Genomic DNA, 60,948 nt, shown 5'->3' on the forward strand with positions numbered 1-60,948 from the left:
GATTGGTATTATTGACTATCGTGTGATTTAAATGATAGTTTGAGTGATTTTTAATATTCAAATATCAAAACTAAGAATTAATTGCTTTAACGTGATGACTAAAAATCAATATACATGGTTTCATTAAAATGTCTTCATCAAAACGTTATTCTGTATCTGATAATGAAATGTGATTTGTATTAAAATTATCATTGGTTGATTTCAAATAATTCTCGTCTCTTTTCCTTCGGCGTTTGTTCCTATATTAACCGTCATTGGTTCATTCCTGACCTACACTCGGAGTCTAAAAACTGAGAGCCCAATCGCCTGTTAACACTTGCCCGTTATCCTAACATTTCAAGGGAGAGAAGTCGTACACATATAATTCAAGGTAAAATTATTATTACGAAGCCATATCTCTTACCTCTATATCGAAGAAATAATACTTTTAAAAACGGAATTGGAATGTAACATGTTTTCATCACATCATATAGAGTTTTTTTTATTATTTTATTTTACACAGACTTATGCAGTTAAAAGACCCAGAAACATCTTTAAAACGATATACATACAGTGTGTATATCTACATACATATTATGTGGCAGTGACCATGTATTTATTAAAGAAGCCAATTGCTTTCTCTTTAATTTTATGTCTTGTTAAAGAGGTAGATTATTTTGAACAATCTACATGTTTTGTGAAGAAGTTTTTCGATTATTTCACCGAAAGGGTTTTTCGTGTGATATTGTTATTTCCATTTTTTGTGAGACAGGCATAGTACTAGAAGATTATCATAGATGTTAACACTAGTGCTGTATGAAAGTCTTGTGAATTGTCCCATACACAGACTCAAAAAGGGTATATTAAATATATCATTGTGTTTGTCGTGTCGTTACAAAGATCCTTTTATAGTTTTCTTGACTTTTGCCCTTTGATTTACTAGCTGATGGCGCTCGTCTTGCTTATTAATATGCATGGAATCTAATAAAGATTTACCTATGTAAACCCCCCAAAAAGGCTAGCTAAACCCAAGAAATGATATCGTATTTGCTTTTTAATGCCACTTTGAAAAATCTTTTTTTAAATCGACTGTAAATGTAAATGTAAATCTGTATTATATTGTTGTTTATATTTCGCCTTGTTTAATTGATTTTGAGCTTGAAATACGGCTTCGTTGATATGTCGGTATTCTTTGTAGCTAGAAAAGTGCTGGAAAGTTGATTACCTTTATACAGGAGCAACGTAAGCTGATATTTATATTATTACGAATATCCAGCAGAATTAAACAAATATGTCCTATATGCAAACGATGAGATCTTCTCCACAGACGAATTCAACATACATTTTGCATGGAATGTTCTGAGCTGTCAATTCAGTCGTGGTCACCCTTAAAATAACATACATAATGAGGCCCATTATGTATTTATTCTTTTTAATGTTCCAAATTAACACCTATGGTTCCTTCATTCACTGACGAGTCTGAAAATTAAGACAGTTATATATGATATACATGTAGTTGTTTTATTAGGCTTTAATCGTTCTCCAAAGTAATCAGCATTCTTAATTGTTTTCCCAATAATTTGGTTCATTTTCAGAAGTGTTCAAAATACAGGTAATTGAATCGCTACTTTTAATTTGAATTAAGATAGAAGCAGATAAAATAAATATAAAAAAAATAAATGACCACCTTCAGAATACAGCTCATTCGTCATTATTCGAGTCGGCAATGATGCTGAGGGTCAAAAGGATAAAACAAGTCGGAAGAGATGCCAGGGAAATGAAACTGGACGTCGGGAAACTTTAAAAATGTAGAATAAATGGTGCGTAGTACATTGCAGGTAAGTCTAGTTTAACGCAATCTAATTAAAATACAGATGATCATTTCCATTAGGTTGCATGGTCATCTAACGACGGTGCATATTTCACTTTCAGGTCGAATTATCAATTTTTCATTATCATCGATCTCACACACGTAACACCATGAATCTGAAGCTAACCATTTCAGAACAGCATGTTTATAGGTATATGATTCGTTAGACGAAATGACTCGAAACAGCTTGGCAGATTATGAAAGCTATGCACTCTAGTCATGCTATTTCACATATACAAAATTCACTTCCAAGATTTTGTAAGTAAAACGTAGTAATTTGATTGGTTAGTCCTTAAAGGTCATCGTGACGTGACCCCTTATGCGATGCCGTTAGATGTTCTTGAAACGTAGTGAAAATGACCATCTAGATTTTAATTAGATTTAGTTTAACATCAAATGGTATATAATAATAATAATGAACACGTAATTGAAACAAAGTTATTTTATTTTTCTTGATATACGGTGACATACATAAAGCTATGCTCTTAGTATACAGAGATGATATCTAGATACCAATAAATTAATAAAAGGTTTATAAATGTTCCTATTCCATAACATTCATATTATCGTTAAGAGATGAATTCTACAGTCGAATGAAAAACAAATGAAAATGTTTTGTTAATGTTCTATGAATATAGATAAACAAAATAGAGTCAATTTATAATGGTTCTGTGTCTTAGTAATGTTTCCGTGTTGCTGATGCAAGATCGATGCTGCATTGGTAGCAAGTCCTTCCACCCCCTAATATAATGCAGTGGAACCTTCCATGTAAATGGATGGATCAGTCCAATATATCTACAGGGGTAGTAGACATCACACCACCTATAAAAGGCAACATTCTTTATCATAATTTTTTAAAAGATAAAAATATCCTGAATAATGTTATCTAAATTTCAGGAAAAATTATATTTAAAATCTAGACGAAAAAAAAGTCATATCGTATAGCAACACGATGGATTTGTTTTACACATATGGAAACACATAAGGCAAACGAGTATATCATAATACATAAGTTGTTATGGAAACACTTTTAAATAGCCTCAACATCACAACACTGTGTACAAAGTCACTATCGGGTACACAGGCGAGTACCTCCACGTGTACGGCGTTACGGTTTAACACAGACATAGCTGTATCTACAAGTACACTTTAAGTCTCTCTTCACGAAAGCTCAGGACGATCGGTGGGTATTCTTACCAATCATGATTTTTAGTAATTCTGCTATATTTCCGGCGTAGCTCCCCACATCTACCGCCACAAAGAGCACAGCTACCATCTATTACCACTCTTTTCCACCAGAAGGTATCAACTCTTATTGAAATGTTCTTATTACCTATACACTACACAGTTAAATATGTGGTAAACTTAGCATTTTCGTCAGCATTGGTTCATTCATATTTAAAACATACTTTCTAACACACAAAAGGGAGTTAACTCAGCGAATACAAAGACTGTGTTCATAGTAGATTTTTTTTCTGGTGCGGAGACGTGCTTCAAACCTATTAATGTAGCAACTGCACATACTTAACGACCCTGTTGTAAATGAATTACACATTGATGAATACAGGTTTCCATACGTTACAAAGATATCCACTTTTAACAACCGACAAAAGTAAACTGTAGTTCCCGAAGAGGGGAACATACGTTGAGAACATACTGGCATGAAATCACACCAACAACAGACACGATGAATCTGTTATTGAGCTGAATTGCTGTTACCATAAGCATACATGTTACATATATATATATGTATGATCAACATATAATTGACATGGAAATAAAATATTACTTTTCCTCTATGTATGAGAGGAGAACTCCAAATCTTCTATTCATCCTGCAATATACAGTACAGTTCATGTAGATTGACAATATTCCGCTGTTAACCGTGATTGAAGTACTCCGTATGAAGCTCCACTACAGCACGGGGAAAACTGCAAATCAACGTGAACAAAACTGTATACAGGTTGCTGTATAGAGGGACATCTGCTGTTATATAGAGGGCTTTAGTTGACGATCTGCAAACCATCATATTTACAACCCGCTAGCGTTCTCAAAGGTCGTCCAGGCAACTCTATCACATCATAACAAAACATGTGGTCTACGTCATAACACATATGTGGTCTACGTCATAACACATATAATTGCCTTTAGAAAATGTGTGGCAGTAATCAAACGGTTTGACATATTGCACCAGGTAGGGGAAATACCCTATGACTAGTTGGTTAAATATAATACACAAAACAATGGTCGACAAGAAAAGGTATAACTGGCCTTGCGATCACTTCGGTTAAGTTGTAATCAGCTAAGGCCAGTGTTCTGGCTTAGGGAACGCGAGCTTGGCGGGGCACTGTCAAACGATCACACACATGAACAATGATTGATCAAAAACTTGCTGTAAGATGAATATAATACATTTAGGCAGTACAAAAAATTACCGTAGAAACACAAGAGATAGATAATATATTTGTATAAATCACTTTCTCGAAAGGTGGGTGACAAAAAAAATGGTCACGATGTGATCCTCATACAAAATTAGAAATAAGATTTTCACCTTAAAAAATAAATTTTGAGAAAGGCAAATGCGTTGGCTTTACTAAACAGACAAAACATATACAAACATTGTCCATTTTATGGACATGTATGAGCATTTTACATTGAAATATCCAGCTTGTACGTATGATTGTATTAATAGGTAAGAATATATTTAATATGCAGCACACATGTAGCTGATCTCGTTCATTCTACATTGTGCTGACTTTTACTCGCGTACGAGTTACCTCCCTTGGGATTCATTTCACCTCTCTAAGATCAAAAGGTTATTCCTAATTACTTACAGAGTAAATAGTCTTCCTGCACATATTCATTCAATTACCTATAAATACATGAAAACCACTCTGTAATTTTAACTAATTAATTAAGTTCACAATCATCATCAGCTGTAATAATTTGGACAACCCATTTTTAATATCACTCCTATGAAAAATTCTTTAAAATTTTCAAATAAAATTGATTTTTATTTGTATATAAAAAGAAATTCCAACGACAACAGTATTTTTCTCCCTTCCCCAATCGTGAGTGACATGCTTCTCCACTGTTTAGAAAATGGAATGTACCGACTTGCAACACAAATCCCCTGTCATTCCTCACTTGTCTGCTATAGTTAAATTCTAGTGCTGAAAGAAATTTTGGCCCATACATAGTATATATATGATACGTTTTGATGGTCTTCTCTAGATATGCATGCTGCCAAAAGGATGAAATAGTATTGACAGTTTATGAACAACATATGGATCTTGTCATAAAGCTTTTATAGACTTCTAACAAATACTGGAATAAGAATATATATTTATCCTCAATAGTTCCCCTTGAAAATACGCATATTTGAATTCACAAAGCAAGAAAACGACTTGAAAGGGAAGATGTCAGTTTTTGCCGCATTACACTGGCCGGGCTTACTCAACTATCAAGCAGCTTGGTCCATAACGTAGTTAATAGAGTTCTTTTCCTCATCAGCACTTTCACCCCAGAAAATATACCTATCTCTAACAGCCTTATTAATTGATTAAAGTCCGTTCCTCTATTCAGCTGGCGTTGATTCTTCTGTTTTCTCCTCGCTCTTTTCCTCCGTCTTTTCCTCTGTTTTTGTTTCCTCTTCAGGCTTCTCCTCGGGTTTCTCCTCTTCCTTTTCAACATCCTCAATTTTTTCTGGTTTCTCTTCCTCCTTTTCTTCACTTTCCTTTTTCAAATCATCTTCTTCTGGCTTTTCCTCCTTAACATCGCCATTTTCCTTTGGTTTTTCCTCTCCCTCCTTTTCCTCGGTCTTCTCGCCACCTTCCTCTTTAGTCTCCTCGGCTGCTTCCTCTCCCCCAGCGTTTGGTCCCCTGTACTTTTTGGCCTTCTTGACGAGACCATTCTCTATAAGACTGTATGCCATATCAATGACAATTTCCTTCGGTTCCTTGGGTGTAATAGCCAATACTTCCTTCATCTGAAAATATAGGTAAATATGTCTTACATCGTAATTTTAGATGAATTGTGTTGCTTACGTTCGATAATTATTTGCCGATGTGCACTATATGTGGGCATATGTACTACAACATGATATCCGATAAAATGGTATGATGGTACAAAAGCTATAAATAGCATATATAAATGTTAAGTATCACATTTTTGCTATATGCTATATCCCAAAAAGTGTTACAGTGCACACCACACGAATGCATAAAATGGTATGGTATGAAAGTATATTTGATTAATACAATAAAATGACAAAGTTCGGAAAATGATCGTGCACAAAACTGAAAATGTTTGACCAAATGCATAAGAGTAACATTATGTTATTTTTTTTGTCTAAAATATATACGATAAAAGATGAATCTCAAACTTGTGATGATGGTAATACAGTTTTAGATTATCAATCTGTCATAAATACTCTTTTTAAACTGAAAGTGTGTATTACTTAATATGCGTACCCTAGTATTGTCGAACTTGTATACTTTATTAAGTTGTGGAAGCAGCGTCTTAAGGTTCTTGTTGAAACAGCTATTCATCCACAGAATGGCGTTTGGACACCCTGTTGTCGGGACGTTATACCCTGGCAAAGAAAACAATGATGATTAGCATAACATCACAAGGCCTGAATTGCTAAATACAGCAAAAAGTTATCTAAACCAGCCTTTTTGATTTTTGACAAGGCAAATGAAAGCATATTTGTAATTAATCATATTTTAATTTTAATACATTGTATATATATTTTCAAATGCATTTTCCTGTTGGTTTATATATGACGCCAAACAACTCGCTTTCGCTATTGTAATGATTATTTATAACGCTCAATATAACCAACAAATAAAAAATTGATTCAGCCATTATCATAAGAAGAAAATAATCAAATGTTTTACCTTGTGACTTGAACTCCTTAGATAAAATCTGACCGATTTCCTTCATCCAGATATTTGCGTTCGTGACGAGGTGGCGCTTCCCTGCATTAAACATGTTCACATCAATTACAGTATTACTTTTAAGGGCACCAATTAACTAGAAATCAAATACGTCATATATCTTGCCGGTTCTATCGCATTCTATAATGGTTGATATGATTTTCAATAAGACAAAATAGAAATTAAGTACTTCATCAGAATTCACACAAAACATATTTTAATTTTAATTAAATAATTGGTGTAGAATGTGAAGGATGATGAATATAAAACTGCAGCGTACACCTGTATCGTCCTTCTAGGAATTGTCAGTGATGCTGGAGCCCAAATTATGGATATACCACTGAATATGTCAGGACAATTAGATAAACATTGCATGGAATGGAAATAAAATCTTAAAAGTTATGTACAACATAATCCTACTGATCACTTACCGGCGGCTTCCCCCAGAGTCATGGCCTTGATGTGAGCATTTGCTACGTCCCTGACGTCCACGATGTTGAAGTTCAGTTTGGGAACCAGATGCATTTCACGCTCCAATAGTCTCTTAACCACCTGAAGATAAGAAATTCAAATGTGCATAAAAATTAAAAGGCTGTTCGTGACATCTGTATAACTGTTTTATATCTGTATGACATCTGTATAGCATCTTACACATGTATTGTATTACAACAGTATTACATACGTATTGTATTACATATGTATTGTATTACATATGTATTGTATTTTAACTATTACATCTGTATTGTATTACAACTGTATTACATATGTATCGTATTATAACTATTACATATGTGTTGCATTACAATTGTATTGCAACTGTATTGTATCATAATAACATCTGTGTTATATTACAACTTATTGTATTACATGTGTTGCATAACATCTGTATTGTATTACATCTGAATTACATTGAACTATTTGTTTCAAGCGGAACGGTTTGGTCTGAAATAAGCGTCTAGCCAAACAAGCTTGAAATACCGACAATCAAAATCGATGAAACAAGGCCAAATATCTGCAAAATTCTTATTTACATGTAGACAATTGACAAAGTAGAAGAAGAACAGGACCAGGTATTCAAGAATGCATCGGCGACACCCGCAACGCAAATCAAGGTCAAATCCAGGATATGTTATGTCCTCTTAAAGTAACAGGGTGCTGACAACATAAACATTATGAGGACGAATGTCAATATTGTCCATCAAAACGCTTTAACAGCAGCAACCCGACAAAGAAAATCCAGTTATGATGCCAAAAGAGAATTTTACTTGAGTGTGTCAAGATCGTATAAGATTTTGCATGCAAACGCATAGAAATTACTTCTTGTCAATGACGTTCAGCGCTAATTTCTTATTTCAATTCCAATTTGCAAAGAGTGAACTATGAGAAGTGTGAATAACAATCTCGTGAAAGATCTTTTTATGCATATATTGTTTCTGATTAGGAGGAGGCGTGTCAAAAAAGAAATATGGCTTGTGTTTAAAATAATCAGTGTTATTGTTCACTTTACGGTACAAGATAATACAGCTCGAACCCAATACTCATAAAAGGTATGACAACACTTTAACGACGACTGTAATGTGATTTGTCCCAATGAGAGATCTCTAAATTAGATCGCTCTTAGAAATATTGGCACATCTAAGAATTATTGCATAGCTCTACGCCAACACAATCGACCTATCTTCTTTTGTGACTTGCTACAATTTCGTACATTCTTTCATACATGTTAAATAGTTCTGATATGGCTTAGACAAACAGTTTAATATTCAAGCATATAGTATGCTTTGCCTTTTACTTTAAACTACAGATTCATATATTAACCTTTCTTTTACATGTTATGCTTGCTTAGAATTAAGACTATGTCAACATGTGTTGGGTTTTCTTAGAATTAAGATATATTAACGAAGGGAATAATTGTGTCAAGGTCACCTAAACATATCAGTGAGCTATTTATAGTAACATTTAATGCTACTATGCAGAAATACAAAATAAGCATAGGACTATATAATTGAATTAACAAGAAATGTATGTAAGTTAAAGTCATATCATAATGTGATTTTTTTAAATGAAGTTAACTAGTTTTTGTGTTAGGTAAATCAAACAAAACAGATGATATAGATGATTACACCTTTAGCTATAGACGATATAAGTCACTTTTTATCAGAATTTACCTTAAATAATACAGTTCAACGATACTAACGTTTGCTAATAATGAATTCAAATCCCATTAAGTAATCATGAAACATTTTCATTGGTATTTTCATTTGATAACACGATAATAAGAGGTTGATATCTTTGACCTGCTTATGAACTGAGGAAGATAGACCTGGATACATTTTGATTTAGTGTAATATACATGTACATTTTGTATATTACGTCATAATTACATGTTTACATCATAATTACATGTTTACATCATAAGTACATGTTTACATCATAATTACATGTTTACATCATAATTACATGTTTCCTTTGTTAGGGTTTTACGAGTTTATCAGATTACTACTGTAATTATATCATTATAACATTAACTAAATATACACATTCGCGACAAATTACCTACAATTCACTGATATAATAAGTTTACTTATTTGGAAATGAATTTAAAATAAAAAGTGCATGTCATTCATAATTCAATGAAATATTTCAAAAGAATGATGAACTTATTTATTCAATTATGTTAATGTACAGTATATCATCAAAACTACATAATTGTCTAAGGATGCTTGCAAATACAGTTCAAAGTTATATATAATTCAAGACCAAGATGTAAATTAATTTGTAACAAAAACATTTCAACCATTGTTTAATTTCTAGTACAGGCAAAAGGCTGTCTTCGACGTATTTTGTTTCGAGTGCAGTTAATTCAATCGCTTTTCTAGCAAATGTATTGATGCTTTCAATTAAAAGCACACCAATGACCCTTTAGCAAGTCTATGTATGGAACTATGCTGGTATGATGGTGTCAGGGTCTCGTGCGTCTGTGCCTGTATGAGAAATCACCTGCTGGGAGAAAATAATGTGCAGCGTGCACACGGAGCTGCACACACACATACAGCTGCATTATTGTTGCATGGAGCCGGCCGCAGGAACAGCATCAACAACCAAACACCCGCCAGACTGGCTCCTCCGACCGGCTCAGGCAAGATTGTTATCAATGAAATACGTCGTGGGTTTTCGATACTTGAATTACATGCTGTTAGATTTTCCAATACGAAATAAATGCTTTTATATCAATCAATAATTAATTAATTGATTGATTAACTAATCTTTTCTTCAGTGGGTGAGGTACGGATCAGAGTGTATCTGAGTTGCGTCTTTGATTCATTCTTTTATGTGCTACATTTCTTCATTTGTTGTGTAATTTCAAATTGTTAAGTGCATGGCAAGTCATTTGTGTAAAGATGATTGGAAGCAAACACTAGATCTTCGTCCGCTGATGCATGTTTTGCAGTAAAATAATTGCGTTGTGTTATCTTTGTTGGTATACCTTTAACTCGTCTTTGTTAAGCAACTATTTTGCAGTAAAACAGTTGTCTGTGTTAATTTGATTGTGATATTTCAATAAGCTTGTGTCCTTAGGCATCACGCTGAAGGAGTTCTGGATTGACAGTATGTTTACCATCTATTGCTAATCGGCTGAACTGGTTTGTAGTCAAACCCATGACTTTGTTCAATCGCCTGTCTGAAATGACAGTGTCTTTATCATCTATTGCTAATCAGCTGAAGTGGTTTGTAGTATAAAACCCATGACTTTGTTCAATCGCCTGTCTGAAATGACAGTGTCTTTATCATCTATTGCTAATCAGCTGAAGTGGTTTGCAGTTAAGCTATTCCATTTGTATACTTCTCCATGTTGTTTTTCTCTCATTCATTTGTCGACCAGTTTGTTTTATTTCATTTGTCGTCGCTGTCATGTTTGTTATTCTTTCTTCGTTACTTTTTAACGTGAAAATGTTGAGCAAGTCTATTTACCTCATAATAACTTTCATTGAAAAATGAATATCCTCAACGAAGAGGAAACCGCTCCAAGGGCCTCATGCAAATCTATACTTTTGTTCGTATCGGTAACGCGTTTAAACACTTTTGAGTTAGAATAGGGTTTCGATTTAGCTAACCAGACCGATCACTATTGTCTGAAGGATAAATTTTGTTATATTTTACATTATCGATCATCGAATATCAGTACTCACCTCTAGGCTATTGCTCTGCGATCCGTTGATGACGGGGCCCATGACGTAAGATGGGTTTACTACCGCGAGCTCAATCTTATCCTCATCTACGGAAAACAATCAGTGAATTAAATACTTGTCATTGGCATCTTTACAAAATAAAATCTAAATTGATGTATATGTATGTGTACAAACTGATATATTTCTTTATCCAGAAACATTTCATTATGTTAACGCTACTTGTTTCAGGAGTCAGGACAAGAGAAGACCGATATTTGTTTTATCTACTTTTAAGTTCGTATTCTTTTATTAGGGTTAAGCGTTGTGCTGTTTAAAATATGGTTAATAGTAACGATGTCAAAATTAATTTGTACGATCCAAACAAACATCACAAACAAATATTAAGTCTAACTGAATTCCGTGAAAACATTACCTTAAATTTTACTAGGTAGCACAAACATCCTCTCTCAAACTTACGCACACATCCTCCCTCACACAAACACACACACATTCTTTCTCACACACACGCCGCGCGCGCACACACACACATACATCCTCCCTCACACTAACACACACATACACCGTCTCTCACACAAACGCACACACACAATATAAAAAAACATATTCTTGTTTTCCGTGTATTTCAAAGATGTTTTAATAGGAAAATGAATTCAGCTTAGAAAACTAACCCAAAGTTCATAAGGAAATAATTGAAAGTATATATTAACCTGGTAGCTCCTTCACGTAATCCCAGGCAGCTTTTTCTGCTAATGTCTTGCTTTTTCCGTAAGCGTCAAGCTTTTCTGGGTCGGTCCAGTCATCTTCATTGAAAGTCTTTGACAGATCGACACCTGCACCCCCTGTTTTAATAAAAATAATTGTCGAATCTATCGAAAAGATTTTACAAATATAGACCGATTGGGTGGATATAAAAAGGTATAAATTTAAATAATGGCATGATATCAATTATGAGTAAAGAAAGTATCGATGTTGACGTATTCTGTAGTAATATGATTTTGAAAATAACCCCCATTATTATCAAGTGAACATTTTCATTGACCAGACCATGGTGTCTCCTCCTTTGACACCATAAAAAAAAAGAATTAATTTTTACTTTACATTGATGTCAATTGAAATAAGATACCATTTCTGAAACAATCATTGAACATTTTCCTCATAAGACGGACAATATGAAGGTGGTTGCACTATCTCCGTGGAAGCAATGTAGTGTTCATAGGGCGGAAGTGCATTCAGTTTCAGCCCATCACAAAAGAGTACTTACAGCCAACGGCGACGCAGGAACTGGTCATAACGACACGCTTCACTGATTTGGCAGTGACGCATGCCTTAAGGACAGCTTGGGTGCCCTCCACGGCTGGGGTAACCACCTCGCTCTCGTCCTTAGGGGCTGTTGACGGGAAGGGGCTTGCTACGTGAATCACGTACGTCACATCCTTCATCGCCCTGGAAAGTGAGATAAACTTCATTATCTCAATCTAAACTACATCTTACTGATTGTACAACGATGTTATTGTTAACAACAAGATACGATAAACAAGAACGATAACTTAACAAAATATTCATTACCTCCTATATATTGTTTAATGGCTGCATCATTTCCCATGTATACCATATTCTTAAAGGAACATGTTTTCGAACTATTTTTTAAATTTTCCAACGAAATTGCAATTTATGAACGTGACAACACTGCATTTTACTTGTTATTAGATGTCATTTATTTACTTGTATTACATCAAATGTAGCATATTTGTAAAAGTCAGCATTATTATAACTTGTAAGCAAATGTCAATGCAAAAAGCGTATGCGTAAAACGGTTTTTCCGTTCGTGGTTATCCGACTTAACCTTCGTAGTCCATTTTATTGTACAATTGGTATTATCTGATTGGCTGTCTGTAGAGGCTAAGCTTTCATCCATCACTGTCATAGGCGCATAATCAAATCAATTTCTTTTTATGATATTAGTGGCCGATCGAAGTTGATTTTGATGGATATAAGCGGCAGACAAATGCTCGGATTACCTCGGCTTACATGTATCAGTTACCGTAAATCCAAGTCACGTGGTATCTACAGAAGGATAAACACTTGATGGAAACTTGATTTATGAGACACTAATAACAAAAACAACGTTGGCTCCTATTTATGTATGATTCATAATTCATTGATTGACCATTGTCAGTTACTGCACGATTCCAACGTATCGCAGGCATACTACTCCAAGAATAAAATACCGGCTGATGTTTGTGTTTTGATTTCTACATGAGTAGTTTACGCTTTTAGAAGCTGGTATCACACATGTCTCTGTTGCCGTAGTTTCGGTAGCCACCAGCTGCTACAAGGAGACCTCGCCCAAAATCATATTGATTGTTTAAGGATCAATAAAGTCAACAAACAAACTAGATCAAAGATCAATATATAAAGAAAGTAAACTAGAAGAAGGCACAGTAGTAGTTTTTACTCATTTTTTCTCTCTTCTCGCATAGGCCATTTTAGGTTCTTCAAGAGAACATTGGTCAGGGGAGCGTTATAATGTTTATATAGACGGATTGCTTACTGAAAGGACATGAATATTTTCCCCCATGAAGAAATGCCTTGCAACAACACCATGACTTGATACCAAAAGACAACTGGAGAAAAGGTGGCTCAATTGAAAACAAAAGTCGGATACATGAATATGGTGAATACTTTTTGTGCCCACTGTAACATTTAATATGCATATCGGATAATCAATCGAAAACAGACAATATCCCTTTTGCATGATGCAAGGCAATTATCTGTATATAGTCAAACCTGTCATATGTGACCTTCCAAGGGATGCAATAAGAATGTCAGAGGTGACAGGTGGTCTTTTAATCCAGGCTCGGAAAACTAGCTCAGTACATAACATTGGGATTGAAAAAATGGTGTCACATAGGAGAAAGGGTCACTTATGTCGTGTGGTTACTTAGTTTGACTGAAATAATATCAATTGAAATATATCTTTCCTCAGTTATTTGCAGCGATAGAATCACGAAAATTAAAATCTCAAAACGTAACGACTTCCTGAAAAAAGATATCTGGATCAAGAACACAAGAACACGAAATAGGACGTTGAACCCTACCGTTAGTAACACGATCTCAGATTGGAATATTGAAAACTTTGTCATGCGTGAAAAATATTTATAATATCTATCCATGCATTGTAAATAGTGACAGAAACTTGGCAACAAAATAGGAACTATCTGTATGACTCCGACAGAGAGCGATTGTTCACAGGTCGTGTGACTGCCCAGTCAAGTAGATACTTATTGTAGCCCAGTAACAATGGTTGTTCTGACTCGCTAATGAGGTAAGCTGATGTGTCTGCGGTTGGCGTTGAGTGGGTCTACTACAAACACACTACACAACTAAACATTCCCATCCTGTGCTCCACTTTACTACAAGTTACATAATCATTCCCTTAGTTAAAGTGTTCCCATGTAAAAGTCTCACTTATTTAAAGAGAGAGAGAGAGAGGGAGAAATAAAACGTCTAGTTTTATTTCAATGTTGGGTGCTACGCTGGGAAATAATATAATCCCTTGTGAGGGGGTAACCCATAAAAACCTGCAACCGAGTGACCTCTTGGTAATTTCTTTATCTTGGGTATATTTTCCCTTAGCCATTTTCCTTGTATCACGACTAACACGGAAGACTAGTTCTCCTACAGATAGTGGCGGGGTTTGTTTTGCATTAAAAACCCGGTTTAGCATATGACCTGTTCCGTCAATAGAGCATATTTAAATGAAGGATAATTTTGATGTCCGAAATATTTTTTCTTCTCTGTAAGCAATATTGTATCAGGGTTGTTTTTTTTTACTGGTAAGTCTGCGATGTCAGTGTAATGATACGTTGTCAGTAGAATGTGACCGTGTGGGGCTTCCTGCTGGGTGACTTCGGCAGTATGCTTCAGTGAGATATCACTATAATGTTTGAGACAAACACAAACATAAACACATACATATGTGCACCACACGTATGCATCTCGCAAACAGGAAGGCCGTTCTTTAATGACCATAAATGTTGATAGGACGTTAAACAATGGACACCAAGCAATCATATATCAGAGGAAGTAGACAATTTTACATCATTTGCAATTCTTTGTCCATAAATATGAAATATTGTAATGCAATATTCAGTGAAACTGTTAAACAAAATCCAATAACCTTGATTATGCAACCGAATTCGAAAGCTCTCAGTTTCTGTTATAGGAATGGATTTAACTTGCCTCTCCTAGAATTTTATACTAGCTTGTCGAGAGTTTCAATGACCACTGTCCATCTTTCTTACCGCAGTTGGGGACGCCAGGTGATGTAGTTACGTCACTCAGGAGCTTGATTATTCAATTTACGTTGATGAATATCTTATCTACAATTTTGGTGCCGTGCCCAGGATAAATAAGCTGTGACGTATATCTACATGTGTAATGGTAGGATGAATCAACTTACGGTTCCCATGAGTCTGGCTTGTTGAGGTCAGCCTCGACCAGCTCAAGCTTGTGCTCAGCCTCCGGACACAGTTCATTAAGCTTCTTGACCTTCTCCTCGTCGCCCAGGCTGCGAATCGTCCCTCTGACTCGGTAGCCCTCTTCCTGGAGCTGCCGCACGATGTGAGAGGCAATGTAGCCCGATGCCCCAGTCACCAACACAACTGCAATTACAGAGAAAAATATGTTACCATAATCATGAAATAAATTAAATTCATATACTTAAATTTCTAATATGCATTTTGATGTCCTAGTGTTCCTGGCACCACGGATTGTTTGACAATCAATCTAAATTATCATAACAAGATCACCCAAGATATATCAGATTTTACAGACCATGTACTGTATTATGAATGATAAAAACTGCATGTACCAAAACCGCCATTAAAGAAATATGGTAATATGCTGTACCTATGAATGTAGATTACGGTAATATATAAGTTTGTTTTACTTTTCATCTTAAATCAATGGCATGAGAATAATATCGTTTACTTTTTGTTTCTGCTTTTGAAAAACAATTGTGACGCAATGACACTTTTCATTAAGGCAAACACCAGAAAACCTTCACGAACGCAGAAATTTTCCTGGATATATACGATATTTAGCAGAAAATCACACTAATTCAACATTGTCATACTATCTTTCTAATTTCAGACAGCCAGCTTGTAATTAGTATATTCTATAATTATATTTTGGGATGAAATCCAAAGCGTTTAAGAGATTCAGATTGATTATTTTCACATAATTCTTAAGGGTATAAATATGAGTCAGTTACAAGTTTCTTTTTATTGCTTCAATTAAATTTGGCAGTTACAGATGTTCATCAAGACAAATCATGCAATACTGGCGTATAGACACTTCTCGCTGCAGTTTTCCAATTATTTAAGTATGTTTCATAAAAACTCACTAAAGTGAAATACATTTATACACGTTCAATTTTACAAGGCCCGAACGGAGCTGAATCAATAAGCTTCCTTAATCATAAAAACGAATGAAATATTCCGTCTGTCGTTGTATATGTTATAACAGTATCCTCTCATTTAAACGCTGTTGAGTTTTGCTGTTCGTTCAGAGCAACAAAGTGCTTCATAACTGCAGTATAATCTGGGACTTCTCACTCAACATCTGTCTAGTTCCTGAATGAGTCCGCGCGGAGAAGTAGATCCCACAGTGTAAACATTTCACTTTCAATAATGTACAGTATCAAGGCCAATGTTACCATTTTTTTAATGATGAGGAAGGAATTGGTTGGCATGGTTTCAAACAAATGCTTTGAATGTATATGCATCTTGCTTGGAAATGTAAATATATTTAACCGTTGACCTCTAAGTACTCTCCCAATGAACGAGAACAATTTAAATCAACGACCAGTGCTCATTTTGGTACGAATACAAAACGCGACTTCCAGTTTTACTAATAGCGAAATAATATTTGAGAAATACAGCTTTTAGAATTAACAATTATTTTTTGTAAACCAACTAGTATTCGCTAGGAATCAATAGCGAATTAAAGTATTTCCCAGTCGTTTTCTTTTATACAGTTCGTTTTTGCTTAAGGAAAACTAGCTAACAGCATTGTATAAAGTAAAAAGTACTGTAACGAAAAATTAGAATTATTTACAAATCTATATGGCGTAAATTAAGGTATGTAGGGAAGTAGCTTCATGCATAAATGTTAATGCATATTAACAAATTGTATTGCGGTTACAGTTTGAAAACAATATAATTATCAACATACATTACACATTATGCCTTTGAGGTGACAGAATTCTCTTTTGGGGTTTAAATTGAGTGGTATATCACAATTATTTACTCGATACCACACAGAAATGAGCATATTTATTAACAATGGCGTGCTAAAAAGCATCCAACTGTGGAATGGACAGTCATCCAGACGCCAAACCTTGCTTTCTAGTGGAGCTGAGAAATGTCAAAACAATTGTGTGACGGTAAGGTATATTCTCTTGTGTTCCAATACTCTGCCCAACACAAATCACCTAAGGGAGAATTCATCGATTCTTATATTGAAAATTTTAGATTTCCTGACCAGATAATCGGTAATATTGGAATTTTATATATTTCGCCATAAACATATATAAATATATCACAGGAACCCCGCCGCAGTCGGCGGCAAGGTTTGCATGAAACAACATCCCGACAGAGATTGGCGTCTGCAGGGCCTCTCGCGAGAGGTGAATTCTCCCTTTCAACTTTTCAATGAATCGATAGCGAAGTGATTGGAAACCCAGACCATTAGAATCAGCTGTCTGTTTTATTCATGTGAAGAGAAATGCTAAGAATTGATATCGGACAATGTATTCGATATGGTTTTTAATCCATTATTGTTGTTTAAGAATCAGAAAGTAATATTAAGATGAGAGTATAACCCACCAAAAACAGTAGAAATTGTAATTCCAAAATCACCATCTTTCATCCATTTGCAATAAAAGTGAATGCTATCTACATCATCTTGTCTCTGCATCAAAATGGTTACCAGTTTACTTGATCTATTTACATGTCAAATCAATGACTAAACGTATATGTATGACCGTACCTGTATGTATGACCGTACCTGTATGTATGACCGTACCTGTATGTATGACCGTACCTGTATGTATGACCGTACCTGTATGTATGACCGTACCTGTATGTATGACCGTACCTGTATGTATGACCGTACCTGTATGTATGACCGTACCTGTATGTATGACGGTTCCTGTATGTATGAATGTACCTGTATGTATGACCATACCTGTATGTATGACCGTACCTGTATGTATGAATGTACCTGTATGTATGACCATACCTGTATGTATGACCGTACCTGTATGTATGACAATACCTGTATGTATATGACGGTTCCTGTATGTATGACCATACCTGTTTGTATGACCATACCTGTATGTATGACCTTACCTGTATGTATGACCGTACCTGTATGTATGACCATACCTGTATGTATGACCGTACCTGTATGTATGACCGTACCTGTATGTATGACCGTACCTGTATGTATGACCATACATGTATGTATATAACGGTTCCTGTATGTATTACTACTTGGATGTATCAGTTTGTATTTTATCTACTGCTACATACCATTGTCCACTCTATGTATTTTCCTGTATATTATGCATAAGCAAAAAGGTATTATTGACCATTTCTGAATTAACATATTAAATATATAAAAATAACATTTAATAAGTGTTATATTGCAAAAAGCGATTGGAAACGAATCTTAGCTCAGAAATAAATTGATGTTGGTCTTATTAAAATGAATTGAAATTACGGTTTTATTTGATATCTCTCTGTATTTCATTGAATATTAGCAGCATCTTATATTGATCGCAACGAGAGTCAGTCTTTCTGATCGAGGTCACCTACCACGCCTATTGAAGAGTCTTCATTGGTTGCACATAAGATAATGCTGATACGTATACGGGTGGGCCGATATAGAATTTATAGCTTTTCCGGCGTCAGTTGTAAACAAGTCTTATTGTTTTACGTCCTGTTCCTTGTAAACACCTTTGTCTATTGTTCTCGTACGGGATCAACATTCCGTTGGATGTTTACCAAGATATTTTCCTAAGAAAAACGATATCAATGACTTCTTTGTTTTTGATGCTGACAATCTGGTCTGATATCAATAGAAGATGGCGTTAAAATACTTTGGCTGTTCGAGATTCAGGGGCCTTAGCAACAGACTCACGAAAATATGTCAGATATTTCCATCCGCTATTCATACACTTACACACATGTACTGACTTACGTTTTACCTGTACTTAAACACCTGTACTCAATCTCTCCTACCTACTTCAGCTTGACTGACAGTTCGGTGCAGAAACCCGGATGTTAATTACGAGATACTACAGTCCTTATGTTATGGCCCGTCATTAATACGTTTTTTTAAACATTACAACAGTGTCTATATTAAAAACACGTTTTCTGTCATATATAAACAACACGTAAACAAAACAGAAACAAGGACATATGCGCGTCATGAAGGATAAGAAAGTTTCATCGGCAGGTCAAGGTGTTTGCCATGTCTGAGTGTCTTATATAAGATATTCTGAAAACCATTCAGGCTTGAAATAGACAGATTGCTAGCGTTTCCCTGATCGAATATTCAAATGTAATAGTCCGTATTGACAAATCCAAGGAGTAATAATAAATGTACCATTGCGATAGAGTTAACCAAATAAATGAAAGGTATTGATTTATACGGTTGATCGGTCCGGTCATCTAATTGAAAGCAAACTAGGATTCTTGTTTGTAGGGATCTTGATACGATCCATCAAATTCACTGACATTCCAGACATTTGCAGTGTGACCTTGTCATACTAAAGGTCATAAATCAAAGGTGCAAATATGTACCTGTGAGATTGATATCCAGGTGTGCAGTTTCTCACCTGTCCGACATATTTACATGTGTACATCGTTGCGTGAAATGTGTATCATATATACAATCTAACTACAAAACTGGGTCAAATGATGATGTTACAATTCCACCCGAGGATATCCTTCGACCACCTGTTACTTATATTAAATAGGACATCACAGCAAAATGGCACATTCCGATAACGTTCCAAACATTTTCTACACATGTCGATTTCGAACATCATACATCTAATATCCATACAGTAGTAAGAGACAGTTTTGTATGTAAACAGGATATGACAGTTCATGGGTACAGTATATCAAAGATAAAAACTACAGAATTTTTATCCAATGTCGATATTATTTTTTTTTAAGTTTCATATAAATAGGAAATCAGTAATATTTTACAAGCACATAAATCACTATTCTGGTGCAACGGACCAGAAGTAACTTAATAGTTTAATATCTATCATGGCTGACCATTGGTTTTGCTTTTGACATTTAATTTGTTGAGCTGCCTGTTGATTTCTGCAAAACATGCATAGAATTAAAGTTTCAGGAGAACACGGAAAATGTGGATCGGACATAAAATAGCCATGTCGTTATGCTAGCAAGTGTCTATAGCAGGTAGTGCGAGCGTTTGTTTGATCAGATTTGACTTTATAAAAGCATAAACATCTATTCTCTTTTGACCTTGAAATGCACTATATTAGCTGCCGCATGGAATCTAGTAAGATGAAAACATAATCGTTGCATAAAGAAACAGCCTATCGTTATATATTTGAGTTTACATTGATGTTGACTTACTTATTTTCTTTCGCACATATACACAATCGATATAAAGTGCACCTTGTCTATATAATAATGATCTATGACAGTATCATTAGAGTAGAACTTCGGAAAATGACAATAAAATCCTCATTTCCATCTTCTTTTTAACAACAAGCTGTTACAGGATGGAATATTTCTTCTATCATCTTAATTTTGAGAGACTACCTAGCGGTAGAAATGGGGTCATTATATGCCGGGAAGGAAGTTCAAGATGGACATGTAATCAGTTAGGACACATGTTGAACCCTGTGTTATATTAACGGTGTTCAACCCGGGTGATATGAACTAGTTGTGAAGGAAAGATATGTTCTTCCAAATATAGACAACGATGCTTAGTAAGCATGCGCAGGCCAGGGACGTGCGATAAGAACGACACAACACGTGCTCATTGGACTTTTGCGTGTCGCAGTGACATTGCATGGAGCTACGGGAAGAACAGGAAATCGATTTTGGTGAGAAGGCTCTAGTGGGCTTCAGAAACTGAACAGCTCATCGGCAACCGTCTACATGTGGTAACGAACAGTGTGCGCTGGGTCCAAAGTCGACATTCTGTCACAGCCAGAATTTACATAGCCATTGATAGGTTGAATATAAATTGTAGAACTAGTTGCAGTCTCTCGGGTTACTATTGATGTTCCTTAAGAATTTAGACGCAATTATTGTTAAACTGTTCTAGACAAAATGAGTTTTGTTGAAAACGCTTTTATTTTTCTTCTAATAGCACAAAATTAACTATTGCAGATTTAATTTTTAGTTTTATCTTCGGGAAACGATCATCAGACAAGGAGAATGGTTGAATGGCAATCGAGTAAGATACAAGCTTAGTATTTTACTTAATTGTGTCCTCACTTTGTTTCTTGCAGACATTCACACTACAATATTTCTTTACCAATTCATCGTGGCAAAACAAACTAAGTTGTGCCCCTAGTGTTTTGGTAACAAACCTTTATTCAAACTGTTCTTTTCTTATATGCTAACCGTTTACAGTACCTCGTTCATATGTGTCCAAGCGTGCGAACACGTGTCCGCGGAGACTTAAAAAATATATATATAATGCGCGGATCAGCCGACTGATTTTAAAGGATGTTTCCGTTTTTTGGCGGATTATCTCGAGCATGTACACAAAAACAATGCTACGAGACAACGTGTCGCACGTGTGAACTTCACACATTACTGAAGGATGCACGTGAAATATGATGTTGCATGCATCATCGCAAAGAATGCAAACACGCGTGTCTGCTCGTGCACCTGCTCGTGCATACATGAAACATGTTATGCACGTTCAACACGTTGAACAAGTGAGGACCGGTAATTACTGAAAAATCACCCCGGGAAAGCAGACTGGCAGATTACGTCAATAGCTTTGAATTATAAATGAAGTGAATGCATCAAAATATTCCTTTTGCTTTTACCCTTTTCACCCTTTTCCCTATTATCAGGATGAGAGCAATTGTTGGTAGCTACATTTTACATATTATGAAGCTTATCTATAAGCGAAATTAACTGACAAAATGACTCATTCATAGAGAAACTATATTTTTATTTGGAATGGAGGCTGCATCGACTTTAATACGATGCAGTATTAGCTATGCTGAGGAAGAGCAAATCTCATCATGGACGTGGAATTAGATATAGGTTGTTTTGGAATTCCCTACGTGGCTTCCAGTCTATTCTAGACTCCTGTCCCTACAGAATGTCGGTTACGGAAAACCCATCAAATTCCTCAAATCTCACGAGAGTTGTCTGAATCCAAATGTCAATCAGTCAGTCAGGAGACCATAATTTTCGTACGAAAATAAAACGATTTTACGAAAATGTGGCTACTTTTATGAGAGTAGCACTATACTCGCATATATTGAAGTTGAAGTAAATATTTGCCTTCACATGAATAATTTATCTCCAACACAATTCTAAAATGCATGTTATTTAAATAGTTTCGTTATTTTGAAAGACAAAAATTACAAAAACAGTTACCTTCCATGCTATTTTCAGTTAAGGTTCAAACGTAACACTTCAAAACAGTTAACTGAAGGTCATTTTTTGTTTGTTGTTGATATTTTCATTAATGACAGTTAGCAGATGATAACAGTATACATAATTAACCGTATTTCTGGCATTTAACTTGGAACGAATGTTGACATTCATTGAACCTAAAAGCTTGTGTATCACAGCTATTGAAGAACAGTATTTGTGGAATTTGATAAATGTAGGAAATGTGCGTGATGCTGATCTTTAAAGTATCCCTTTTCATATAGCTCGACATTAGCCGGATACTAACAAGTGTAATTTGGAAGATGAACAAAAATTATTTGATTATACCGGATAAAGGTCACCATATTGTGTCCCTTCAGCTGAGCAGATTATGACATGACCTTTGAACTGAGTGATGTTAACCTTTGACCTACGTGTTGAATTACGCAAGCGCCGACGGAAATGGAACACGAATTTGATGGATGGCACATCACACTGTAATCCGAGGAAGCTTACTGATCTACATGTATATTGCGTATCAACATATCCTGCGAGTTTTCTCCTCTCTGACACACTCTCTCTCTCTCTCCAATCAGTAAGATGAGCATACACATAGCAAATTGTAGAAGATAGGACGTGGAAGGAATCGGGTAAGAAAATAAAATAACAAATGGAAGAAAGCAAAAAGGATGTATAGAAATAAAAGTATATAATGAAACATGTTTACAGTAGAAGAATTTTGGCATATCAGCTGCCCTTTAATTAGAGGACACAAAAATATCCCGCATGCCACATTAGTCGCCTCAAATGGTAGCATATTTCCCCTGGATCTACAAGATATGCAAATGACTTATATTCATTGTCTTCTTTCGGATGAAAATTGATTGAGCTATAGAACAAATAGTCATTTAGATCTAAGGGCCGAGATAAGGGATACAGCTATCCGACTCTATCTATACCATTACCCTCCCTCATACAAATCAATAAATTGTTGACGTTTCATTACCATACGAAGCTTCCGAACTTTGGGAGTCAAAACATTCACATTTATAACGATTGAGCCTTTACAATATTTTCTGCAAATAACTCCGATTCTTGGCTACCATCCATCATTTAACTTACTCGTGGTTTGTCTAGATTTGTTCAAACGAGGCGAGTATCAATGTGAAGGTGTAATATCAGTTATCAGATCGAGTCCGGTCGCTTGTGTGTCTGTCTGGGAAATGTCATAAAATCATATGAATGACAATTTTGATTGGCTGCCAAATAAAAACAGTCTGGCAGACGTGATTTAAAAAAAAATGGCCAAAATGTGTGATCATCCGAAAGCATTTTCCACAGACTTGTATCAGACGTCTCTCAAATGTTGCAGACGAAATGAATCATTCGTTTGTATTGTAGCTTTATTCCTAATAATACGGTCCATCTTAAAGGCCAACAGGGGCCTGTTTTGCATAAAACAATTATCCCTCCACAGCCTCTTTCGCCTGGTACATTGTAGATGACCACGGGGAATACAATAAGAATACAGTTTCTGACCACAAGATGGCGCCACACAAATAATGTATTAATAATTTATGGTATTACAATTATACATCTTTTTATCAAGTCTCCGTTTTGAAATGTACAGCTATTTTTGGTATTTACTCATACAGGACAAAGGGAAGCCAATTTCCATCATCCAATAGCATTCTGATCTTAAATATGACTATCGATATTGCCTGCTCTTTATTACGTCACTTCCGCTGCAATCATTACACTGCTAATGCTAATATATCCTCATTCTGATAAAATCACTGATTCATTTCTATTGCAGACAAAACAATAAATTACTTAAGTCTGCGCAGCTATCGAACGATTTGTAGTCGATTCTGTATGCAAATTATTGCCAGTATACTAACCAATAACCTTTTCTTTTCTTTATATGAACACTATAACATATTTAAGGTTAAGAAAAAGTGTATGAACGCTAAAAACATGTTTAGATACCTTCTAATGCTTATGTCTACGAGATAAGTTATTTTACAATTTTTCTGTCCCTTTTTTTATAAGTGCTATGTTAATTGCATACGACATTTTTTGACCTATCGGTGTTACTTGTATATGCGTCGTTGTTATGATAGCTAATAAAGAATAGACCGGTTAAAGTGGGGCAATAAGTCCCTAGTGTAGCTTAGATCCCTTCAGAGTCACGTTTCTCCCCTTTGTTGTCTCAGAAACAAAGCATATATTCAATTCAATTTAAAGGGTCTAAAAAACTAATATTTCCGCATATCATTAAATGCATGATCTTCAATAACTACGATTGTATATATAATACGCAATATGAAAATTATCAACAGAATCTAAAAAAAAATATGTTAAGCAATATTGAATGAAACCGATTTAGATATAACGCAGGTTAATACTACAGAATCTGATTCACACCTTGCTGTGAACAACAAACCCGCAATGAACGGATTGTAAGCATCTACACTCGAGCTGTGTGACGCAACGTAAAAAAGGAAAACTGATTATCAACTCGATCTACCTATACTAACGAACCAAACTACACGTTAGCAGACAAATCGATTGTCGTATATATGAGTCTGTTGGAATGACAACGCACATAGGGTGACTCTCTACTTCCTCAGTATTGTGCGCATGCGTTGATTACCACTGATCGGCAGTTTCCGGAAAATGTCACGAACATTGTCGAAAGGAAGACTTAAGCATTGTCGAGTGCATGGACGTTAGCTAGGTAATCAATATAATGAAGAAAGCTTACGTTGGTCGTATGAGTTGTGGAGAATGTCGATCTACTCCGAGGACAATAAAAGTCTGAAGACAATTTGTACTCTAGCTAAAAGGCAATGTATGGCAAGTAATGAAACAGTCAAACATAAAAGATAAAGTACATGTAATACATATGCAAAGTGTGGGTCCTGTATCCGAGACCCGTCATAAACCTCTTGCTGTTACCAGAGTTCACCAGCGCGACCACCGACCACTTACGTTCATTGCAATACATTTATTCTATGAATATTGGATATTCTATGGTAAAACAATGCAGAATGAATAAATCTACAGTTACATAATGTGTGTGGAGTTTTCTCGTTATCGGATATGTGGAAAATGGAAACAAATTATGCCCAATGTGGGAATTGCATGTCGCGGTTAAACGACACTTCTAAATAACGCGGTAATCGATCTCACGAGACCAAGACCAGAAAGCTTAGTTACGAGACCGAGGCACGGTAGTTTAGCTACGAGACAAGACCTTCGATATCTAGCTACGATACCGAGGCACGGTAGCTTAGCTACGAGATCAGACCTTCGATATCTAGCTTCGAGACCAAGGCACGGTAGTTTAGCTACGAAATCAGACCTTTGATATCTAGCTACGAGACCAAGGCACGGTAGTTTAGCTACGAGATCAGACCTTCGATATCTAGCTACGAGACCGAGGCACGGTAGCTTAGCTACGAGACCAGACCTTCGATATCTAGCTTCGAGACCAAGGCACGGTAGTTTAGCTACGAAATCAAACCTTGGACATCTAGCGACGAGACCGAGGCATGGTAGTTTAGCGTCGAGACCAGACCATGGACATCTACCTACGAGACCGAGGCACGGTAGTTTAGCTACGAGACCAAAGCAGTTACGCAACCGAGAGCCAGACGTCTACCTACGAAGCTGAGACCCAACAATTATTTGAGTTTTTGAGGCTTTGATTCGAACGATGAACCTGCAGACTAATGCACATACATTATTGATACTGGGGCGTATAAGTACAACACTAAAACAAGGACCTGAATGTTTCATACTGAATATAGTGTCATGTAGTCGGACAACTACAAAGGTCATTTTTATTTAGTTTTGAGACAACATTTCGTTTCCATTGGGGCATACATTCCTCCCAACAACAAGGGTCAACAGGGTACGCCAACAAGGGTAACTTCGAGACGGAGGAGGGGGCACAAACAGACGGAATCAAGTAAGGGCAGTTGTATAGGGATACGCCAGCAACAAGGGCTATTTTGAGGCGGAAGAGGGGGCACAAAAAGCCAGATCAAATGTAGTCGGGCTTGTAGTGGAAATATAAAAATAGATATCAAGGTAACAGGGAAAATGCACAAGTAAAACAATTCCGATTTGGGCGAAAGAAAGTTTGTTATCTCTGAATGTCCCCATATTAAAATAAAAAAGCAATCAATCTGCGGCCTCAGTGTTAGTTCTCTCGTCACCCATCCCCGCGGGGTTTTGTGGCTAAAAAACGGGTTTTAAAATTCCGAGAACCGGTCCCAGACGAATATTCATTAGAAAACAGTCCAAATGCTGACTTCTTATGCTTATGTTGGGTGATGAGACAGCTTTTGCTTACATACATGTATCTTTAATGAGATGTTGTAGTGGGACGGTGATTAAGTGTTTCTGAACTATCAGAACCTGTCTATTGCAAGACAATTAGGAGCCTCGCGGAGACAGGCTGACTAAATCAGAAACCTAATCAAATGTGAATATAGACGAGGCAACAGATTCATTAAAAACGAATGCATGCGTGTAAACCTTCCCAGCCGAAGGATCTTAAAACCCTCTCACTCGAATGAGGTCAATTTCGAAATAATTTAAGGTGTTTTAGCTTCCTATTCCCTCATCCAAGATATATTGCATTTCTAAAATAAGACATCTTTTATAAAAATAACACAAAACTACTGTAGAAATATGCCTATGCTTCTAAACAACATCACTACTTCAACCATAAATATAAACATGTGTGTGATTGTCCTTCATTAACGGGTGCAAAAATGTTTGTTAGCATAGCCGATATACAAACGCATTGGCGACACAGAGTCGCCTGCGTAGTGATTTCTGCCTGGATTAAACTAGTTCGATCGATTTATCTTCCCCTTAAGATTTGTGAACTAAACCTTCCTTCGGTATCGGTAATGTTTCTAAGTCATTAACAACGATAAATTTCACTCGTTTCATTAGTTTTAAGGTCTATGGTTACCGACGGTTACATTGTATATGGCATGGAACATCGATCGATACCACTGGGCCGCTAAAATAGACTTGTCTGAATAAGTAATGCCTTATATAAAAAAAAGTACTCCCATTATTATAATGAATCTCGCATTATTTACTAGAGACTGCGTCAACATAAATTCAACTTTTATTTAATCAAAGACTACACTTGATCTCGTAACGGCTTCGAAGTTAAGGCTTCACAGAACTTGAAAGTGATGTTAATTAACTTAAAAGTTTTACGTAATTATTTTTTCTTGGAAATCAAAGAATTTATATTTATCTATAGTTCTCGAAAGTAAATGATGGATTTTCTCAATTATGACATTTTCGATTATGTTAACATATCGACACAAAAACCTCATTTTTAATTTTGTTTCCTTCACTCGGCATTTTCAACTGTCGACTGATCAAAACTTTTATGAAACATCAGTCCATATATTCCGCTTCCGCTCTGTTAAATTCCTGATTGATATCTGAACATTGCATTATGGGTAATGAATTAAGCCGGATGTTCGGTACTAATTCCGTCTCTTTTGAATCGCGATGGATGTTAACGTTGACCATTTCCGAGATGTCTGCTTATTGATTTTTCCTATCGATTTTTGTCGTGAAATGATTGCTGTCTGGTAAAGCTAACTGGAGCGGAGTGAACTGGCGGTAAATGTTTTTTGTCGGGTACAGCGTATTGGAGCGGCGGAATGATATATATATGAGGCTCGCGGCAGACCTCGCTCCAGTAATATGTCCACGGTTTTGATAAAATCGCCTGGCCTTATTGACGTAAGAGATGTACGGCACATTTGCTCACTGAACGCACGTTATCTAAAACAGTATAAACACTATATGTCCTTTACATATTGGTGATGTCGTTTGCACGCGAACCCACTTCGATATAATCGGGGGGAAGCGAATGTTTGAACATCTGCTTAGCGCTGTCGGTATTTGCATAAGCGTCTAGGAAATCGTGAATATTGTACTCAGATAGAGTAATTCAAATCCCGGAAGGGAACCATAATGTCCTACCTGTGTGTTTTGCGTGTCCATTCTATATGAGCAACAAATGAAGATGTAGGTCGTTATTACCACGACAATTACAGTTTGTAACGCGATCACCTTGATGACTCCATAGTCGTTTACTGGACGCCCGACTCGCCGTTCCAAAATTACAAAGGAATCAGTCGCTCAGTGTCTTGGACCAGTTCCTCTACTGGTACTAAACATTTCATAGGCCTGAAATATGTTTTAAGTACACCTAGTATAATAAAGCCATGTATTGTGTCGGTATATGTTAACTGAACCTGTGTATTCCGAATCCTCGTATATTTTGATTCGTGTCCATTTTGTCTTATGGAGTTCAAAGAATACTGTACGTCCGTAAATTAAGCAAGGGATATTCAGATCACTGAAAGTTGCATACAGCCATTTTTGTGGAAAACCCACACGGTTGAGATATTCGGAAAAGCATATCACCACATTGGTAAATTACTGCAACAAGGCGATGACTGAGATAAGAATGCGTGGGTTCCATTCTATATAACGCAAGGCTAGTGAAAGAGTGGAGGAAAAACGTGCTAAAATCTATACACAAAAAAATGGGATATCCTTATTTCTAAGATAAGCTGAACTTCTGACTCTATGAAATACAAATATTTTCAAATACTTGAAAGTTGAAGATAAAATAAAAACAACATTCGTAAGCCACAAGTTGACATATAACATGGTCTAGCCATGTTTACGGAGTTTTATCTTATTAGATCCAGAAATACTTAAAATCAACATTGCCAGACATGGAGTTTCCATATCTCACAGAGGCAGTGGGTGCATTGTATTTACACGAATGTCTACATCTTTCGTCCCTACCATCACCGAAAACTCAAATTTTCCAAGAGCACCCCGTACACCCCCCTCCATCCCCCCCCCCCCCCCCCCCCCCCCTCTCACCATATTCCAAATATCAGATCATTGCTACCATAATCGTTAATGATACCGCAAACGCCCTCCTTGTGCTCCAATACCGCCATAAACCTAAAAACCCGCCTACTGTTTCAAAAGCGTCTTCACTAACCAAAATAGTCACCGGATAACCATCCGGAAAGTGTAATGTCGGAGTAACAAAATCCGGACATCCATTCAATGAGGGTACGTGGTATGTGTCTTGTTTGTCAAGAAATGAATTCAAAGACACTTGTGAAATATATTCCATGATTTGAATAATTTAGTCACTCCTTTTTATTCATTTTTTTTTTCATTCATTTATTTATTTATTTGTATAAAATAAGCGTCAAAAAAATTAACAGAATTATATTGATGCATTGTATTATATCAATTTAACATAAACAAGTGATGGGTGATATCATTTCGATATTGGAATAATATGACAATAGAAAAATGTGGTTCTGAGAAATTCGCTTTGCTTTTCAAATAAGAAAGGTCTGAACAATGAGGAAACCTTTATGTAAAAATAGTCAAACCCCAGTAAGATAGCATGTGACCTGACGTTACCATGCGGAAACGTAAGCGTCTATAATCATTGAAATTGATAATAGATAGGATATATATGCTGATTCAGACATAAATGAAAACGTTGATTATGTGTCATAGGCAATAACATACTATTATATAATTTTACTTTTCAGTGACATTTTTGGCATAACATCGTGACCTGATTAACCACACGTGCGTCGTCAACCTTCAGATGTGTAGGTCAATTTCTAATAATACCGGATATGTACTTTATATATATAAAAGAATAGGATAATTGTCAATACTACATTTAAACCCCTTCCACTCCCTACCTCCCGTTCGCCCCATATCACAATAAGATAAAACTATGATAGGCAGGCCTAAAATTACCAATGTCCCAATTATACCACATAATACATAACCAGGAATTCATGGTTGAGGGAGCAGAACCCATCAATGAATAAAAGCCACACATGCCTCTGTGTATTTTACAGCATTCTTTTGTATTTATATAGTGAAAGGTGACCGCATCCGGTTGATAGTACGACAAATATGTCTGGAATGCAATTGTCACGTGACTGCATTCACAACAGCACGTGACGAAGTCTGTTCACAATACATCTATTCTTTAAGAGTCCAACATCTAGTCTACCAAATGCCCGATAATATGGAGAGGTACAGTGGGAAAATCTATTTCAAGCGAAATAGTTATTTAAGAAAATTGTCAACAGTTATATATACTGCAGACTGGCTTGTCAAAAGTCAACCCGACCAAATAATTGTTTAATAGAAGCATTTGCAAAATCTCCATAAAACGAAGTGCGATAAAGAACTACCATCAGTATTCTGATACGTACAACCGAAATTTGGAATGGCTTGGTCGATGACCAAGATCATACAGATTACGTTTCACATTTATCTGTTAGTAAGATAAAACACACACTCTATCTAAACCACACAGGCAAGAACCCGGTGACCTATGCTTAGTTACAAGTGTACACTAATGTCAAATTGACCTACCCCTAAAAACCACAAACCACATATTTCCTCTGCACGTGCATATTAGCGCCACGTGAGTCTGATCCCGATTGAGTGTTCTCTAGAGATTGAGGGAAGGTCTGGTACATACGTAACATTTGCGCGTGAAATATGGTGTAACCGGTTGAAGCACAGGGACTTGGCAAAAAAATTCCCAACCCACTGTCCATATATATGTATTGTTGGTAGGAATTCGTGTTAAGTCCCTGTATTCTTGTTCTCAAAAATCGCACCTTATGATATCTGGTCACTTTACCATCATATCTTGTGGTGACCCTTACTGACCCCAAAGTGCTAGCGGACTGTTTAACCAAAATAGCTAACCATCTGCACAATAGAAGCGGTGTTGACATTGGTCGCGAAGGGCTTCATAATGGCTAATAATGAACGAGCTTTAGAAGCACAGCAATTGGTTCTGAAGTACATAGTTATTTCTACTAATGAAGTGCTCTTTCCATCGAGTGTGATGTATATGAGGGATGTTTCCCCCACTTTTTCTTTAGGTTAAGTGGTCACCAAACCACTAAAAGGAAACAGGAAGTCTTTTGTCAAATAACTTCACTTCCGTCCAAGAAGGGTGACGTATTGACAATATAACACCGTTGCATACCTATAACTCTGTATCTCCCAACAATGATAAGCGGAAAATCATTCAAAATTATATCCAAGCCCATAACAATAAATAATCATGAAATTAAAAAAGTTGTTAATCAGAGGCATATTTGATTTAAGAAATCATATTTTATATGAAATTCGATATACATATTTATATACTTAAGCATTTGCAATCTGGATCCTCGTTAAAATAAGATCGTATAAAGATAGTAAAATGTTTCGGTACAATAAAGTCAAGGTTGCCTATCGAACTCTCGAGTGTATGTAAATGTCACCTCTATTTTCTTCGAGCATACATTTTCTATTGTTCTATAACCCCTTTGTTAAACCCAGACCTAAACTCGATAAAACAAAAATTGGCAACAAAGGTACAATTAGACTCCATCCCGCATTTTTTCCCAACATTTTGTCAGGACAATACGGGAATTTTTATTGGAATATTGTATCCAGACATTCCAGCAGTCTCCTTCGGTTCTAACTTAGGACGAGCCGTCTGTCTGGTAAAGCTCCTCGGCCCGTTGGCCTGACGATCAGGTCACAGAATGTCTCTATGTCATCGATTATTTACTACCTAGTGCGAGAGCAGCCTGATCCCAGGATGACCTTATGCAGTTTATCGATTAGTTTTGTCTGGTTCTCCGCGCTATCCTGTAAGTCGTTTTATTCCACAGACGGGTCTAATGACGTTAGACTTCTAACTGCGACGCTGTGAAATCTGTATACAGTATATGTGGTTTTATGTCCTTATCTCCGCATGATAAATACGTTTTACTGCCTCTGTTCCATTAAGATAAACAAAATACAGTCTTTCATGATGATTCGAAATAAACATGTTGATATGCTGGAGACAAAATGAAATTCGAAACCTACTAAAATACACATCTTTCAATAGAGAAACAATTAACATTTACTTTTTTCATGAACGCGCTCTTTATTGTCAATATTTTATTTCAGTTAGATTAAAAAAATAATTCACTTTTTACGAAAATAATACCGAATAACGAAAATAACACTAGCTTCGCGATGAATGGCAAAGCTGGCCTCAAATTTGATGCGGTGACGTCATTCATACCGGAAATAGTAGAAAATATTCTTGCTGTTTCATCATCCGACGTCGATCGATAGTTTCGTATATTTTTTTTCAAAATGCGCAGCAAACCAGAGCAAACGTGCGGCTGTAGCAGGCGAGCGGTTGCTAGTCTCTTGCTAGCGCGGCCCAGGTAAGATCGATACGGTGACAATTTTTATCATCATTCCTGTTTCGGAGTTCGATGAGTCATTGGAAGATTCCCACACATTTTTTTTAACACACTAGCGTGTGAGTAATATAATGGATTCTCTAAAGCATTGGTATTGTCGTGCTGTAATCCAGGGCTTCCAGGTGTGGTGTTACAACATGTATAAAAGCGTATCCACTTTAGAGACTCGATACTATGGTAATGAACTGACTTATCGCAAGGGATTTCATTTAATTTGGTCATTTTCCCAATTCTGTTTGCATACAATACCTATACAATTAAATACTTTGATACAAAAAATTACTAATAACATTTAATATTATTTTGTGTAATAAAAAAAATTCAATACTGTAATATGTTTGTGTAATAAAAAAAAATCTTATCAATTTTGTTTGATTTAGTCGGCAATAAACAAACGTGCATAGAAAAGGATATATGTATTTTGGAGAATGTCCCGTATATTAAATTAACGTAATAGCGTGAATATCAACAAGGTCATATCGTTGTTTACCTGTTGTTCTGAGAGGGAAAAATATAAAAAGACAAAACCTCGACCTTCCCAACATTATGGGTTGGTCACCACATACATAAAACATTACTGGTCAGTTCCGGTCATCCGTTCCCCGTCTGCTATGCCCATTGTTATCAACCTTTATGTCCTCGTTGGCCTAACCTGGCCGTAGGCTACCAATATCCAGCACAATGGAGTACTGACCACTCGTGTGAAATTAATAGGTATTATCATTAAGACATAACAGATATGTGTTCTTTAGACAGGTTTGTAGACAGCGATGACAACTGGACATCGAGGGCGATATCCGACCACGTGGGCGCAGCTGAAAAAGACGGAAGCGCGCTACTTGCAAACAATATTCATGATAGAACTAATGGTAACACACAGTCAGTTGCAAGGACGTTCAGTGTATCTCAGAATCATCTTTGACACAACAGACCCACATAAAAAGCTCGTGACGTGCAGAGTTTTAAATACAAATAAAATTCTTTGTGGGTTGAAGAGAAATTAGATAATGGGTGTCCAGATCAAATCAGAATATTCTTGACCGACTGCGTACACTTCACACCAGATTTTCATTAAGAGTGCATGTTGTACACAGTTTGTAAGGTTTTTGACATTTTAAACAAATCTGACAATTGTACATGGCATTGGCCATCTGATAAATATTGACAAATGCCGAGCTCGACCATATGTCACAATTATGAGATAGAGTAAGCGATTGTAAGGCAAGTCAAATCTGACAAACGGCACATACATGTGTTAAGCTAATTCTAATGTCCGAAGGCCGATTGGTCGTACTGACGGGAGCTTCGATAGTATCTAACACCAGTCGCCCATCAAACATGTCAAGTGCGTGCCAAAATGACCAATACGCGTGTAGACACTCCACGTGAGTTCTTCTACATGATTAAACGAGCAAATGAGTGACTATCTATTATCTTCATCAACAGAGGGAGTTGGTAAATAAACGAACACAACCCTTATTTTGTATCATTCTGCGCATGCGTAAGATTTTGGAGATTCTGCTTAAAACAATAAGAATGTTTAGGAAATAGAAACCATCAAAATTGATTTTAAGCTTGAAGATATACTGAGTATCTAAATCATGTTATGATGTCTGTTAGAAACTTTTTGGAGACATTTTAATGTAATAGAAACAAATATAAACGAAATCGTGGTAAATGTACGTAATCTTTAAATGAAACAAATGTATATTTATTTTCTATTGTAGTGAAATTGAATTTAAGTGCTTTAGAGGTATTTTTATTCCATCTCAATGTTCTATACATGTTTCAAGACATAGGTAATCTGAATTGTATAAAGATGTCTCTGAAGGATTGAGGATTCGATGAACTTCTTTGGAATAAATATTAACCTTGCTTGTCTCATTGTCGTAATCTGCTACTGTATCTTTAGATTCCTGATACTGAAGCTAACATCCTTTACAATCTATGGACAATATGAATGAAATGGCGTGACATTTTGTATACTCAGAAGTTGGTTGGCAAGCTTTTATTCCGCATTGTCAATAATTAATGATGTTGTACTAATTACACAACAGTCAAGTTCAGTGTTAAACTCTCGCCGGGAAGGTTCAATCTAGGTGTTGATAATCTACTTAGTTTTTAGTTGCGCTCCCTGGCGTTCCTCGTCAAATATAGCGGCTTTTAGTCGATAATCAGACCAACTATCAAATCAGCGGTTCTACTAATTACCGGTACGTTAAGTGATAAAAGACAACTGACACTCAGACATAATTTACAAAAGTAAATCAGACTTACAAATTTATCTATCTATCTATTTATTTACATTGATTTATATTCATTTATTTACTTGATTTGATATTTTGTTTATTTGTTTTTTCTTTATTTTTTTTTTATTATTTATTTTTTTTTGGGGGGGGGGGGGGGGGGGGGGGGAGGGGGGTCTCACCTGAACAATTACCAATTCAGAGTTTAGACTGATACGTCCACTTCAACTAAACATGTGCATTTAGTCCAGCGTGCATAAAATATCATTGTTTCAGAATTCTATCGTGTGTCCAAACCCCTTGACGATCTGCTCATTTTTTTATTTGTCCGAAATCCTGTGACAGTACGACTGGTCGGCCTGTACACGCACATACAGCGTGGTAAGAATGGTTGCAGCTTGTAAACGTCCCCTAGGACTGCCACAGTCGCTGTGATCTAAAGCCGAAGCCAACTTAACCAGTACTGTAGACTTTCTGTCGTCATCTTCAGCCTCTTTGAAGTCCCGGGAAGGCAGACTTCTAGCTTTGCGTGTTGCACGATGATACATGTACATTTTATATAGATCCGGCTTTGAAGCAAAGCAAATAACAACAAGTAAAAATACATTACACTACACATACATGCATAGAGGGTTGGATCAATTACACCCGGGTGAATGACATGCTTGGCAAATCTTTCAGCAGAATTTAGCGCGACGCACCCTCAACAGGTTTAAGCGCAATTATACACAAATCAGAGCGCAATGCAATCACACATAGGCGCAAACAAGTTCAGCACGTGCTCAATTCGTGCATATTAGTGTGCTGAACATCCAGACACAATAGCATGAAGAAGATCTGAGACAAATCAATCTCATTTATTTTCCATTTCGTTTCTTTGCAGAGAACATTTTATATTGTTTGTTATAAATGCATAGGAAAATTAGGGTAATCTAATTACGTCTCGGCGAGAGTACGAAAGGGTAAGACATACCATTCAATACCTACAGACGAGACGCGAACGTATCTATATATACTTATATCTATAAAGTGCTGACATGGCATTTTCCTTTGCCAACGACTCAGGTCAAATGTCAACGTGTCCGGCCTCGCTATCGATTTTTCCTTCACGTCGATATGTCTGAACAGAGATTGCACAGCATACGCTAGTTTCATGTGTGACACAATCCATTTTGATTATTATATATTGTAGATTATAAATTATGATAAGAAAAGAAAAAGATTTCCATCATATTAGCACCAATGTATGTATGGAATTGTGTTTACTGGCGTAAAAAGTAACAATAACACAAATATCTCATTTGTCAAAAATCTATGACAAATCAAAAATTATCTACAGATGGCAGAATTTGTCGGTTTTTTTTTTTTTTTTTGCACAGAACCTCCGAACTAGACTTAATTATCTTCTTAAACCTTCACCGCTGTCTTCAGGAAATCCCTGTCAAAATCTAACCCTCAACCATTGGTTTAGACTGGCCTTCTGTCTCTAGAATATTAAAATCATCAATAGGATTGAGTTTCATGATTTTGGTGTCTACAATAGGCCTTGATTCTAAAGACCCTAAGTTTCAAGCCAGGGGGAGATAATCTAGCTGTACAAGTATTTACATAAAACTGATTGGCAGTCTAACGTTGCCACAAAACACACCCACCCCTTCACCTTCTAGCCTAAAAGTTGTCACATGTTCAAAGTGTATTATAGTGGCGAATGAGGGGATGCGCATTTTTGTACGATGAATGTATGTTACATAAAGCCCCTGGCATTCTATAAAACAAAATCAATGTTTACTGGCGAACATGGTGACTGAAGTTTGGCACAGCGTAATGGTTTTTATGAAATGAATTCTTGGTGCTGAAATAGACTAACACACACTGTTGTCTAATGAAACGTGTCTTTACGATGTATTTACAAACTTATATCACGCCTTAAACTGTATCTCACCGCTGTGTACATTTTGTAACAGTGGATTTTCTGAAACTAAATCTTGTTCCCTATGGCGCAGTTCGTCAATACCATGACCGCACAAATGCTGCAAAAGCAATTAAAATCTTGTTCAAAGCACAACGAAACACATAACTGTGCATGCCGGGTTGAGTACATTCCAATAACGTCGTCTGCTGCATAGCAATCAAGCTTCTATGGGATTAAGACTAAAATCATAGTGACTGAAAAGCTTTGTACTTCCTTTGTTGTGCAGCATCTCTAGCTAACAGTAAACCGAAAGGCCGTACCATAACAGGTGTTGGCGGGACTCGAATTTACAGCTGTATTCTGATAAATATCTACGTATTCATTGCGAGATTACAATTATGTACATGGTAATATTATCAGATGGAATACAAAGATAATAAAACCTATTGTTCTGGTAGCTTAGCGTCTAGACCATGGGAGGTCTGAGTTTCGGGATTGGCAGGGAATATGTATCATTATTACTACAGAGTTATCGTCCTTGGGTGCACTTTCATACCCTCTGTTAACGGCCAAATTCCTCGATTTTTGGCAGAATTCGAATTTTATGAATGTTCGTCTGGAAGGAGAGAAGACTTTGGAATCCTAAATAGTAGGAATCTCGACAGTATGACACAGAACCTTACTGGATTCCCTTTTCATTATTACTTTTAGTTGGCACGGTTGATATATATCTTCATACAACAATTTCATGAATCTCTATACAAATGCATTTCATCAACAAGAAGTCAGTAAATGTTTATCGATTTGTCGCAGAAGCTACGACTAATTTATGAATATACAGTGTAAAGTTAACTTATAGAGAAAAAACGCGATTTTGATACCATTTTATATTAAGTTAGAAAATGAGCTCTTAACCTGGGATAAACTATATTTGGACAGTCTGTCTCTTTTGTATCGGAAAATATCTTCAGTTTATTTTCCGCAATATTTTTCCATGAGATGAATTGCACCATTGTCCAAAAGTGTGTCAAGCGTGAATGAAACGAAATCAGACACACCTTGCTGCCATAAAAACACAATGGACATCAGATTACCCGGATGTTGTACATTTTTATACCAATCCGCACTTCCTCACACTGCCCCGTCGTTCTGTAAAATGTCTTTACGTTAATAACCATGAATGACAGATGATAAGATCGTTATTAAAATACCGGGGTACAGAATTCATGTGATACTGTACTGTTGTCTGACATTGGATGATAGACGTCGGTCGGTAGACATGATTGATTTGAGCGCATTCCTTTATATATAAATGGTAGCACGTATCCCTGATATTTCCATGTAAGAGATCCAGACATCTTTATCGAAAATTAATATCTTTATCAAAGAGAAAATATCAACGGCGGCGTAATATCCAACAACATACAGTGGAAATACAAATATCTTATTGATGGTAGCAGTAACCTTCACCTTTGACCTCATGACCTTAGAAGCGGACAAAGCGGAAACAAATCTTAAGCGCAATATTCAACATTGTATACCGGAAATATCATTATTTTAATTATAATAGCAGTGACCTTCACCTTTGACCTTTAGGCCTTAGATCCCAAGTTAACACGAACATGATGAAGCGGTATGTGAAATTACGGTTTAATCGCTGTACGGGAACTGGAGTAAAAGTATAGGGAAGCGAATGGAGAGACAGACAAGCAGGCGTGATGTACTTTGTTTGTTTACTGGGTTTACTGCTCCATGGATACCCAGGGTCATTTTGAGGCGGGTCTCCTTGTAGTAGTTGGAGACTACCTCACTGCGGCTATGTGGCCCGCTCTATAACCGACTGAGCTATGCACTGTTGCACATTAAACAGGGGGAAAATGTTGTAAAGAATGTATGAATTAGCGATTTTTTTTTTTTTTTTTTTGCAAATATCTAAGATACGATATTTCATTTGTAATCCTTGTTGAATCTCATTTGTGTTTTAATTACGTCATCTCCTGTCTAATCAAATAGAGTACACGATTAGCGTTTCCCCGTATTGACCTCGTTTAGTGTAAGTTACTGTGACAGTTAGACTTCCGAAATATTTTGAATAATTTTGTGAGCGGGATCCGCTGTGACGCTTTTGAGTAATGCGTCCGTTGAGTAATGGTGTGTTCTAACTGTTGGCAGCTGTTGAACACAGTAACTGCCTCACATGAGATTACGGCTATCGTGGATTTCGACATTCTTACAGCCTAAATCCCAGATAAGAGCTGCCACATGCGTAACAGAAGAAGAAAAACTTTTTCAAAAGAAGACTAGTAGCAGTAAAAAGACCCTTGATTTATAAGCATAACATAAAAAAACAACAACACAAATGTCTATCTGACTACGACAAGCAGTGTTAATCAATTAAAAGTTGTCTCGTATTAGGGATGGGTGGGGCAAGGCGACGTGTTTCGCAATTAACCGAAAATTGCGCTCATTGATAGACACGTTGATGGTTGGTGCAATGTCATTAAAGAGATGAACATTTTGCATATGTACACAACAAATTGACTAATGGTGAATGCCGTTGTCTTTCAACTTATCAGGGTTTAGTTTAATAATATGTCTTTAAAACAAAAGGGTTGGACACAAGTTGTTGAGCTTAGATAAAACCTTCTATAAAACTAGGGATACACTGAATAGCTTCTAAGGGTTTGGCGTTTTGTCCCCTAAACACTGATGGTGCACCCATGGCGTCTTGTCCCCAAATAATGTTGGTGGTGCTCTTCTCCAAATACAGACCTTGGGCAACAAGTCCTAAAAACCAGGCGCCTTATCCCTTAACAATACAGACGATGGTATCCGATTTTAGAGTTTTATAATCCTGTTTCTATCACGGTTAAATATTCTGCTAATTGTATTTATTCACGATTCATTTTCCGCTTTATATCACAGTTTTTATTGTTTATATCTCGGTTTCGCTGACACGTCCTTTTTTATTACAATCACGCGATTGGCGATCATTAATGATGTCGGTTCCAGTTATATCGGGAACGTTAATCTATATTACCAGACAGAAATATATGTTAATCATAGGAAACATTTAGAAGTTTACAGCCAACGTTAACGAATGTATGCTGCTCTGCGTCGGCTAATATCACTTAATATGTAATACAAGTACACCGTCCTTCCTCTGTGCACCAATGCAACACAAGACTTGTTTACGGCATTTCACCAAGGCGATGGTGCTTCCTCGTACATACACCCGACTATAGGGAAATGACTTATATTACCGTTCAGGGATAAGTAAACCGTTTTGAACTTAATGACCTAGACGATCTAATGTTGATAATGTTTCCAGAGTCCCCGTGAGGTCAGCAATGCAACAGGTGTACTATATCGAAAGACCTGGTCCAAGTTTCCTCTGACCCTAACACCAGACTAGAGACATTCCGACGATAGACTTTCATATTGCAATTTTACTCCATTGTCGGTGTATTTGGTTTGGTGGGCATATTTGGTTTAACGTCCTATTAACAGCCAGGGTCATTTAAGGACGTGCCAGGTTTTGGAGGTTGAGGAAAACCGGAGTACCCTACGGTCAGTACGATGCAACTTCCAACTCGCAACCCAGAGGTTGAGGGCTAGTGATAAAGTGTCGGAATTACCGCGGCCCCTACCTGTCGGTGGAGTTCTTGGCAGCGTTGATATCATTTGTCCCACAAGTCACCTATATATCATTGAACCGTGGATTTTGCCCTTGACAAAACCCTATTTGACTCCCTTTACACTGTATTTAGTCTATCCCAGTAAGTAACTTGTACCAAGAGCGCGTTTTCGGACTAGCGGTGCACTTCCGGTGTAAATCGTCATCATATTTTTTTTAAAAAACTGCCGAACCACAAACAAACGCCATGAGAAGTCAGTTGTATACTTTAAGTCACAGGGGCATGTAGCCGAATAAAAAATATCTTGTGATGTCTTGTATACTATACTTTACTTATTATTGTATACACCCAATAAACGTTGTTACAAGTCCCTGTGCTTTTTAGTCACTTGGGAGGAGGATGCTGTCCTGTTCTTCAGACTTGTTTACATGCAATTTTAACATTTTTGATTATTATTTATCGTCGACTATTTCAACAAGTGATCTAAATCCATGCTCCTTTTCTAGATATCATCAGCCTCTTTCCCCTCCCTCCACCCTAATTACAGGAGCCCATCAAAACAGATCAGAATCAATTGGATTGGAAGAGCAATTTACGGACGCAGTGTGCGGCCTGGACAATTTCACGTCTCTAAATGTACAACGAACAACATGTTTAATTGGCTCTCTATGATATAATGAGGCCGCGATCCTGACCGCATGTCATCATGATGGAAAACACGTGAGTATTTTTTTCAGTGTGCACGTGTACGGTTAAATGTATAGAGACATACATTATGAGAGTTGAAAGAAAAATAATTAATGAAATTCCTCATCGTCGCAGAAAAAAAGTTTTGTTGTCAGGATGTAGCAATGCCTTGAATTTGTGAACATATAATAATTAGCAAAAAGTGAAGTTTGGAATTCCGTTCGTTGGTTTGTTATGACTTTTTAGTTTCCGTCCTGTAACAGCTAACGGTGTGGATTCCAGACAAAATAAGTAGATGATGGATTTTTCCACCAGCTTTGATAATGTTAAAGATTCTTTATACACAGGGACCTGAGATCTGGTTGCAGTTTATAAATGTATCGGGGTCTACACTGGTGTGTGAAGAATTACATTAGCTATGTATCAATTCTGTGGGTCCGAGCCAAAATCTCTCTTTGAACAGCCACCGAAAAGTTTATGTCGACCTTAAACGTCAATTGTTAGAAATCTGCAGTTTTTACAACCCCGTTCCGCTCAGCAATCAAGATTAAATGCCTCAACATCCGGATTTTTTCAACGCCTCCGCTTCCAGATAACAGCTTGTTAGAAACAACATTGCAGTGACTCGCTTCTGCTACTAACTTTTTAGAGTTTATTTATTGTGATAATAGAAAGATTCAGACATGGAGTTATAGGTCAGAATGTATCAAGGATATATTTTAATAACGTTTAGAATAAAACAAAGAATCAACGAGAGATCTGAGAAACGACCGCAGCAAAGTAAAAGAGATACACATTTTGTTATACTTCAAAATAAACATTTCTCATATAGGGCCTCTAAAATTCCAGACAAACCATTTTCCGTCCTAATAATTTAAGATCAGTTCATTTTTTTGGCTTTAAATGTCGTCATGTGGCTTCGCACACACACGTGTATGTTGAACGCTTTCATATTCAGCCAATCATCGCCTGACTCCGAGTGCCGTTGCCTAGCAACCGCTGTCGTTATCGAGAGCATTATAGAGCTTTAACAAAGGTTATGCCTTTTTATGAAATGTCGCTCAAATTATCCGTCGAGATAATGTTTTCATGATTCAAACTGCCTCCCCGTGTATGTTTATCCACTTTACTGCAAATGTCAGCCAGAACATTACCCTCGATCTCCTGTCAACTCTGATTTATTAGGTAGATGAACATTTTACAAACAAAACTTTCCTCACATAATATAACAACAATAAAGATGAATAACAAAAAGCATATATATATATTTATATGTTTCATCATATTAAAATCTTATATATCTTTGAAAGAGAAAGTTATTTTTCAAAATCGTATTTTGAATACTGGACATTCGAAGTTCCCGGATGTAGTTGTTATGGTAACACGTACGCGGAGATAACTCTTCTGTTATCGGAGTCGGCACGCTCTGAGTCCATCAATACGGAGACATTATGTTAATTTTCCACATGACTGATTTTAAAGCTCCTAAATAAATCTATATCGCGTGCCCGTCGCGCGTCAATCGCCGCGGAGCTAAAGCAGCCAGTTCTTTATGCCATCTGTCACGGAAAACTCGGCCACCATATTGTCCTTCGATTCACTTTATATGAATAAATATACTTCTAATCATTTCTATAAATGGACTACGCGATAAGATCTAATGTACTCCGAAGGCAGATTGTAGTTGGTTTTCCAGCAGTATTGTCCGAGGCGTTCCGATTGATGTATGGTTTACAATATTGATTTTATAATATCTTTTTGTCCGGTAATAAACTTAACGAGATATTCTCATGATAACGTTATGATGCTGGGGGGGGGGGGGGGGGGATTATGAATCAATGATGTTTATTACTGTAATAAAAATCTGTACAAATCATTAAGAAACGCTTATCATTATTTTGACAAGAGGAAATTTCTCAACGCAATTCTAGAGTGTATGTTCAGAATATGGAGGTAGCTATATCAGATTAATTAATGAACCATTAAAAATGGAATATTTGAAAACCAACCTTCATAATGAGAAACGTAAGAAATAACAGAGAGTTCTATAGAATGTCTTATCTCATAATTACGTAATTCGATAAGGTCTTGATAAAAACATCTTATATTTCTTTCTTCTTTCTAACCCCATCTTACCATTCCAACTAGTAAAATATATAAAAAAAATAGTGAAACTCTTAGCGGTTATTTCCGGTTCCGGTACAGGTGGTGCAGACATGACGTATGGGCGTGCATGTTATCAGTTAAGAACCAAACAGGTGTTTGCGGCAGGTAGTTTCGATCCATATCAATTCATCCGTAACGCAGACTTCAAACAGACTCAGATACAGAACACTCCCTGCCCCGACCTTTGTATACTATTCATGAACTAACTTAATTTATCAGACATTTTTGTTATCGAGTATTTTCCAAATCCTTCCTTTTTTCTTTCTTTTTTTTGTGATATAAGTATTTTTATTTTATTCAATTATATTAGTATAAAATTAGATATGGTATAAGTATATATACGGAAATATATATTACGTGACGGTGGGTATTTTTATACGAGAAAACAATAGAATAATCTTTTAAAATATAAATTTGACACTCTACAACAGTAACACACATGCTTTTATTTTTTGTATGTCTGAGCGTTGGTGTCAACATATCCCCCTCCTAAACTCGCACCCACCATCGCCATCACCCTCTTAATTCAAAAGTATCTAGAGACACGAGTTTTGAGGAAAGACGATATGAATTAAAGCTTAGGGGAATGGAATTAAGCTCAGAATTAACTTTAACATACGTTTAAAGGGTCGGCAGCCAAATCCTACTGCATATGGCCCCTACCCTGCGGGGATATGGGACACAATATAATTCTTATTGATACACACGATGCAGTGTTGATAGAAAGCTTTACCAACAGTCAGAATTATTGTCTGGGTTTCAATTGAAATCTCTCCAATTTACATGTGTCTAAGATTTCACAGACAATGAACACAAAAGGTTTATACAACCAGCGGCCTCCTCTAACAAAAGATGGGGGATATGTTGACACCAACGCTCAGACATACAAAAAATAAAAGCATGTGTGTTACTGTTGTAGAGTGTCACATTGATATTTTAAAAGATTATGACGTCATATTTCTGTTACAACACAAGTTTGAGCGCCATCTGTCAATGTTCACTACGTATAGAGGGTGATCACACAGGCTAAAAGCACTCAAAAGTAATTCTGTTATAAAAATTCCATTAATTATATCAGTGCAATTTAAACCTACTGCATTACATGTAAACCGATAAGTGCATTGAGGTGGTTAATGTTTCTAAAATCTGATTGAAGGCATGAGTATCGGCTTAGGACAACGCGCATGTTCAATTGTAATTCCGAACAGATGAAGGTAGACGACAGGGGGTGCCAATATAACCCTTCTTCTTATGGTAACGTATTTACAATTCTTTGTTCAAACAATTTGATGGACTATGTTGCATGTTATGTATAAAGTGTTAAGTACTGGGGAAAAAACAAACAAACAAAAACAGAAAGCAAAAAAGTGAATCAGCTTTATGTGTATAAAATTGCATCACATTGCTGTTTTGTTCTTCTAGTGATGCTAGGAAAAGAGTAAGCAAAATTTAACATAACAAATAGGTAAATTTATATTGGAAGATATACAAGTCCTACAATTGTATCACTCTTTGAGCATTAGATATTCATAACAGAACGTTGAATACTTCTAGAGATTCTCGTACGACGGAAATTCGTCTCGTTGTCCAGTTTTTGCTTTCTTTCCAATAACAAAACATGTGTATATTAACATTCCTACCAAACACACCACCTTGGACGTAATAAAACACTTGTATGGTGATTATGGCACCAAATGACCCTTCAGATGACCGGTGTGACGTTATGATACTGTCCTGTGTCGACACCGCCCTAAGGGCTACAGAACATAAATCATGACAAGATCAAGTTTCGGAAATGTGTGTTATTGGGAATACATTGACATACCGGCTTATGGTTATATTCTTGAGAAAATGGGGTTAAAATGAAAGAAAACAATGTTTCTTTCTCTCTCACTCTTTTTCTTTTTCTTTCTTTCTTTCTTTCTTTCTTTCTTTCTTTCTTTCTTTCTTTCTTTCTTAAAATAGATTTTTCGAGAGACTCGCCAGTTATATGTGTAGGAGTCAGTCTATTAAACATTACATGTAGGACTGGTCAGTTATAGGAGAGGCCAGTTCAGCCGTGGTCAAGGTTGACCACATAAAAAGCATAACATAAACAAATGACGCCATAACCCACCAATGCAAAACATTCGGCCAGAAATGTTGTGGTCATCTCTTTTTCCCGGTCACTTTCCTTTACGACAAATAGGCGCAAAAATATTTTACGTATTTGTAGCCCGCAAGCGATTAGAAGAATAAACTTGCAAGTAATGTAACGGCTTTTATATCTATCTTTAAAGAAGGTCACACGGGATGAGAATTCAGAACTTTCACGTCAAAAATGCATTTAAATGTTACCTAGCAATTGGATAATTTCGACAATTATGTAACGTGCTCGCATATGTATGTTTACATGCCAATTAACAAATTGTCGATAGTAAATTTTGTCAATATGACAATGGCATCTCCCCTCAATAAAGTATTCCATTTCCATTTAGCGGCTGTCCCAGACTCCATATCGCCAAAACGCTATCGCAGCCGAGAACGTGCCATTTTAGCCTCTTAACAACATTATGGGCCAATCTGTTTACAATTTATTTTCTATTAAAATATCTCGGCGCTCCCTCGATAACATTCCACATAGCATACACATAAAGTTTATCTCCAGAACCGCGAGTTTACAAGAGTATATCTCTAATATAGCAACTACCAGGCAAATCAGTGAACTTTTTATCCTGTCTAGTGCCTCAAATGTGATGATTTAACTTAAGTGTGTTTAAATAAATGTTGTTTAATCTCAATACGATATATCAATTCATTTAGTAAAATCTTTATGTGCCGTTAGTCACGTAGCTTCAAAAATGATGAAATAGCTTAATTTTAGAAATCAGTTTTCAAATATTGTACAAGCAGTAATATAATCTAGATTGATAGAATCATCATTAAGAGTAGGAACGAAGCACAAAATTCATGATTTCTCTGTATTTTTGTACAGTCTATCTGTCAATGTGAAGTCGGTTGTCGGCACATATGAAGCCCCGTGTTTAGGAATTACCAGTCTATGATAAATAAGGACCCTATAATGAGATTACACATTATATTGAGACTTTATACAACGAAACCTGTCTTATACGACACAATACGGAACTGTGGCCGTTTGGTCGGATTAGACAGTGTGTCGAAAATCTTAAATATTTGTATGTAGTTCATACCCCTCGAGACATCGACAAATTACGCTCATCTAGGGATATTATACTGTGGCACTGTATGGAAGCCGGATGAGAAATATCGGCTTCACATCTGATATATGTTGATGGGGGAAATTAACAGGAATCCCGGATACACCTGATAATTGAATGGCGTAGTGGGTAACATAAACGCCTTTCATCCAGCCGAACGGGGCTTGATTTTCCGATCGGACATAAAAAAGAATCCGATAACCGGCTACTCCCGTTTCCTTTCATATTTTAGCGCAAAATTCAACTGCCGTATCCAAGTCACGATATTTCAGTGAGATTGCGCTAAATGTTTTGGCCAACAACTTCCAATGGCCGATCATTGCTAAGTCACTTGCAGGTACTTTATGCCTTTTTACTCCGTCTTGGCGGTTTAGCATTACAATACCAGGTCACGATTTAGTGCGTGCCAGTCTGGTATTTCATGCAAAAGATATGCGTTATCAAAACTTGTCTTGACGATCTGGATACACAGATAACAGATGTTGAAATCCCCGTTACAACTACACACCGTAAAACAAACCAGGTGCTTGCTCCTGTTAGACATGAAGAATTGCGGAAGGAGCCAAACGGCCACCAGATGTCGTCTGGGTCAAGTATTTTCTGTATCTCCCTTTGTGAAGAGTTCTGTGCTGTTTTCAAATGTGTTACTTGGAGTTTTTGAAACGGTAGGGTATTGCGATACATATTTTTGTAACGGAAATAATTTCGTCAGCCTTCTGTATTCAGAGTTGCCAAGAAAGCACCTCTGCAGGAAATATTGAAACTAACTGCCATGACCTTTACTTGAATTCCATCTATTTAGAAAAGATTCCCATCGACTGCCAACTTCCACATAAGTGGTACTACAAATCGTAAACATTCCAAAGTGAACGTATCTCCGTATTCACACACAACTCGATAATATTAAGCTGATCAAATCATGATTAACTTAACAAACATTTGGTAAGGTTTATAAATTGTTTAAATGATAATGAAAGTAATCTAAAATGCATTTATGCAAGGAATGTATTGTGACCAAAAAATTAATGTTTTTGTACATTTTAAGTTCTGACAATGAAGACACGACCTTGTTTTGAATATTTACGGACGCCTTGTCAAGCTTAAGAATCCTATTAAAACCGTAAAGGCAGTCACGTCTACTAGAGTCGCCCTAGATACATGTAAGCCCGAGGTATGTATAAACTACTTTTATCTTGAGAGTCTATCTTCATAAACAGCTCAAGAGTAAACATTACTGTATCAAATATGTGAAAAATCTCACGAGAGAAAACATTGTTTCAATTGACATACTTCAAAAACAAGACGGAACGTATACACTCGGGCGATGTTTAGTTTGGAGTAGTATAAATATATATGTAACTTAACGCCGGTTAGCCTTAGGAGGCAATATCAAATTACATTATCTATAAACTCACATCTCGCGAGAGTTCAGTTACAAATCTCCGGTTTTGTGTGTGAATCTGACACTCTGTCGAGGTGTCGACTGCTAGATCAAGTTACAGCGACCTACTTAAGATTCTAGTTCAAATATGTCTTCCCTAAGGAAAGGAATCGGGGAAGTATTCCGAATATTTCAAAGGGGAACGATATCAGATTTTCGTTATAGGACAAGGATGAAATCGACACCATCAATTGTGTTTCTTTGTAAACAAAACCGGCTCACGTGGTATATCAGGCTATGTATGGTGTATAAAGCCGTTTACATTAAGTGAGATTGATTCAACGAAAGCGTGTTGCTACCTTGTAATGCTTTCACTCCAAAGTAAATCAAATCATTTATGTCTAAAGAGGATCAACGGACACAAAGGGTGGCATTATGATTCATTGTTAATAGATGACTTGCCTAAATTGGTATTCAACTGCAGCCTGTCAAACCAGCTACTTTGGCTTAAAACATAATTAGAACAAAATAATTCTATATTAAACCTGTAAAGATGCTTAAAATATCTAAATCTGTTTTTTTAACAATCCATGAAAATTGATAATAAGATATCATAAATTTAAGAAAATATCTCATAGCTTGAAAGGAACATAACCTACAATCTTCATTACGAATTATTTTAAACATTACGGAGAAATGTCTGTCAATAATATATACATTTCATGACGATGACATGATTTGAGATGGCTAATGCCCTCGAACAATAAGCATTGCTCACGTGACTATGTCCGTTGAACAATGGCGGTCCATCAATTACCGGGTGGGTCGACCCAAGATTCTGGATCGATCGGGAAAACGGCAGTTGGAAACAAAGGACAGACAACTTGACACGTTTGCTTACAAAGGAACACGACAAAGACTGGAAATAATGCTCATTTAAAGACTTTGAAAGCTTTGTCGCCGCGGATAATACAATTTGATTATAGCTGCAAGAAGTTTTCAGATCAGAAATAAAAATAAACATTTCTTCCCAATTTAGAAGAAATGAAAAATTCATCTTGATACCGTTTGTAGTAATATGTATATTATTATACTCATGACTACGTCCGTCCAGTCACATTTTATCGCAGGACAGGAAGGCGAAGATGGAGGGGGTGGGAGTTTGCATATCAGAAATGTGGAATAAATGCCCTAAAGACGAAGAGGGAGGGGGGGGGGGGGGGGGGGTATGTCCGTTCTGAACTCCTCGGGTATGTTTGCCTCGACGATGCCTAACGATACATTCGAGGGTGCTAAATGGGGGTGTACCCGAACATGTGGTGCGTGTAGCCAAGTTAGAGAATATGAACAAAGACTTGTCATCGAAATCGATGGTCCATTGTTCTTATCCGTATCGTGAATCAGTCTGGTCCTCTCTAGTTGAGTCTATGTGGGGTATCGGACGGGGAAGCAGATTAAATGAAACGTTAAAATTATTAGCAACTAAATAAGCCGAACAAAAGTGTGGTATGAAGCCAATGGATGATTCATGACTGTATTTTATGTTCGCGGTATCGTTAGGCGATCATATTATCGATGTTTATGATTTGGATGGACAGGGAGGGATAATTATCTTTTGTGTAGTATGGTGGGCTACTGTCTGTTGGGGGGGGGGGGGGGGGGGGGGGGGCTATGTATAACCTTGAATTGTTACAGTTACACCTACATTAGCGATTGTGTGTTTAGGAATATATCAAACTTTATTGGAAGAAATTTTCAAATTCGGCAGGTCGGTTTAATTTGAAAACACGACAGCTTGCTAATGAGAGGATGGGTGAGAGTACAGATGGGTGGTGGTGGAGGTAGGGGTGGGGGAGGGGTTGAGGGTGGGAGGGGGAGGGGGGTTGGAGGTTCTTTCTCATTATAATTGTTTATAAGACTAAGTGGGATCCCTTTATCTGTATCTTACGCTTATCATCCACGTCGTTAACAGTCCATTACGACTGACACTACGCGCGCACGTGTGAGATCACAGGGGCGTGGCCTTTCTTATCGAGACGGCAATATGGTGGTCTGTACAGTGAGAAAGCTGGATTTGTATACAGATTCACTTTATGGGCAAACCTAACGGTGATATAACTACAGGTATAATGTGTACTGTTATCCAAAATAGGTAACAATTATACCACAGTATGGATATCTTTTTATTTTTATTTTCATTTTTCTTTCCTAATTAATTAACTCCTTGTTCATATCTTGTCTTGGTTGTACAAACTTTGATACATTACTTAACGAGTACTTCAGAAAGAAAAGATCAAATTCAGAAAACGGTTCTTTATTTGTTCCCAAGAAACACGTGCCGCCATTTTACGTCCCTCCCCTAACTTACTACACACAACGCCTTAATGAAGACGAGGGGATGATAAATAAATTATAGTGTCGGAAGTACATTGACTCGATATACATCGTATATCCGCATTCCATCTTATTTTCTACACGATGACAATCAAAATCCAAAATCCGCTGCCCGGACACTTGATATTTTGAACCCTGGCGTTGTTAAGTGGAAATTGTTTATATATATATGAACAGTAACCCCTGGATGACGTTCCGAAGAGGCATTGTCATGGAATATACGAAAACGCGTGAATATGTGTCATGCGCTGTCATGCTCTTAATTAGCCCCTAGTGACACACCATTGACCTTGCAGACCCCAAACCACTTGACCCCTGACTGTCTGACGTGCAGGACCCTCGAGCTCATCACGTGCATGTACATGGACGCGTGTTTTAAACAGTCATATATATATATGAGCGTAATACATGTATGACAGCGGACCCAATGGACTCCCACACAACCAATGAGTCTTAAAGGGAACAACCAACCAATTGAAAAAATATATTTTTGAAACAGCCCCTGTGTATAGAACGTTGAGCCAAGGATAACATGTCTGGCAGCCACTGATTGGCCAGTATGTTATGAAGTGAGAAAATAGATATGTAGCCTGATAGGTAACTATCAATAAGAAATGTTGATATAAATTTCGTAAGTCCGATTGTTTTTTTCCCAAAAGTTCACGTAATAATAGTAAACAGGTAAACATTTAAGATTTTTGAGAATTTTTACTGCGAAATTCACCTCTTTTCAAAATGGCTACCCTGGAGAAAATTTGAGCTGAAGGACCCAACTTTTTTTTTGATTAGGTGTTATATCAGACCCTAAACTTTTGTTATAAACCATAATCGTCATATTCAATTCAAGAATTTGAATGAAATAATCCAAAACGTTAACACTAAAGTCTATGGGAAAACAATTGGTTGGTTGGTCTCTATAGAGATTATGCAAAATATTCTCGTCATAGATTTAAGTTCAATTATAAATTCGTACGAGAAAAGAAACACTTTCGATTTATATGTTATCCTTCCTTTTAAATTTCCTACAAGGAATCATTTTCTCAAGTGATTTAGCTCCTTCTCAAGAGATACACTTCCGAAATCGAAGCCCTCAAATGTTCCTGGTCTAAATGTACAGCACGTGTAACCATAAATTGTTTATCATAAATGTCCATTGCCTTGGTCATCTGAAAACGAACCGTCCTATAAATGACCATAGCCAATGAAGGGTCGTTGAACGATACTAAACCAAACTGGTCGGGAAAAGACTTTTTCTAAACAAAGAAATTGATTACATGTATCTATCGTTAAAAGATTATGAAATAGAAAATTAGAAATCTTTGATAATTACCGGTCTTGATTTCAATATCATGATTATTTAATTGTTGTTGTTTTCGTTTTGTTTTTTGTAGTTGTTACTGTTGCTAAAGAAAGGGTGTGTTTATTGTTTAATTATAACAATAACGGACAATCGTATCACAAATGCATTATATATATATACACCATCATAAACACTCGTATTTACAAGCATAAACGCAATCGTCAATAGAAATTTACACCGACCGGTGCAGTTCATTACACAATGAACGCCTGTTTTGTGGCACGTGGTGTACAATAATGAACAGGCGTTTTCACTAAAGTGCAGAGATGTACAACCAATTAGTGACGTCACTGACCAAAGTGTAGCCACGGGTTGTGGACTTAAAGGTACTGAACCGTGTTTTATTAACGAGAAAACTCAAGTCCAGTAGGAGGCGGGGGAGAGAACGTGTCAAAAGTCAAATTAATGTTATTTTCCAAATTGACACGCCAAGGTAAACATGTTTACTGAAGAAGGAAGTGCACTAAAAGGTGTACACTGTAGCCTTGTCTGACCGCAACGACTTCGTTATGCATAGCAAACGTATGATGTATCCCTGTGATAAATATTCACAATATTCTGACTACCACACTAAACAATGGCTATACATGTATATTGTAGATCTTAACCCTTTATCTTGTACATTTGTCACGTTTTAATACTTAAGTGGGGACACCAGTCCTCATAAGACCCTGACTGTAAGTGTTCCTTAAAACACCAAGCCCCCTAAATTATTATCGTGACTATTGGTGTCTCCCTAGACACTCGTCCTCATTTAAACCTGACTACTTGTGTCTCAAGACACCGTTCCTCGTTTAAACCTGACTACTGGTGTCTCTCAAGACAATAATCTTCACATGACCGTGACAATTGGTGTCCCATAAGACACCCGTCCTCATATGACCCTGGCTATTGGTGTCTCCCTAGACACCGTCCTCATATGACCCTGGCTATTGGTGTCTCCCTAGACACCCGTCCTCATATGACCCTAATTATTTGTGTCTCCCTAGACACTAGTACTCATATAACTCTGACTGTTGATGTCCCCCTAAACACCAATTCTCATATTATGACCCCGACCATATCCCCTAAACCATCAGTCCTTTTACTGTATAAATTTACATGTATGACGTTTTACCTAAATTAGCGCACATAAAATAATATGTCTAATGATATAATAACAATATTATAAGTAATACTAGATATGACCAATATTATTATATTATCAACACTACAACATGCTTCCTTATTAATCGTGTCTGCGGCTAACAGTTACGAAAACTTCCTATTCATTCCAAGGTCCACCTATTTACAAGGACCAATCATTGACTATCTCGATGAGAATTGTGAAATTCACTTCTCCAGTCTCCCCATTCTCCACCTACTTACAAGGACCATGTTCGTAACTTGACCGACTTTTGAAGTATGCGCGTGATGTAACGATACAGAGTTTGTTTAATTAAGTTTACACCTAGTTATAACAATTTAATAGCTTATCAATATTGACAGAAACTGCAGCTTGGGATGTAGAAGTTCTCAAATGAAGTTATTTATTATTGTAATATGCATTTAAAACAAACCTACTTTGTACGGCTGGACTTTTCTTCATACGAAGTCTAGACTTGAGAGCGCCAAAGCGTGTTTTTACTGTACTAAACATCTCTAAAGGGGAGGTTATCCAGTAATATGGCATTATAGAGGTTGCAAATGTAAGCTTAGTAATTACCATCTTTCTCTATTATTAGGAAATCATAATATTCGCTGTTAACTTAAACGTATACAAAGCAGGGGTGCTAGACTTGTAGTACCCGCCGACCCAGACCTTGCCAAAAATATTTGTAATTTCACCAACTTTTTGGTTCGACATCGCCACACAATATTCCTTAACATAAACTGCTGATGTATCTGCATTTTCGCCGTTTATACATTTTATACATCAATCGAAATTACAGCATTCCGTGGATAGTTGCCGATAAGTAATGGCGGGCAAGCTTTGATAGAAACTTCAGATATACGCTCATAATTACCAGGGATACGGCGGCTGAAACTCATATCCAGACTACGCCGTTTTTAATCTATGACTATCATGTACCAACTGTGTTAGAATTCAAATACGAACTTGTAAAGTTGTTTTAAATAGATAAAGTTAGACTAAAAATAAAACTGAAGTCTGAAACATTCTTGTGGAAATATAACCCCGACATAGTAAATTTCATGTCAATTTCATAACACAGGTGTTTGTGAAATTTGATTCCTGACATGTGAAGTCTGTTTCGCGTGAAATCACACGTTTCGTTTGTACTTTGGTGAAAATTCCAACATCCGGGTTCCACGGCGTATGGATACACACGAGATTCTATATAGTAATACTAGTACTATGGGCTTGAATGAACGTGTATCGCGCATCTGTCCTTCTTTCTCACGCCGCCCCATTTGACGTTCCTAGTTAATTGCCAAATGTACATGCATGCCAATTTTTTGTCTACATATCTCTTGCGAAATGACTTTGTTCACTGATCATTACCATGAGTTGATGTAGTACCGAATCTGATAACTAGGTAGCATCCGCAAATTAAGAAAATATGCATTTTTGGTAGATTTCTGGGACAATTGTGTATCAGCAAAGCCGAAATCTTAGAAGTCACATTGGCTTCGATTCTGTAAACTGAGAATATTTTATCTGAAGATCTTTTTCTTGTGTTCATTGCTATTATCATAGACCACGTGACATCTCTGCATTTATTAACCAACTTTTAAACACGGTATTCCCTCATCAATCGTAACACAGTAACGAAAAAACAATATCGATTTTCCCTTTCTTGAATATTACTCCGACCGAGAAAATCAATTTGTTATTTGATCGGTCTCTGAGAAATTCAAATGTAATTTTGTTGTGTATCGAATGATAACATTTAAATACCGAGAATCCAGGAAGAATGAGGTGATAAAAAAATAAGAAACTAAACCGAGATTCAACCTTTTGTTTCATTGGCTGGTTATTTTTAGCAACCAATGACAGCGAAGTCTTGACATCAGTGAGTCACAAGAAAGTGGGAAATGGCGGACATATCCATTTCCGTAGAATACTAGATTTAGTTAGCATCCACAGATGTTTCAAACTGTATCTTTAATATAAGGTCAATGTGATTAGGATCTAAAGCTTAATCTATATCTCCAACATACTGAGTATGTATCAAACAGCAAAAACTGTATCTTAATCATCAGGTCCCTGTGATTCGAATCAGCATATCATTACCTCGGGAAGTAGGTAACTCAATTCTCAGGACCCTGTGCTTAAAAAGAACGCTCACACAGGAAACGTCTAAAAATACAAATTGCATCACAATTCTCAGGGCCCTGTGCTTAAAAGAACACAGACACACAGAAAATGTCTCAAAAAACAAACTGTATCTCAATTCCCAGAGCCCTGTGGTTCGAATCGATAAATATCTGATCGTATATTCATAGTTCCCTGGTAAAATTACGGAATACTCGCGTGTTGCAATACATTTGTTTCTGTGCCAAATTTGATGTCTGCGCGGTACATAAATTCACCATTATCGGCCATACCGCTGTACTGGAAGTCTGGACTAAGTCCTGTTCACAAATAAATATTTCAGAACCACTCTGTCTATAAGTATCCAATGTTTTATCTTTTTACACTGTTTTCAGATTGGTGCTCCCCGCGGACTGTATAATGTCACTCACACGGCTGTATTTAGAGATAGCTCCGGAGGATATGTAAATATTCAAATGACATATCAATTAGATTTATGATCTCCAAAAACAATGCTTCATTTAGATAATAGATGTTTTATGGCTAAGAATCTTTCTACATTTCAAAAAGTCGACGGATATTACATCATAGTACATTTCGTCACATTTTTTATACAGATATAAAATTTTGCCCTTCTCAATGCTTTGCCGTTTTCTTGTATGTATCTGTAAGATTAATTTAAAAGTATACCATAGGCAGAATGACTGAACATTAATTTCTTCAAAAAAGCCCAAATTATCCTATTTTCAAAAGAACTTGTGCACGAAAAACGAACTAACGGAGAAATACCGACGTGTATGTGGAATCTTAATTCTAACTCATATTTGTAAAATCGAGGTCGTAGTTTGGGGTTAAAAAAAAAGATTTACACAGGAGTTTTTGTAAACGTCAATAAGACATCGTGTCTCACAAGAGTAAGCGTCTTTGCTCCATATACTGTTTTTCGCGCCGACAGCTTTTCGCTGAGTTCTTATTGTGTTGGTTGAAGGTTATTATTATCTCGTTTCTTATTTCGATTATGCGCTAAAATTTGGGTACACCAAAATTAATACTTTTACAGTATTACATGTACACTCGCCTCGTGAATCTAGGTGAAGTCCGGAAAAATGGAAAACTCCATCCCACTTTATGATGGAATGGGGCGACTTACGAAAAGATTCGACTGAATTCGTGATTATGTTGCTTGTGATAAACAAAGAAACCAAAGTTGATCTGCTTCCAACGTTTCTCGAAATTGTTTATTTAGGTACCTGATATCGGCCCAATGGTAGGATGAAATGCCATGTCAGTCTGTCCATGTTTGAAGTTATAGTAAGATACAATGGTCCTTCAATGGCCACATTATTACTAGATAACGTTTTTGCTTTGAACCAAGAGACAAATCATATTCTATGATTGCGAAGTATTATTCGCGCACAGTAATCACACAATGTAGAATCTGGGCTAATACAAGAACAGCTCTCAAACACCAATATATATATATATATATATATATATATTAAAATTTTCAGTGCCCCGATCAATGTCCGAAAAGAACATAAATTAGTTCTGACCGTCATATACCAGAATGGGATGAACATCTTTATCAGATTCATAAACAGTATAATTCATACTGACCATATAAGGGCATCGTCCATACCTACTGGACGTCCGAGGTGAGTAATATACATCTATATATAATATCTGAGTAACGTCTCAATACAAATATACTTGATGTACAATGTAGGCATGACTAATTCTAGTATTGATCTAAATATCTCGGGCAGTATAGATGCTCCTGGGCCGAAACGACCGAAACTGCTGATGAGTAAGACTAGATATAGACTTCGACTTCGAATATATATATGACTAACACCTATCATACAACAGTCTATGACTACATTTTCCATTTCAAGTTCCAGTAAGAAATCCAGTCGTTGAATCATAGAATAATAATGGTTGGTGTCAAATGTCAGTCGAGTTTCCCCCAGATACGAGTTGTAAACAGATGTTTTCAGTTCAGTGGGTAAAATGAAGACATAGTTTACTCTAATATATACCCCATTTGTACATTTAAGTAGAGAACGTGTTTTGAATTAATTAACCTATTTCACAAACGGCGAACAAATTGAAAAAACGCCATTTATTTGGAATGCTGTACGCGTAACTGGAGAATTTGAAGGGGACGGCTTGGTGTGTTTACCGGGGAGGGATGGAGGGGGAGAAATGTGGAGGGGGACATTTCACCAAGGGACAAACTCCCCTTATACCATCTGCGGGCCCTTAACACATTTCCCTTTCATTGCATAACAAAGTTTGGGGGAAACTTCTATAGAAAACAGTTTCTAATAGTAATAGGTTTCCATGGCAACGGGGAAAGATGCTGAGTGATTCGCTACGAAATGACCTAAGCATATGACAGAATTTTTTGTCTTTTTTTTTACCCGAGGCTCCTAATGGGGGGAATAGTTTTACTTCGCCCGCAGTATTACGTATTTAGAACGATTTGCCCATTCAGTTTTTCTAAATTCTGGTTGTTTTTTATCCTCGATTTGAGAAGTTGCAAAAGTCAAGCTGGACAAGTAATTTTAAATGTAAACATTGATAAAACACAACACTTATATGTATTTAATTGTGTAAGCTTTAAAACCGTAACAAAACACAAAATTCCTCATGTGACAATGGCAATGACACATTGTGCTGTCATGAGTTCCACTTTCTCGGTCATGTGTCACATGTAAAACGAAAGGCCGTCAATAAAAATAACAAATAAATTTGATATTTACAGCCACGCTCTGAACTAGACAGACAAGCGATATACCGTGCATATTTATATACAAAACCGCCCCAGCCTGTTGCTCCAGTAATGTAAATTATGTATTTTTAAGTATATATCATAACACTTCCTACACAAGCACTATGTGTTAGCGAGTCCGCGTATTTCGAGATATTTCCTGGTTGTATGGAGAAAATAGTCTATGTTTTACATCCTCGGTTTAGGACGGGTTTCAGTACATCCTGCAGAAACTTGATGAAGTCGTGTTTAGTTGTCTAAGACCCTACTAAGCCATACTCTAAATGAGCCTCTTTAACGCATGTCTAAGATTTTATCCAGTATCAATATGCATTTTTGTTTCATTTATGTAAGAGTGGATGCCTTTGTCCTTAACTGTATGTACAAATGTATATTATGTTATCCAATAAGTTGTTAAACTTACGTAACAATTATGTTAAACTGGGGCGGTTACTTTCAAATAAAGTTGAATTGAATTGAAATTGAAATTTCTGAGAACAAACCAGTAACAGCATCTGACTCGGCCCTGCTAGTAAGCTTGTTCACGACCTAACATTATCATAAGCAATGCTCACAATGAGCTTCGCATGTCTAAGACTAACAGTCGGTATCTAACGATGCCATGTTGTAAAATATGTCCTTAAAGTTAGTTTGCCGAATACATCCAACTCAGTCTCCTGTTAAAGTTAAAGTTAGCCCGAAAGGCTCTCAATATGTCGGCGACTAAGCTCTCCGGAAGAGCATAATGCCATGTTTAAACGATCAAAGAGCGCCATACAGTAAACGCATTAATTAATTCCCCACCCCAAGTCATTATCTATAATAGGCCTATCGACGTTCGACTTAATAAGATAAATAATTAAAATAATTAATTCCTTGTACATAAAGGAATAAATGAGTTCATGTGGTTTAATCGTCACCCCAACGGTGCCTGAATACCATATGACCCCATCCAGGCCCCACCCCTCCCTCCGACATGTAATTCGCCCCATGAATATATGTCAATCCTTAGGGTTTCGCCCGCCCGAATTCGGGCTACGTTTATTAAGTTAAATCTTTTTATTCCTTCGCTGCAGCAAATGGTGTAATAAGTGCCACCTTTTACTGTAAATGATTAACCGACATTACGCCTGAGTAGTTCGTACACACGTGTCTGTATACATGTGTGTATTATGTAGAACAACATGCCTTTAGCCATGCCAGTCAGCAGGTAATTGATATCAATGGTTCTCCGACAAGCGAAATAACACAACTCAACCGTGACCACACATCACCAACCCCCGGGCCATCCTTAGACACTTTACTCGCTCGATCCATCGATCCGATTTCAGATAAGTGGGTGTTTGGTGTTATACAGAATTTTGTAACAGCGGAAATCCTTTCCACGATAAACTGTTTTTCCGTAAATAAATCACTATTTTGTTCAGTTTATATTAGTCTCCAACGTTTATTGCTTAGCTGAACACACAATTGTGAATATAATTGCTATTTTCAACGTTCAGAAAATAAAATAATAAATCGAATTGATTTTTCCTTGTGTGCGGAAGCTTATTTGTCCTTTAGTTGCATAAATAATAGCATATTGGAATTATTAACTTCCAAAGTTAGAAATTCCCCAAAGGAGCCTCCCAGCTGGTGGGGGCAAAAAGCCGCGTGCATTTCCCTACAGGGTCCACATAACACTGACATGAATACATCAGTCCGTCGAGTCATACACACATCACAGTGTGTGTAAATTAGAAAAATATTTATCCAAGCACCCAACAAAAATTTCCTTTATGGTATTAAATATAATTCCCCTACGGCGCCTCTGATTATAATGCAGATGACATGCATATAATTGTGGTACGGCGCCTGAGTCAGAAACTCCAAGACTTAGCCGGCGCATGAGCCGGTCGGCTGCGGTGACTTCATCGCTCCTATTGAATCATACATACTGCAAAACCCCATTTACCCCGTCACAAAGCTAGTCAATAATACATTATGAATTCGCTCAATAAAATCCCAGATCTTCCACTTTTGTGTAATAATCAAAAATTATGTAATGTATCACATTAAAAAAACAGACATAAATGAATTTTACAAAATAGGAATTGTCATTTTTAGCATATTAATAATTTCTAAAATTTGTCTTCTTAAATATGTAAATTAGATAACACCTGGAAAAATATTATAATTTTGAATATTAATTTCTAATGTTATAAATATATTGATATTTGGAACATATAAAACATATACATGAATATTTCTAAGGAAAAGGACAAGTACCGGCGGCCGCCGCTTATTTTAATATTCAGCTGATTCTCCACAGATTTTCACTACCTAATCTCGTCTAACAGCCGGTTAAATCAAACACCAAAAATCTCACTTACCTTTTCCTCTAGACTGCACATCTTTTCATAATTTTATAAAAGAACATTCACAGAATATTTTGTTCAAATTCCATAATTTTCCATCGCTTAGAATGCCTAGAAAAGTAAAATTGATATTCGTACTTACGAGTCGTCTCTGAAACAGCAGCCATGGTTGACATAAGAGATCATTCGAATGAGAGAAGCAGGCGTCTGCTTCTGCTGAGAATCGAAAACGAGGCTAGAACAGCTGAGTCACACCCTGGATAAATTGACATACGTTTTGGCGGAGATAAAGGGAAGTAACTCTGGCTATTCGTCTGGGAAACGGAAAAATAAAGTATCTGACCAAGATCTATTACTAGTATTTGGCAAAGCAAAGGAGGGGAAAATTTACAGTTGGCAGTTTTCCAAATTATGTTTGTTATTTTGTGTATGTGAGTGGTTTTATTTTTCATCGGAATTCATTATTAGCCGAATAACATTATAAAACAAAGCACCCACAAAGGGGAATCAGTAAACTA

At 36.7% G+C, this 60,948-nt stretch overlaps 1 protein-coding gene across 1 annotated transcript; it reads right to left on the minus strand.

Annotated features, from left to right (window-relative positions):
* Positions 1 to 2,276: 2,276 nt before the first annotated feature.
* LOC117342704 (putative uncharacterized oxidoreductase YDR541C) lies at positions 2,277 to 60,695 on the minus strand. The gene is made up of 9 exons (XM_033904916.1): positions 60,573 to 60,695; positions 15,442 to 15,643; positions 12,241 to 12,422; positions 11,687 to 11,818; positions 10,980 to 11,065; positions 7,221 to 7,341; positions 6,751 to 6,831; positions 6,322 to 6,443; positions 2,277 to 5,837 (listed from the first exon to the last, which is right to left on the minus strand). The coding sequence occupies exons 1-9, from the start codon at positions 60,604 to 60,606 to the stop codon at positions 5,427 to 5,429; spliced, it is 1,371 nt and encodes a 456-aa protein (XP_033760807.1). The 5' UTR covers positions 60,607 to 60,695; the 3' UTR covers positions 2,277 to 5,426.
* Between the last annotated feature and the right edge of the window lie 253 nt (positions 60,696 to 60,948).

Source organism: Pecten maximus, chromosome 14 (assembly GCF_902652985.1).
Source record: "Pecten maximus chromosome 14, xPecMax1.1, whole genome shotgun sequence".
In the NCBI taxonomy this organism is placed as follows: Eukaryota; Metazoa; Mollusca; class Bivalvia; order Pectinida; family Pectinidae; genus Pecten; species Pecten maximus.

Bases quoted from the DNA above. Each gene is read 5' to 3' on its own strand.
- LOC117342704 (XM_033904916.1), bottom strand. From the start codon at position 60,606: ATGTCAACCATGGCTGCTGTTTCAGAGACGACTC. The intron at 12,423-15,441 runs GTAAGTTGATTC...CTCACTTTCCAG, and splicing joins AAGCCAGACTCATGGGAACC to GGCGATGAAGGATGTGACGT. The intron at 11,066-11,686 runs GTTAATATATAC...TGTTTTCCGTAG, and splicing joins TTACGTGAAGGAGCTACCAG to ATGAGGATAAGATTGAGCTC.